At 40.3% G+C, this 72089-nt stretch overlaps 1 protein-coding gene across 2 annotated transcripts; it reads left to right on the top strand.

Annotated features, from left to right (window-relative positions):
• The first annotated feature begins 24777 nt into the window (after window positions 1-24777).
• Window positions 24778-62958, top strand: hells (helicase, lymphoid specific). 2 transcript variants are annotated; one of them, XM_035172618.1, is made up of 23 exons: window positions 24778-24853; window positions 26989-27086; window positions 32150-32268; window positions 33766-33888; window positions 33969-34010; window positions 34102-34129; window positions 34250-34311; window positions 34393-34434; window positions 34591-34818; window positions 35611-35793; window positions 36045-36188; window positions 37962-38158; window positions 40844-40937; window positions 42358-42519; window positions 47661-47803; window positions 48135-48279; window positions 48463-48546; window positions 53252-53371; window positions 53968-54084; window positions 54185-54344; window positions 54667-54763; window positions 56146-56222; window positions 62400-62958. In XM_035172618.1, the coding sequence occupies exons 2-23, from the start codon at window positions 27065-27067 to the stop codon at window positions 62486-62488; spliced, it is 2478 nt and encodes an 825-aa protein (XP_035028509.1). In that variant the 5' UTR covers window positions 24778-24853; window positions 26989-27064; the 3' UTR covers window positions 62489-62958. The 2 variants fall into 2 exon arrangements, with proteins under 2 accessions (XP_035028509.1, XP_035028508.1); XM_035172617.1 differs by lacking the exon at window positions 24778-24853 and adding an exon at window positions 24860-25146.
• The last annotated feature ends 9131 nt before the right edge of the window (window positions 62959-72089 follow it).

Below are 72089 nucleotides of genomic sequence, written 5' to 3'. Positions count from 1 at the left end.
TGTGCGCTTGAGAAAGGCGTACTCTTTGATAAATGGTGTCAGGCCAGTAAAACTAAAGATTTTGCGCAACTGCGAGAGCTTATGTTGTTAGAAGAATTTAAAAAGTGTTTGCCAGAGCGGATCGTAGTTTACTTGAATGAACAAAAGGTTGCGTCTCTCGCTGAAGCTGCTGTTCTTGCGGATGAGTTTGCATTAACTCATAAAAATGTTTTTGTCTCCGGTGCGTTGCCAAACCCCGGCGCCTGCTGAAAATGTGAAAACGCGATTGCCTAAAGCAGAGGTCTTCAACAGGAGGTACTGCAGGGGGTCGCGAAATTTGTGGTTGAATTTTTTTTTAAATGTTTTCCCAACAAATTTAAATGTCTTTAAATACACATTAACATGAATCTGTGAATTATTTTAATAGCTCAGTGTTGTATGCAAGATGTATGTTTATAAATGGCAGTGGCACGGTCACCCTGTACCTTGCACATGTTTAAAATAAAAACATGAATATATGAACCTGTGTATTATTTGAATAGCTTAGTATTGAATGCACAATAACAGGGTAGCTATGTTTATACATGACACTAGGCCCAGTTTAATATAAAACCCAATTTTATACAATATATATAGAAGGGGGTCCCTGCTCCATCTCTCCATCAGTTTGGGGGTGTAAATCGCGAGGGTTTTTATTGTCATGCACCAGGTCACCTCATTGCAGTCTGCCCTGTCTTAAGAAGAAAAGAACAGTCTAAGATTAAAAGCCCCTCTCCTGTAGGACTAATGCTGGGTAAGTCAGACGTTAGGCAACGTGAGTTTGTGACAGATAAATAACAAGAGATTGATGATAAGTTTAAGCCTTTTATTTCGCAGGCTTTCTTTTCTCTGACTGACAGTGAGGTGGACAGGGTGCCAATTACTATTTTGAGAGATACCGGTGCGACGCATTCTCTGGTGGCTGTGTAACCCTTTTTCTGACCAGTCATACCATGTGTCAGACTTACTGGTGTGGGGAATTAGACTGAGGCTGTTACGTGTGCCGCTCCACACAGTTACTCTCTCAGAGTTGGTGTCTAGCACAGTGCGAGTTGGTGTGCACGATCAGCTGCCTGTTGCAGGGGTTGATCTCATTCTCGGGAATGATTTGGCTGGAGAAAAGTGTTTTCTGCCACTCCCGAAGTGACTGAAAGTTGCTCCCGCTGCGCTTTATTCTCCTCTTGTGACCACAGACTGTATATAAAGATAGACGTAGTGTCCGTGACGTCACATGTTGGTTTCTGAAGAGTGAAAATTAGGCTCCCAGTGGGCGTTTCACCCGGCGCCATCTTGCCGGTGCATGACTCCTCCTAGTTCCTGGCTAACCCATAAATGGGCAAAGAGGAGGGGCGCGAGTGGAGCTGAGGTGGGCTGAGTGAAGACTGACAACTGAGCTCAATGTTACCTGGTTAGCTCAGTCTAAAGAGCTAGTCTACAAGTTACCCTGAAACTATACAACAAAACCTATTGATTTATCTATTATCATAATGATACTACATATGCTTATGTGCCCTCTGTAATCTGTCTTCTCCCACAATGTTTTCCTGGAGACTGGTCAATGTTGTTGGCAACAGGTGTTTATTGACTCTGCATATTTTATATAAACACAAGAGCAGAAGGATCATCACACAAGGTAGTCGCTAGCTCACTCATGGCGTTCCTCGATACCTTTGAAGATTACCCACAATCCATTGCCCCTAATAAAAAATAATAATACAAAAATTAACTACAATTTCACATTGTGATCTAGTGATCGTATAGTGGAATTTGGCTCATGTAAATAAAATAAATAATACAAAACAGATCTCTCTTAAAACAATAAAGAAATCACTGAACAGTGAGCACACAAGGTAGTCGCGTGCTCACTCTAAAGACAGCATATATAATTTTAGCTAGCTTACACAGGTGAATCTTTACAGACAATAAAACATATATAAGACGATCAGTAACTGAAAAAAACATAGCGAAATGTTTCCTAGACATGTAAAATCACATTAAAATAAATCCCGCTTAACTAATATTTACATTTCATGTAGTTAACAATATATATGCTTACAGACTTCAACACACACACCCTACCTCATGGCGTTCCTCGATACCTTTGAAGATTACCCACAATCCCTTGCCTCACCGCTCCCTGCAGGTACTAATGGTGAATATGTACCCGCAGGGAGTGGTGAGCCCTAAATGGGATAACAGTGCCACATGTTGTGGTGAACAACATGTGGCATTGTTATCCCATTTAGCGGGATCTAATATGAACCCATTTAACTATGTTACATACAAGCCTTAAATCCTGCTAAATTGGGGTACAATAACTAAGACATAATAAATAAAAAACACTAATACTCAAGAGCATAATCGTATTCATTAAGTCAGTTCAAAACTTTCCACTTGGAATTATGTCAGCAAGAGATTGGCCACACCCCTCACCAACATAGACTCAAAAGATGCCGTTTACACCTCTTATAATATAGACTAAGCTCTATTGCAGAGATAACCACACGTTACCACAGGTAAGCGCTAATGTGAGTAAAAAAAACAGTAGTAAACTATCCAGAAAACATGTTCCTGACAAAAGGAAAGAAAGAATCAGCTGTTGACACTCAGTCATCTACAACCTGTTTATTCATCTCACAAATGAGTCCGGCTGGAGGTTTAACATGTGTACCTGCCCGAGTTCAAATGGAAGGCACTCCCAGGGAGTAGAAGGTTTCTGTAAACAACTTTTTCTCTTGATGTTACAGGGTCCCTGATACAGTAAACATTGATTCCAGGTTTTACAGATGCCACTTCATAGACTGTGGATTCCCATTTGTCCGCTATTTTCCTCTTCCCTCTCTCTCTCCACAATTTGCAAGCAAGACCCTGTCACCAACGGTGAGGGTTGGTCCCTTTGCTTTGCGGTTATAGTTTCTCGCCTGACGAGCCTGTTCCGTCCGACTGTTTTGCCAGGCAATGCGTGCAGCTTCAGACAGGTCACGTTTCAAACGAAGGACAAAATCACTGTGACCAACAACAGCATCATTGGGAAGGGCGTGCTGGAACATAACATCAACTGGTAACCGGGGAATCCTGCCAAACATAAGAAAGAATGAAGCAGAACCTGTCATCTCGTGCTGAGTGCAATTGTAACAGAAAGTCAGCATCTGAAGCATTTGTGGCCACTTTGCCTTTGAATGGGGGGCAGGGCCCTGATCATGTTCCCAAGAGTCCTGTTGTAGCGTACCACAGCCCCATTCCCCATAGGATGGTACGAGGTGGTGTGAGATTCCTGGACACCGGCCACTTCCAGGAGCTCTTTAATGAGTTGACTCTCAAAATTAGTTCCCTGATCCGAATGAATGCGTTTAGGGAAACCATATACATGTATGCAGAAAAAGTAATTCCAAAGGCGACGGGCACCTGCTTTGCTAATTGATTCTTGCACGGGAAAGCATGTGCCAGTTTGGAGAAGTGATCTGTGACAACCAAAACATCCACACACTTCTTTTCAGTCTGCTCAGCAGTCCAAAAATCAATACACACAAGCTCCATCGGCTCAGAGGTGCAAATGCTCTCAAGTGGAGCTCGGTCGTTAGGGTCTGGAGTCTTCCCAACCACCCAGCGAAAGCAGTTTTTGACATGATTGATAATGTCTTGTTCCATCCATATCCAAAAGAACCTCTGCCTGGATAGTGCAAGTGTGCGAGCCTGGCCCTGATGACCAGCTGAGTCATAGAGACCATTGAGGACTTGTGTCTTCATGGAGTTCGGGACAATGAACTGGTGAGTTGTCATGTTCATTTGTTTGTCTCTCTTCACTTTGAACAACACTCCGTTCTTGATGGAGAGCTTGGGCCAATGTTTTAACAGCTTCAGCACACCACGAGACTCACCAGCACGGTCACACCTAGTGGGCCTCCTGTGACACTGGATGTAAAAGAGACCTCTGCCCAGAACGTCATCCTGCTCCTGCAGGTTGACCAGTTCACTCTTTGGTAGAGAGGCAGTTTGGTTGACAAGAGCAGGCTGGGGAATATCTGGTCCAGTGCCTCTGACTTGGCTTACACCTCCAGAGTCATGTGTATTCAAAACAGCTGAGACGTTCTGTGAAGACAGTGATCCCTGAGAAGAGGAAAGATCAGATTTTCTTAGCAGATGGTGTCTCTCCATCAGACTCCATCAAGTCGGCTTCCTGCACATCATTTACAGCCTGCACTTTACTTGGGTCAGTCTTAACACCATCTTCACATATGATGTGCCCCAGGAACTTGACAGACCGGTGAAGAAAGTGGCCGTTTTTAGGCGAGAGCTTCAAGTTGTTAGCAGAAAGGCGTTAGAAAACCATCTGCAGACACTGGAGTGCGACCTGTTCGGATGGAGCATAAACCATAAGATCATCCAGGTAGCATAACAGGCTTGTGAAATTCTCATCACCAAAGATGGACATCATCATCTGCATGAATGTGGCAGGGCTATTTGTTGGGTCATCCTGTTATATTCATGCAGACCAAAGGGTGAAGAGAACACTGTGTAGTTTTTGTCATCCTCATGCAGCCCGACATTGTAGAACCCTGAGGTGAAGTCCATCGTGAAGAAAAACACATTTCCAACAAGCGCAGCGAGAGTGTCGGTCTGATGAGGCAACGGATGAGCATCTTTCACTGTTCTAGCGTTCAACCACCTAAAGTTACTGTTGAATTTTTTAACATCCTCACACTGTATATGCTAGTATATATGAATGTATATTGTATATTACACATATCTGTACAGGAGATTGTGCCTGTCTGAATTCCACGGATACTCCCTTCTCTCTCTAAGCAGTACCCAAGGTTAGGTTAAAGATAAAGGGCCAACAAACAGTACATTGTTGTGTCTACATTGAGGGACTTTCATATCTAACTCAGATGTGCCAGACAGAGAGACACCAACTTCAACTGTCACCAACTTTAACTCTTTTGCGTATTTCACCAGTGGCAAGATGTAAGGACACAATGTGATTTAGGAATGCATACTTAGACTACCTAGACTTAACTATCCAATAGGATGCGAACACCTACATGTAACATAGAGAGTGACAGCAATTCTAGCCATTCATGGATGTGCTGTTGGAATGGGTGACACAAGTAGGGGAAGATATATGGTGATGCTGTGGAAGACATCGTCAGACTTGCAGGTGACAATTGGTCATGTTACTCTGTTGGTGTTTGTATATTGTTTCACCTTCTGGTCTCCTTGATGCATCAAGTCAACATTAATAGCTTCTGCATAAGACATCAGCTGCTGCCTGACTTCTCCTTTCACCAGCTTCCAGAAAACTTCCGAAACAATTACAGATGCGAAGATCACCGTTTGGCTTAACAACCAGGACCAGGGGAGATGAAAACTCACTCTGAGACTTGCAAATTATCCCCAATTCTTCCATGTCATTAATAGCAGTGCGGATCTTATCATAATGGCACGGTGGGACCCATCTATATGGAAGCCTGAAGGGCTTATCATCCATTAAATGGATTCTGTAGACAAAGTCTTTTGCCTCACCACAGTCCATTTTGTGCCTTGAGAAGATGTGCTCATACTGCTCAATGATCTGCAGCAGTTTATCTTTCCACTCAAGATGCGTGACATTTCTTCCTCTGACCTTACTTCAGGAGGTGAACTGTGCGTGTACTGTGTACTGGATTGGATATGCTCTAGTTCCGGTAAGTCCTGCACCAAAAGACTGGGGGACACATCTGCAACCTTTGCATTTATTTTAAGCATGAGCGGCTTTCCAGTCGGATTTAACATTTTCACTGGAACCCAGCCATCTCCTGATAAGGAAGTCACAACTCTCCCCACAAGAATTTGTGCAGGTCTGGTCTTGGACAGGGTGGGTTCAATGACAACTGCTTTTCCCACTGCAGATACATCAGAAGCAGGCAACTTAGCCCACCCTAAATGTACAGACATTGTGCAGCTTGTCCAAAATGCTGCAGCACATGTCCTGAAAAGAACAAAGAAAAGAGACCACATTTCTCCAGTATTAGCTTCGCTACACTGGCTTCCGGTTAAATCTAGAATAAAATTTAAAATTCTCCTCCTCACCAAGGCCCTTAATAATATGGCACCATTATACCTCAAAGAGCTGATAGTACCTTATCAACCCACTAGAGCACTGCGCTCCCAGAATTCAGGCTTACTTGTCGTCCCTAAAGTCTCTAAAAGTAGAGGAGGAGCCAGAGCTTTCAGCTATGAAGCCCTTCTCCTGTGGAATCATCTCCCACTTTCAGTTCGGGAGGCTGACACCATCTGTACGTTTAAGAGTAGGCTTAAAACCTTCCTTTTTGATAAAGCTTATAGTTAGAGATGGTACAGGCTTGTCTTGGACCTGCTCTTAGTTATGCTGCTATAGGTCTAGAAGGTCGGGGGACACATGACACTCGGAGCTTCTCTTTCCAGCTTCTCCTTCCTCTTCTCAATCGTTATCACATCAAAGAAATTCATATCTCATCAATACATGTTACTGACTTGACTACTTCCCCGGAGTCCCTTTGCCTTATCGTCCACAGATCCAGGGCCGCAGCTGTGGCCACATCGTGGATTATGATCTGTGGATCACGTATCAGAGGTCGTAATGGTGGATCCAGTATGGCGGATTCTGTATCGTGCTGGCTGATCGTGATAATAATGGCGGATCCTTTATCGTGTTGGCATCTGATAATGGTGGTGGACCACGATCGAGGTGGCAGCTGATGATGGATCCTAATGGAGGCAGTGGACAATGACAGTGGACTATAGTGGCATCCGATCTTGATGGTGGATCATGATCTTGCTGGCTGCTGACCATAGACTATGATTGCAGCAGGACTGCTTGATATATAGTATTTCTCCTCAGATACTCGACCATTACTGACAATAATCCATCAATTCATTGACCTTCAGTTATGCTTCAAAATGTTTACCCTTATCAATGCTGCTAAAAACCTTTATCTTTCTGATGTTCTCCTTTACACTTGACATCTATTGCACTTCTGTCCGTCCTGGGAGAGGGATCCCTCACATGTGGCTCTCTCTGAGGTTTCTACTTTCTTTTTACCCTGTTAAAAGGGTTTTTTAGTAGTTTTTCCTTCCTCTTGTTGAGGGTTAAGGGCAGAGGATGTCACACCCTGTTAAAGCCCTATGAGACAAATTGTGATTTGTGAATATGGGCTGTACAAATAAAATTTGATTGATTGATTGATCGGTTGTAGAGTGAGACATCATTTGAGTTTAGCTGTGCCGATCCTGCTCGGTGTTGCTCCGGCACCACATTTATCCAAATCTGATAACAAAGCCATTAAGTGGGGTAGATTATCACCCTGGGTGCCATCCACTGGAGATGTTAAGTCCTGACCACTAACGGTCTCTTTCATCTGTGAAATGAGCCACTTGATCAAGTTACTGTGAAGGGTCATGTCATCAGTCTGGCCTGGCACATCCAGGTATGATCACTTTATAGCCATAAACTGATGTTGTGTGAGGTCATACATGGTGGAAGGCGAGACAAGGTGAACCCCACAACCAACAATGACCAAGTCCTCAACCGATTTCTTTTCCATGTTGGGGACAGACTGTGAAAGTTTGTTGTCAGCCGCTTCATTTATAGTGCATGCCATGGATCCACTGTCTACTAATGCTCTCAGGACTAGATCATTATCAGTGGTAACATATGTGTAAAATAGGTCTTTGAAAGTCTCTGCAAGTCAAGCACAACCACTGTTTTGTGTGATGGCAAAATACTGCTACAGGTCTCGTATACGGTGTCATAATCTTCTACGTCTGTCGTGTTCAAGGTGGGAGGCTCACTTACTTGATCTGCACTGTCCTCCCCTGTGTGCAGATCACCTAGTTTCCCTGTTGACCATGAAGAGGAGGGCATCTCCCCTCAGGGCAGTTGCATCGTGAATCTCCTGGTAAGTGACAAAGAAAACACAGCCTGTTCTCACGGCAGTGTGTGAGGGCAGAGTGAGAGCCATCATCACATATATATATACATATATCTCAACTTTGTTCATGTTTATTTTGCTACTTCTCACTGCAGAAGACCTAAAACCCTTCTCTAGATGGTATTCATCTAACACTTCCTGAACCTCACGAGCAGACAATTTGTCGACTGTCTTGGACCTAAAGGTAAGAGCTAAATCTCTGCCGGGTCAGTGTCTGATGAGCCTGCGTGTGACTTCAACACATTACAAAAGAGAGAGTAAAACCCCCGCCGGACTGATTAACTAGCAGGGTAAGAGTAACGCCTCACTATTTAACACGTACATAGCCGTAATAGAGGTTGGGCCACTCGGGAGACCCCCATGGGCTTGTCAAACACTTTACCTTGCTCTTTAAGAGAACTTGAAGCAACATCAGCAGCTTTGTTTTATATCTTAAGGACCAGTGATAAATAAAGGGAAGTACTACGTTTATTGAAACACACAATATAAATCAACATACATCAACATTTCAACAAACATAAGTTATTTCAAACCCAAAATTACATTTAAAGGGGACATAGCATGCAAATTCCACTTTGTTAGTGCTTCTACAGGTTAATGTGGGTATCTGGCATGTCTACCAACCCAAAAACTCTGGGAAAAAACACTCGTGCGTTTTGTTATAGTTCCTCTAAGTCAGAAACGTCATGCTTGAGCGACTCGATTGAGCTTCCTGGGTTTTGTGTCGTAACAAGGTACTGGAAGTCTCCCTACATGGCCTTGGCCCACCCCCCACCTCAACCCCCCCACACAGGACGTGCATTTCTCCGCGCCGGTCAGCCCCATAGACTGTATATATAAGGTCAGCCCGCGATTCTGCTTTCTCCGCTTGTTGTTGTACCCGTTGAATGTCGGGGTTCGGGGGTAAATGATGGTCTTCATAGCCCCCCCCCCACCCCTCTCTTTCTCTCTCTGTCTATCTGCTTGTGTGCTTGTAGTGGATGGGCAGAGGGGGACATTTAATTATGTGATTAGGAAAATTAAAACTCCAGGACAACAGAATGGGAATACAAAGTATGGGATGCATATTTGATAATTTATATCATATAAAATATGTAATTTATATCGTTTAAAATCATGGGGGGAGAGGGGGAGGGGGGAGCTGGCTCATTAGCATTTAAAGGAACAGGCACTCAAAACAGGTCACTGTGGAGGGCTGTTTTATACAGGGTAAAAAGGGTGCTGTTTTAAATGATCCTTGTGGTATTTTGACCAAAGTATGTTACAGACATTTCATTAAGACCCCAAGGAACCATATCAACTTGTGGTAAAATGGGCATGCTATGTCCCCTTTAAACCATTATTATTAAGACATTTTACTCTGAGCTTTATACTTCACAGTCCCCTGCTGATGATACAGACATGATAAGGTTTCTTGACAACCTGGAATTTCCATCCATAACTCCTACCCACTTGAGTGAGATTAATCAGCCCCTAAAACTTCGTGAAATTGCAGAGTCGATTAAACTAATGCAAAGTGGCAAGGCCCCTGGTCCAGATGGCCATCCAATAGAATTCTATAAAAAATATATTGATAAATTTATCCCCCTACTTTTAAAAATGTTCAGTGACCGGGGAGCCCTGCCTCAAACCTTTACTGAGGCTTCAATAATCTTGAAGAAAATTCTGATTGCGGTTCCTATTGCCCCATCTCTCTTTAATGCGGACTATAAAATCCTAACTAAAGCCTTACGGTTTGAATCGGCTATACCAAACATTATATCACCAGACCAAACAGGATTTATGAAAAACCGGCACTCCTTCTCTAATATTCGTCGTCTTCTCAATATCCTTCTCTCTCCATCATCCACTGACAAGCTTAAATTGGACCTAGGAAGGTGGAATAATTTGCATATAACCATTGCTGGGAGGGTGAATTGCATTAAAATGACTGTGCTCCCACGCTTTTTGTATCTTTTCCAAAGTCTGCCAGTCTTTTTACCCAAAGCATTTTTCCGTGCAACAAACTAATTTCCTCTTTTTTATGGAAAGGCAAGACCCCCAGGATAAGGGGAGAGTTTTTACAAAGGCATAGATCTGTAGGTGGATTGGCACTTCCTAACCTAAGAAATTATTACTGGGCAGCCAATATACACAAAATGACTCTCTGGACCCAGGAACCCACGCTAAATTGGTGTGAACTGGAAGCCAAATCCGGTCCATCTACCTCACTTTTGGCTTTGCTTTCGTCTAATTTGCCCATTCGGCCAACCCAATTTTCATGTAACCATATTGTTGTTTCTACCTTAAGAATCTGGTCTCAATTTAGACTGGCTTTTGGACTCCAGGGATTGTCTAACCAGTCTCATTCGCAAAACCAACTCAATGAATTGCTTCAATGAATTGTGCAAAAAATTTAACCTCCCAAAATCTCATCTATTTTGATACTTCCAGGTCCGTAACTTTGTTAAACTAAATAATGCCTCTTTCCCTAATATAACTCCTATCACTGTAATTGACACAATTTTGGATATACCCACGAATCAGAAAGGCCTAGTCTCAAAATTTGACATCCTAATCTCCGAACTAACAGAGGCCTCTCTTGATAAAATCTAAAAAGATTGGGAAGATGAACTTGGCAAAGTTATAGATGACAATGACTGCATTAACTCGAGTGAATGACAGTACGTCCTGCTCAATCTGATACAATTTAAGGTTGTCCAAACTCTCCAAAATATATCCCAGTGTCACAGATGCATGTAATAGGTGTCACATGTCACATTTTTTGGTCTTGCCCTCATATACCAGGTTACTGGACAGCTATTTTCAAACACCTTGTTGAGGCTTTAAACATGGCACTGACACCGTGTTAAGAGGTTGCCATTTTTAGAGTATTACCAGCACATTAAACAATTAAGAGGCACACAAAGATTAGTATTGCCTTTACATCCTTGTTAGCATGTAGAAGAATATTGCTGGAGTGGAAGTCACCATTTGCACCCAAAGCTTCTCTCTGGCTCAATGACCTCATGATGTTCTTAAATCTAGAGAAAATTTAATACAACTGAAGGGGATCACCTGGAAAATTCGAGTCTGTTTGGGGCCCTATGATTAAATACATAGTTAAATTAAAGACACTACAGGACAAATGAAGCACTCATCATTGATGCACACTGTCAATGCATTTCAAATCATTTACAGTGCTGATTGGCTTACATGCTCTTTTGATTTATCATTTACTTAACCAATATGCTAAGAAGGAAGGGTTGGTTATTTATTATTATTCCTTCCTTTACTATTCCCCTTATTTATTCTTTCATTTGTGTTTTATTTATTTATTTAATTATTACTATTCTCATTTTTGGTATTTGCTGAAATTATATGTGGGACCAGGGGTGGGGACGGTGGGGTGGGAACGGGGACTAAATGTTGTAAAAAAAAGAGTCCTTAATGTTCATTGTATTCCATTGTACCTGTTAAAGGAATAAATACATTCATCAAACAAATTAACCATTATTATTCAATTCAGTTATATTTGTATAGCACCAAATCTTCCCTCTAATACAGGGTGAAGACCCCTTTTCTCATATCTATGGTGTCTAGGGAGTGAAGCCTTTGACCTTGGCCATGCTCTCACACTTTCCCAAACACGACAGACAGCTGCACTACGTCTCAAGGAGAGGAGATAGATTTAACAACTTCAATCAAAATCAAAACCCTCACATTAACCATCATCATTATTAACACATTGTAGCGTCTTCAACCCATGCACTTTACATACGTAGAGGTAGAGGAACATTACTATGAAAATATGATCCTGATAGACTAACAGATTAATGAATTTACTCACTGTACTTGATAAATGTTCTTACTTTTTTAACATACGGTGAAAACCTGAAATCATCAAAATAAGCCAAAAGACCAAAACAAACACAGAAGTATAAAATCATATGTTCCTCCCAAAGACACATTGTAGGCCAGCTGAATTACACATTTGTACTGACAGACAAATACCTTATTCAACCACACATTTGATAATCTTTATCTACCTGTTTAGGAGATAAGGTCAAATGTCCTATTTTGAAAATGTTTTAGTCTGAATAAGTGTTTAAAATAAAAGTCTGCTAAATAGTAAAATTTACTATTTAGGTATTTGTTTATTATTAATCAATTCCAATTCACATGGTATCAATTCGATTTGATTCAATATCTATTCAGTTAAGGATATATCATTGTACAATACCAATTTTGCATGGATATGTGTAACTATGCAAGAAAACCTCTAACTTTGTGAATTATGAAAAAATTATGTTTGGCCTGTCTCGATAGCAAATTTAGTCGAATGATATATTGTTCCAGAAATTATTGCGATAAGTTATATTATTGTCATAACTTTTAAACCATTTAAAACAAATGATATTTTTACAATATAAGAGCATAATCATACAAGTTCACCTTTTCAAAGAGCAATGAACTTAATTGTAAAGAACGTTCAATCTGACATTTGAATTTGAATTAGACATATTAAAATATCCTTGATGAATAAAACATGAATGAAATAAATCACTCACACCTAAAACAACAGATATAATTGAAACTCTAGCCCTGTTAACAAAAATTGCTCTTGAATACATATCAAACATTTGGCAGAGGATATATGTTAACAGCTCAGTAAACGTTGATGGGATGTTTTAAGTTAGTATTCCAGCTTTTCCTCTATCGTGGGTGTTTGTTTATGAATTACCTCACAGGTCAGATCAAACTGTCTTGCTGGACGTTCCCCACCCCTGCTCTAATTGAATCTTCAAACACTCATATTGTACAATTACAAAATTATTGGGACAATTACCAACTGACCTGGAGCTTTAGACCTTCACACCCTTGGGATAAGAACACTTTAATAATTATACAAAATAGGAACACTAAAATGTATTAAACAAACGACAAGCTCAAACATAAAGTAAAACTGGGAATGAAATATTTGAATTGAATACAAATTGTTATATATAATTAATCACAAAAAGGTAACAGTCCTGTAAATCATTTATAATCTCTTAATTACAAAAAAAATTCACTGTCTGATTACTAGAAATCAGACTTGTAACAGAAACCATTGAAAGCATTAGGGATTTGTCGACATGTGAAAACAGACATGGGTGGCCTCACCCACAGTGAAGTCCTGCTATCTCCATCAGCTTCTCAGAAAGATTAATGTTATTTAACTTTACCTATGAAACGTCCAATCAGTGTCAGGCTTTGGGTCGGGTATCTCATCAGCCACAATTATATACTTGGAGGTCTGTAATCAGCCTTATTAAAAATGGGATTAAACATAGGAGAATGCATCAAACTCAGCATATTTTAACAGATCCAGTCAAAGGTCATTTTTCTCTTTGCTCCTAGGGAACTCAGAGGTTCATGGTTTTGGTCTGCTTTGTTCGTCTCGTCCCCTCTAAACCATATCACTGTGACTTACATCAATTTTTCTGCTTAGCAGTTCATTTAGCTCTTTTATTCTATTTGTGTGCACTTTGAAGAGTGTTTATTCTGTTACCAGAACAAGTTCCTCCTCCCGAGACCACTTATTAGGAGTAGGGGTGCAACGATTAATCGACGTAGTCGACAAAAATCGATGAACAAAAATAGTCGCCGACGAATTTAATAGTCGATGATTCGTTGGTTACGTCATAGCGCGTGTTTTTCGTGCCGTGCAGCTGAACTAAACATCTTTTTACCGGAGGTGCTGATGGAAGTAGCTGAGGAGTGAGCCATCTCGCTCCCTTCCTATCTCTGAAAGTCGCGCATGTGCAGACTCGCCTCGGTAAGATAGCCTGTTATCTAGCTTGCTATATAAACGGAGTTGTCTTGGCAACTCCCACAATACCTGTGTGCAGGATTCTAGAATCCATTACAAAAATATGGTTTGAATATAGATTTTTTTTAACTTTTTTTTAACGAGTTTAAAAGTGTAATGTTATCCTATTGCCTGACAACGTCTTTTTTAATTACAATTATGCAGTCCGAAGAAGACTGTAGTTTCGTTTGTTGATGATTTTATTGCTGATACTTTCCCTGTCCTTTTGTTTACAGAAAAAATGGATACTTGATTTTTTATTTATTTTTAGTATCGGCACTTGGCCTGTTCTTGGTTCACAGGAAAAAGGGAAACTTGAATTTAACTTGATTTTTTAATATTAGCACTTTGCCTGTCCTTGGTTTAAAATTGACAAAAACTAGATTTTTCTTTGTTTTTGTATCAATAGTAGCCTAACATGCAGCAAAGTTTATTAAAAGACATTTTTGAATGAAGTATCGATCTTTATTGTCTTTATTGTCAGTCATCACATGTCGCGAACAACCTCAAGCTAAATTTAAAAGCTGATGGCTAAATAAGATCAATTGAGAATTTGTGTGATTCATAATCCGATTAGTCGATTAATCGTTTCAATAATCAATAGATTAATCGACTATCAGAATCGTCGTTAGTTGCAGCCCTGATTAGGAGGAGGATGAAGAACCACTCCCTGTTTCCCTCTATACGTTACCTCTTCATGGGCGCCTGGGGGAAGGACTGGCATGTATCTTGAAGCATGGATCCATTCTGCTTTACCTTGGACCTTAAGGGCTGTTCTGATTGTTAACAGCACCTGGAATGGGCCTTTCACCTATGTGAGATAGAGACACTTTTCCAGATTTGATTAGTACATAATCTCCTACATGAAAAAGATGAATGAGTTAGCGACTTAGAAGCTCGGCTCCGCAGCTTAGAACCTCCGTTAGCTGTAGTTAGCCAGCCACCGCTAGCCGCCGCGGAGCCACCTAGCTTAGCACATAGCTTAGCCTCCGCTAGCAGTCCCTCGACCTATCCCGTGCAGCCGTGAGCCCAGGGCGGCTGGGTGACTGTCCGGAGGGGGCATCGTGCTACCCTTAAAAGATTAAAGACCCACCAGCTCACGTTTCAAACAGATTCTCTCCACTCAGCGACGCACCCGTTGAGAAGCAAACTCTGGTCATTGGCGACTCGGTCCTGAGAAACGTGAGGTTAGCGACACCAGCGACCATAGTCAATTGCATTCCAGGGGCCAGAGCAGGCAACATCGAATCCAAACTGAAGCTGCTGGCTAAAACTAAACGTAAATACAGTTAGATCGTAATTCACGTCGGCAGGAACGACTCCCGGCTTCGTATGTCGGAGGACACTAAAGTTAATGTGGAGTCGGTGTGTGCTTTTGCACACACCGACTCCACATTAACTGTAGTTTTCTCTGGACCTCTTCCTAACACAACAGGTGATGACATGTTTAGCCGCATGTTGTCTTTTAACCACTGGCTGTCGAGGTGGTGTCCTGTAAATGGTGTGGGCTTTGTAGATACAGTGGGGCAAAAAAGTATTTAGTCAGCCACCAATTGTGCAAGTTCTCCCACTTAAAAAGATGAGAGATGCCTGTAATTTTCATCATAGGTACACTTCAACTATGAGAGACAGAATGGGGGGAAAGAATCCAGGAAATCACATTTTGGTTTCATTGGTTTCAGTCAGTGTGTACACCAACCTACTCATTGTTGTAACCACACACTTGACCTTGTACTATCATACGGTGTCAAAATTGAACATCTAATAGTACTTCCGCATAATCCAATTCTATCAGACCATAATTTAATAACCTTCGATTTTTCATTATCAGAATATATGCCACTAATAAAAAACTCCTTTTCTAGATGCCTACCTGATAGTGCTGTAGCTAAATTTAAGGAAATAATTCCAATTACATTTAAACCCGTATTATCCGTCGATATAACCAACAAATTCTTTAAAAACCCTAGCTCCACTGAGATTGACCATCTCGTCGATAGCTCTGTAAAGTCATTACGATTAACATTAGACTCAATAGCGCCTCTAAAAAAGAAATGTGTAAAACATAATAAATTAGCTCCGTGGTATAATTCCAAGACACATGAATTAAAACAAGCGTCAAGAAAACTAGAAAGGAAGTGGCGCTCAAGGAACCGTGTTGAATATCTCCGAGCCTGGAAGAATAGTGTTAAAGCATATAAGAAGGCCCTCCACAAAGCAAGAGCTGCATACTACTCCAAATTAATAGAAGAAAATAAAAACAACCCCAGGTTTCTCTTCAGCACTGTAGCAAGGCTGACAGAGAGTCACACCTCCACTGAACCCAGTATTCCTCGATCCCTAAATAGCAATATCTTTATGAACTTCTTTAATGATAAAATTCTAACTATTAGAAATAAAATCAACCATCTCCTGCCCTCAATTGGCACTAATACCCTACCAAGAACAGAAATCTCAGAAACGGCTAAGAATCCTACCAATTATTTAGACAGCTTCTCTCTGATCACCCTTGATCAGCTGACCAAAATAATCTCATGTTCTAAACCAACAACTTGTATCTTAGATCCCATTCCTACAAAATTACTTAAAGAAATTCTGCCCCTAATTGATAGTACGTTACTGAACACAATCAATCTGTTATTATCATCAGGATATGTACCACAGTACTTTAAAATAGCTGTAATCAAACCCATCTCAAAAAACCCACCCTAGACCTGGAGGTTTTAGCCAACTACAGACCGATATCCAACCTCCCCTTCCTGTCTAAAATCCTTGAAAAAGTTGTAGCCAATCAGCTCTGCGAGTTTCTCCAGGAAAGTTATGTATATGAAGACTTTCAGTCGGGGTTTAGAGCTAATCACAGCCCGGACACAGCCTTGGCAAAAGTCACTAATGACCTTCTAATAGCTTCAGATCAGGGATTTGTGTCTGTCCTCGTTCTGTTAGATCTTAGTGCAGCATTCAACACAATTGACCATCAAATTTTATTATAGAGACTAGAACAGTTAATTAGCATTAAAGGAACCACCCTGAACTGGTTTAAATCATATTTTTCAGATCGATTCCAATTCGTGCAAATTAATGATGAGTCATCTGTGCGCACCAAAGTTAACCACGGTGTTCCACAGGGCTCTGTGCTTGGCCCAATTTTATTCTCATTATATATGCTTCCACTAGGAAACATTATCAGGACACACTCGGTAAATTTCCACTGCTATGCGGATGACACCCAGTTATACTTGTCAATAAAACCTGAACAATGTAATCAATTAACTAAACTCCAAGCATGTCTCAAGGACATAAAAACCTGGATGACCCGCAATTTTCTCTTATTAAACTCAGATAAAACAGAGGTTCTAATACTTGGCCCGAAAAACCTTAGAGATACATTATCTAATGATATAGCTGCGCTAGACGACATTGCCCTTGCTTCCAATGAAACAGTCAGAAACTTGGGAGTGATCTTCGATCCCGATTTATCCTTTAATTCACACTTAAAACAAATTTCTAGGACCGCCTTCTTCCACTTGCGTAATATCTCAAAAATCAGACATGTCGTTTCTCAAAAAGATGCAGAAAAACTAGTCCACGCCTTTGTTACAACCAGACTTGATTATTGTAATTCCTTATTATCAGGCTCCAGCAGTAAGTCGTTAAAGACTCTGCAGCTTGTCCAAAATGCTGCAGCACGTGTCCTGACAAGAACCAGGAAAAGAGACCACATTTCTCCAGTATTAGCTTCACTACACTGGCTTCTGGTTAAATCTAGAATATAATTTAAAATTATCCTCCTCACCTCACTTCTACACAAACAACTGCACCTCCAGCCACCCCTCTGTCAAACTCCTAAAATTTGCAGACGACACAACCCTCATTGGATTAATCTCCAATGGGGATGAGGCCGCCTACAGAGAGGAAGTTGACAGCCTGGCTTCCTGGTGCAGCCAGAACTACCTGGAGCTGAACGCTTTGAAAACTGTAGAGATGGTAGCAGACTTCAGGAGGAGCCCAGCCCAAACCGCCCCCCTCACCATGTGCGACTCCCCAGTTAAAACAGTGGAGTCTTTCAGATTCCTGGGGACTATAATTGCACAGGACCTGAGGTGGGCGGAGAACATCACCTCCACCATCAAGAAGGCCCAGCAGAGGATGTTCTTCCTGCGGCAACTGAAGAAATTCCACATGCCGCAGAAAGTGATGGTCGAGTTCTACACGGCCATCATTGAGTCCATCCTCACCTCATCAATTACCGTCTGGTTCGCTGCCTCCACTGCCAAGGACAAGGGCAGACTGCAGCAGATCATTCGGTCAGCTGAGAAGGTCATCGGCTGCGACCTGCCGGCTCTCCTAGACCTGTTCCACTCCAGGACCAGTAAGAGAGCAGGCAAGATCATTGCTGATTCTTCCCATCCCGGTCACCACCTATTTCAGAGACTCCCATCTGGAAAAAGGTTCCGGGCTATCAAGACCAAAACCTCGCGCCACCTGAACAGTTTTTTCCCCATGGCAGTGGGGCTCACAAACAAGCCCCCTGCATCACACTGACTCTGGTCCCCCCCGCACATAATTTATATATTATTGGCACTATCCCAAAACCAAATCACTGCACCTTAGCACGTGCCCATAACTTATTGTTCTTACTGTATATATTGTTGTTTTATGTCCAATGCACCAACCACACCAAGTCAATTTCCTGTATGTGTAAATATACTAAATATTCTGATTCTGACCTTCAAGGCCCTTAATAATATGGCACCATTATACCTCAAAGAGCTGATAGTACCTTATCAACCCACTAGAGCACTGCGCTCCCAGAATTCAGGCTTACTTGGCGTCCCTAAAGTTTCTAAAAGTAGAGTAGGAGCAAGAGCTTTCAGCTATCAAGCTCCTCTCCTGTGGAATCATCTCCCACTTTCAGTTCGGGAGGCAGACACCATCTGTACGTTTAGGAGTAGTCTTAAGACCTTCCTTTTTGATAAAAGTTATAGTTAGAGCCAGTCCAGGCTTGTCTTAGACCTGCTCTTAGTTATGCTGATATAGGTCTAGAACAGGGGTGTCCAAACATTTTGCAAAGAGGGCCAGATTTGATAAAGTGAAGATGCCCGGGGGCCAATAGTTCCTTCTGATGTTTTTTAACCACAAAAGTTGCATGCAAATATACACTGCTATAGAACAATAAATAAATAAATACAAATTCATTGTCACAATTATCTTTATTTTTCAAATGGTAATGTTATTCTGTATGCTATACAGACTCACTGTGCTGTACCTTGTGTACTGCAATGACGGGAAGGACACGACATGACAGGTACTGCAGACAATGGCTGCAGCTCGCTTTATTGACCAAAACATTTATATCTGGAGAGTCAGATAACATTGAACTGTATGGAATACTTTACATTTCCATGAGTTAGATAAAAATCTTTGCCTCATGGTCATTTTAAACAGGAGTTCAAAACACTCAATTTCAGATTGATCAAGAAACCGATAACTTGCTGACACTAATGTGAAGGGTGATGTTGAGATCTGGATTTCACTTTCACGCATTCTCTTATTGTATTTATCTGTAGAAATAAATGCTCCTGTGCAGGAGACAGGTCTCATTTAAAATATAAATGCCACTCAAGCTGGCAATGGTTGTATTAGGGTGGTGGATAAAACAGTAAACAAAACTTTAAAGGCAAAAACAATTATTTGAATTGAGTGTAAAGAGAGATAAGGTCAAATTTGTAATTCTCCCAATTAAATAGTGGTGATACTCAATTCTCTGAAAGTTATGTAAGATAAATGTAGAATTGTATCTATTTTGTAGACAGCCCAGTGAAACTACAAGTTTTAAAAGGATTATATATTAAAAAAAATCTTTTTAAATGATGAATGTAAACTAAACTTTAGGATTAGTTGTTGATAACTTAAGTGATTCATACAAATTCAATTGTGATTTGATTTGAAAATGATTATTAATTTTCTTCTGCAAAGTTACCTGTATTATATTTCAAATTGTTCCATCCACAGTCTTAAAGTCTGAATATTCCAACTCTCAATGTCAGTTAACCAAATCACTCATAGGCTGGAGATAAGTTTTAAGTTATATCTTTTTTCTTATTCAAATCTTTCACTGACTTTGATTGTTCTTTTAGTAAATACAGTTTGTGGCAAGCAAATGTACTTATTTCTTTCTTTTGGTTCCATCTCATTGACAACATTCGTCAGTTTCATTCTGAAAAGTCAAAATTTTAGAAAAAAACAACATGGCTCAGTTCAAAATGTTCATTCAATAACTCCTCATCTCGTTCATCTGTGTTAATTCGATTTATTTATTTAAAATTTCGGTCATAATGTGTGTTTTACATTTTGCTGATTTTTGAACAGTAGTGATTATTATTCTCCATCTTCATCATATGTCCCAAATAGAAGAGGAGAGTACAGAGGCTCTCTGTCTCTCCCGGCTCTCCTTTGGATCTGAACTCGAAGGTCATCTATCTTTTTTGCAGTATAGTGTTTTGATACAATGAAACTTAACTAAACTATCTGAGTGGTAAAGTAGTTCAGTACAGTTGCTCTACAGTATTTCCATTTTCTTTATTTTACATTGATCCTACTACATTTATTTTATAGGGCTTGTGCTGTTAAGATCAAGATAAAGATTTCACACAATGAATATACTTATACTTAGACTTATGTTTTGTTGATGCTTGTGTACTTTTACTAAAGGATATAAATACGTAATTCAACACCACAAAGCATATTTCATTAATTCCCTCAAGCATATCACACATTATCTAATGTATCTGAAATCCTAGATGGATTTTCTTAATTTGGTCAAGAGACTAACTCTGTCTCAGAGACACAGTGATCACTTCATCTATCAGTAGTGAATTCCTCAAAAGAACAATTACATACAGGAATGTCAACACGTACACATTCAAACTTTACTGCCTATTTAGCGCAATAATCTTGTAGGCTTTTGTAAAATAATAATAATCGAAGCAAATCCGATCCCAATAGGGTCCTTGTAATTGTTTTTGCTCTGGCCCCAATAGTAATTAGAGCAATCTCAATATGGTCCTTGCAGCTGTTGCTGCTTGGGCCCTAAAAATAATCAGAGCAATCCCAATAGGGTCCTTGCACTGGTCAGTGTCTATGCCCTAATAATCAGAGCAATCCCAATAGGGTCCTTGTAGCTATTGCTGCTCCGGCCTTGAAAATAATCAGAGCATTCTCAACAGGATCCTTGAACCAGTCGGTGGTCAGACCCTAATAATCAGAGCAACCCCAAATGGGTCTTCGCAGGGGTTGCTGCTCGGTCCCTAATAGTCAGAGCAATCCGAGGTTGTTTGTTTGTGCTGACCAAATTTAAAGTAGATGTGATTAATTCTGTAGAAGGTTTTTTTTTAAGTATAAGTTCATGGAAATGACAGAAATTTAGCAGAAATTGTAAATTAAATTGCTCAAAGGTATGCTGCAGATGTGTTACGTTTCAACTTATGAAGTGCAGACCAGATCATGTCAATCACACATGCATATGAAATACATATGCAGCACAGTGTTGTATTTGTTGTTTGCGATGCATGATATTGAAAATAAATCATTTTGTAATCATGATGAGATAAGACTGACTTCGCTTGTTTTAGCAGCATACAGAAAGAATGGAATTAAAAAATACCATAGGGTTGATAGGTCAATTATGAATCACAAATTAAAAGAAGTATGTGCTCTTCTGTTATCTATTGGTTGTGTTGTTATTGCAATAGGTTAAGTGTGTTTGGGCTCTTTTCACATCATCTAGTAGACAATTACTGCTTTTTAATAACAAAGCTCATTGAAATGAAGGTTGATTGTGGTTGTTCTGTGTCAATAGGTAAGGTGGGTTTGGGATGTGTCCACACATATCAGGTTTGTCCTTATAGAGCAAATGATCATAGTTGGTTTTGTTGTAGGTGTGCTGTCTGCATCTAATGTATGAGAGGTTTGGTCATTTTTGCCTGGTTTGTCTTAACTTCACACAAAATTTTATTCCTGGGGGTTTGATTATGGAAGTGTCTACATACTGATTTTCATACATGTCGCCAGGGCTACTTCATAAATATTCTGTAGGAGGCATTATGGAGCCATTTTGCCATGACTTTATGCAAAACCCATATGGGAAGTAATTTTTTTTTCATTTCCTATGTGTTGGCCAAGTTTAATGAGTTATCAAGCATGTTTAGCCCTACAAAATTGCAATCAACTGTAAAAAGTAAACATCAACATTCGGTGAGTTGCCACGCCAACAAAGTTGAAAACTCTTAAAAGGATAGTTCACCAAAAAATTAAAATTCACTCATCAAGCTGTCGCCCAAGGGTACTCACGGGGTGCGTGGTAACATTGCTACTTCCGGTAGTAGACATTAAGGTTAAAAACATGATGTAAATGACGCTGTTTCGAGTCGAATTTAAGTATTACAGACACAGAGGAGTAATTACTGACAGAGCCGCCAAAAACTGTCAAAAATATTTTCACGGCCCAAACATGTATGAAAAGACCAAAAATGAACACTGCTGGTGGACTTAGTGGAGCTGTGCATGTCTCCCTGGATGTCTTCCCCGGACTCTTGCTCGGCCTGTGGAGCTGTCCGTGGTCCCTGCATCCGTAGCCAGGTGGAAAATTTTCAATAAAACCATGTTGGCATAGAAATATTGCCTTTAATTGTTTTTTTCAGCGTCTGCATAGACCCCTCACTGTATGGGGTCTATGTTAGCAGTCCTAATATCGTGCAGCCCTCATGCAAAATATTAACCTGGCCTTTGTCAGATCACTGTATGATTAGTCTATCATTAATAATAATAAAAACAAAGGGAAAAGAAAATATCTGGAAATTTTGCAACAATTTACTACTAAATGAGGAATTCTTTTAACAAGTTAAAGCACTTGATAAAAGTCCTTATGTGAGGCAAGTCAGAAAGAAAAAAATGGGAATGTTTCAAATTCAAACTTAAACATTTAGCAATTGACGTGCAAGAATATCAAAAGCACACAAACAAAAATAAAAAGGATTTATTGAGAAACTAAATATGGATGGAATGAAATAAAACTATCAATGGTGGAGGAACTATAGGTCCTTCAATTTAATTAGATGATATTTTACATGGAAAAAGCTAAAGGGGCGTTCATACAATCAAGAGCCAGGCAGATTGGAAATGGGGAGAAAAAAGATCATCCAACGTTTTTTGGACTAGAGTCACAAAAACAAAGCAAAAGAAGATGACAAAAATTATATATTTCACTGACAAGTTCTCAACTATTGTAAAATGATATTTACCCATAATTGTATTCCACATAACTCCACCTTGTGGTTTAATAGGACAATTACAATCAACAGAAAGTTGAATGTATTTACAGGGAATATAGCTGACTACGTAAAGCAGTGAAGATGTACAAAACATACTAGATCATGTTGGGATATTCTTGCCTGAATTACATATTGGCCATATGTCAATCAGTAATAGCCTATTTTCAAATGTGAATTTAATGACTTAAAAATGACTTACAAAATGCTTAAACATCAAAGTAAGTGACAAAATGTAATCTTCACAGAGACATTTTCAAAATATGTGAAATGGTTAATTCCTCCAAAGGCCAAAGAAGAACAATGTAAAAATTTGAATTAAATACTATCCAGCAGCAGAATTGCCCAAAAGGTTGAAGTTGACCACCACCATTTACCATTTAAATATCAAATTCATACAATGGAAAGAGAAGATCTAATACATTTTCTGTACATTGTATCAACGGAATAAGTTGCTTGAGCTATATTTGTCAATCTCCTTTGACTCTGATTTATGTTGTCTGAGATATATTGAGGGGTCTTAATATGTAGAGGATGTTTAACTCTGAGTTGAGTCTGAATGTGTTTAGAGATCTGTTTAAGGACTTTTGGGCTATTATGCTGATGGTATGAAAAATTATTACTTTTTTTACATTTAGTAATTCAATTTATTTAGATTTTAGTTACTTTTTTATAAATTCATTTACATAGCCTTGCAATCCTAAATATGTTTGTACTGTTTTGTGGACAACCAATTATTATACCAATGAAACTTAAGGTTTGAAAAAAATGTCTCACTGAGCAGCTGTGACCAGAGAAACTCGGTGTTTTCACTGTTTCCACTGTTAAGAAGCAACCGGCTGCTTCATGTGAACGAGCTCCGATCTCACTGTGTGCGTCTCCCTGAGCGGGGGGGCGGATCCCCGCGGCCTGTGTGCGCTATCTGGGAGCACTGAAAACTGATTCCTTAAGTTCACCGTTCGCAAAAAATATGCGCGACATGCACAACACTGTACAGGGAGCCATTGCAGAGGGGCTGAAGAGCCGCATGCGGCTCCAGAGCAGCGGGTGGCCGACCCCTGCCTTAACCCTACATAAGTTACTTTAATCACGTTATTATTGTTTCAAGAGCCTTCTTTGCCAATTTATGTTTGCGAGCAGGGACTCAACAAAACTGTACTTCTAAAACCACCCCTTGTAATCTTAAAACCATTGTGTGAATTTCCAACCAGAGGTCTCTTCTCTGAATGTGAGCCTTGGTGACAACGACCAGAGAGGCAGGCCGTAAAGCCAATATTAGTGGAAAAAAACAACCTCGCGGGAAATATAAGGTGCGGCACCTACGAGCTTTCAGAAGGGGTCTCAGTGCTGTAATATTTATGCGTAGCGATATGAAATGAACTGTAGTCTCCAAGATAGCTTTCCTGTTGATTCGATGGTGACATGTAACCTTTATGGTGGTTCTGGTTATCACATTTATCTCTAAAATGCTGCAGTATCAACACTCACAAATCACGTACTACCCTGTTTTACAAGTAGTGGTTTAGTCCACATTGGCGGGAAATGGAGTAGCCCAGCCCGGGATAAAGCTCACTTCCTCTTAAACGGACATGATTTTGATTTCAAAATAAGAGATTATAACGACCTTTCCGGGGATTCTGGAGGGATGCCTTGGGCTAAGAATCTTACTTTGAAGGCCGTTGTTCGGACCCACAATTGTTTGTCGCAGCTACCCACTGAGGAGGGTTAGTACTTACTGTGGTTCTCTAATGTGTAGTTCACTATATGTCTGCACAGATTGGGACATGGTGATATATTAGAAGTCGATTTATATCGTGATACCTGCAGTCTTGCATTTTATTAACATCGTATCTTAGCTCGCTGGTTTGCTCACATTGTTGACACAGTCAGCTTTATAAATGTTTAAATAACACGCTAATGTAATTGTCGTTTATGAGTACTGACAATAGCTTTGTTAGTAACTTATAAAGTTTACGTCATACGCATTGTCTGCTTCGCTGTTGGAAACAATGAGCTGGTAAGTAAAATATATTTCGCACTAGTAAGTTTTACGTTAGATATCATAACATGTTTGTAAGTGTAACAATAATCCCTGAGCCACAAAATTCTGTTAAGGGGACCAGAATGTGTTGGAAGGGTTAGTGTCATTATTATGACATGGTTTTAAGTTTTTTTTAAAAAGTTTTTTCTTTCAGTATTTGTTCATCTCTTAGTTTCTTAACACGAGTGTGTTTATTCTGAAAGCGTCCTCTAGATTGTTGGAAAGTAAATGTCTACAGAATGAACTCTTAATCGTATTATTCACACTAAAGCCATTATGCACGACATGGTAAAATATAGTATTTGTAGATATAAAATATCCACCGTGTGCATAAATGTTAATCTCTCCCGCAACAGCACAATGCGGTTTGTCATGTGCTGGAAAGTACGGTGGCCCCAACGGTCAAAGTAAGACATTTGCTGAAAACATTCCACCACCAGCGATCTACCTGAAAAGTGGATATAAAATCTATACGATCGCCGAACATATACATGCAATATTTGTGCATTATTAGTCGGATTTCGCGCGAGAATAAGATAGCGACAATTTCCGGTTTTCTAAATAAAAACGTCAACGGAGTAGAGACAAAATTCACGTAATAAAAAATATTTGATTACATTTACATGAAGTGCAAAATATTTACTAGTATCCCATACAAATAAAACACTCACTAAACTTAAACAGTTTATTAATTGAGGGAAATTTTACTTAAATTTGCAGTGTGTAGAATTTAGTGACATAAAGTGGTGAAGTTGCATTTTGCAGTTGAATACCCCTCACCTCATCCTCCCCTTCCAAACATGAAAGAGAACCTGTGGTAGCCTTCAGTTTTCATAAAAACTCAAAGGGTGTTTAGTTTGTCCAGTCTGGGCAACTACAAGAAACATGGAGGCCTCCATAGAGAGGTTTCTCATTGTAGATATCTACAGTTCAGTTTAAATATTATATTATAATCTTTAACGCCAGTTCAAGATGTCTTTAATTCGCTTTAATTTAGGATACCTTAAATTATGTTTGAACTTGTCATAATGGTGTTGTAGATATCATAAACTTGAATAATGAATAGTCAGAAGTAAGTAAGTATGGGTGGGGCCGGCCCGGTGCCGGTGTGTGTTAGTGTAAACTCTGCCTTGTTCTCAGATAAAAGAGGTTACACGACTCGATCAAATACACACGTGCCGTTTTCAGACGTGACCTGTGGGTAAAATCCGGAGAATTGGCTACGGTGTTTACCCTCAGTAAGCCTTGCAAAACAGGAAGTGACATATTAATTCCGCTGCATAGATTAAGTGATTTTCTTGACAATACACAGACAGCGGTGCCAGTTTTTATCACCACAAACTCTCTTGACATCTTCGTCTCTGTCTTTTTCGTGTATGACACCGCCTTTTCACGGGGAGATATTTGCTCTCCCTTTTTGTTTGTTTCATATTTGCGTCTGTTCACACACCGAATTCTCCTGAATTTCTACGGGCTTTATACTAGGTGGCCATGAGGAGAAAGTCCGCATGTAATCCGGAGTTTCTCATTCAGACTTTACCATTCACACATGCACCTGTTCCAAAGAAAAAACTTAATATAAGTGGAGTTCAGTGCATGTCTAAAAGCAGCTAAAGACACACCAGCTAAGCGCACCGGCGCAACCAAGTTTTGTCTTAATATCATACGAAAAGAAACGCTGCTGAATGCAAGTTAACTTGGTTATAATAAAGACAGTATGAAAGTGTTTTTTCAACCAGGTGAAATATAAAGAACATGATCACAAAACTAGGAAAATAGTTCAACCCCTGGATCTGATTGTATTTACTTTCATGACAGTGTGAAGGAAGGAAGCCGCAGTGCGTCCCCTCACTGCCCCAAACCAGATGAATCAAAGGAGCCACTGGGGACAACCATGGAGACTGGAGCTTCCAACGGTCAGTCACAAAGCACCTTAATCTGTGACCTTCAGAGACCCCAGAGGAGTCTACTGGGGGATTTAATCCAAGTCAAATTTTATAAAATATTGTCATTTAAGGCTTAAATAATGATGGTGTCATTTTACCCATGATTCTCCCCATTATTGTTGACCCTGTTCATCAACAGAAGTCCAACAGGGTCGAATCATACCAACATTGGGCCTCTTTCACTAATATCTTTTTTCTTAAATTTCCTGTGAAAACTCAAGGTCAGATTCATGATGTGTTCTTAAACTGCAAAATTGTTCACACCCGTGTCCTTGTATTGATGAATCCCATTGTCTTTGTAAATTGCAACATATGCCAGTTATGCAATTAAATTTTATTTGTATAGTGCCAAATCAGAACATACATTATCTGAAGGCTCTTAACATGGTTAACAGTTTCCACAATGAGCAAGCACTTTGACGACTGTGCAGAGAAAATACTCCATCATTAACTGAAACAAACCATTATTGTGCAAGGAATCGCATAACTGGTTACCAACAGCTTTTTCAAGGACTTTAGAAAAATACGGTAATGTTTGATATGGGTCTATAATTAGCCAATACATCTGGGTCAGTAGCATTTTTAAGTAGAGATTTGATTACTGTAAACTTAAAAGCCTGTGCCACATAGGCAGTTAATAGACATACTATTCTGATTAGATATGGAACTTTCAATTAGAGGAAAAACTTTTTTAAATAGTCTAGTTGGTATAGGGTCTAATACAGGGCTTCCCAAACTTGTCAGCCCGCGGCCCCAAAAATAACGGTGCCAGAGACTGGCGACCCCCACCGGCCCTGGATGTGGTATATAATGTTGCGCACAACAATGCACACGCACTATTAGGCCTATGCAAACACGGGCATTAATACAACACAAAAGAACAACAGCCTTACAGCGATGATATTTTTTGATAGTAATTTAAGAAATAGAATATAACCAGAATACAGGGAATCTCCCTGTATAAACAGCAGGGCTGAGTGAACATATAGGTATAAACAAGTGCGCAGGTGATGTCTGTGTTTGTCTGTCAGCCCATACAGGCAGCTCAGCACATTACCCCGCGAGAGCCAGTCTGATATTGAGTGGACGTGTTTTTATGTAGTTGAGCGTTTTTATCGCAGTGTCAAGAATATGTTTAAGCTCTGATTCAAGTGTTTGGCTTGCAAGAGATTCTCTGTCAATAATACAGTGTGTGGAATTTACGTGCGGCGCCCCTTGTAAGACTCTCGCTTTCAGTCCTTTCTTTTTCCCCAGCATCGCTCCAGCTCTGTCCGTACACCCACCAATACAATTTCCCCAACATAGTCCCTCTTCTTTTAGTTTTGTAAAAATGTCCTCACCTGTGCACGTCCCCTCCAGCGGGGAGCAAAAGAGCATTAAGTTTTCTGTCAAAACTGTATCTGACGAAATCAAGCAGCTGGGCAGAGTTTGATATATCTGTGGATTCATCTAACTGGAAAGCAATTTTCCCTTTCTTAACTCTATCAACCAGCTGACACTTTATGTCCTTGGCCATGACGGTGATGCACTGGGCAATAGTCCCGTTAGACAGTGACACTGATTCCAGCTCACTGGCTAACTTATCCCCATGCCGAGTGTTAGTGGCTTTTTTGCATGTGCAATTAAATATGCCACCTCATATGATGCCCTTTGAGCTTTGGCTGGCATTGTCTGTTTTTTTTTAGTAAGGACTTTCTTTTGGCCTTTCAACTCTCGCTCCTTTCGCTAATCCGTGTCGTAATAACCTCATGGGTCAACAAAGAAAAAGGAAAAAACCGACAGCCAGCGGTGAAAGTATGACATGTGGCTGTACATGACATCAAGTAGTCTGACATTGTCTTTGCATAGTACACTCCGAATCAATATACATTTTTGTGACCTCGAAATGACATAGCGGATGTTGTTACTGCCGACAACAGTCTTACGCTTACCCTTAAACAGCAGTTTTAAATATGACTATATTGTTGTCTAAATTTGGGGACTCCATCCATCGTTGGCTGTGTAAACTGTAGCTTAAACTGAAATGAGACAGTACAACTTTAAAATACCCAATGGTGGAATGTATTTAAATACTGTACTTAACGTTAAATTCAAGGTACTTGCACTTTTACATTAGTATTTTCCATTTGGTCAGCTTTATACTTCTACTACATCTTTGATGCATATGTACCTACTGTGCAGCTGAAATTACTCGTTACTTTTCAGATCACAATTTTATGTACCATGTCTACTGAAAACCACATCTTAATACATATGTTGATTTTGATGATCCTATAGAATATGTTGAATTGATGAAGGTTAAACTACGCAACAGAATATTGTTAAAATTAGCTCAACTAAAAACATACAGATATAGTAAATTGTAACATTTCGATGAACGCAGTAGTAATATTGATATAAAAACTGTCATTTTGCTACATAAGTACTTTTACATTTCATATATTCGGTAAATTTTGCTGATAATGCTTACATACTTTTACTTGAATCCAATAGAAATGGTGTTGTCAATTATGAGCTAAAAAAAGGTTTAATAAATAGATGCGCTTTTAGCCTCATCCAACATTTCAATAACTGTTTATTTTTTAGTTTTTCCTCCCCTTTTCTTTCTAAACCAGAAAAGACCCCAGTACTACAGGGTAAATCTCAGCGTGTCTGGGCTGGACAGGTTCTTCAACCAGCAGGAAATGCGGCCTGATTTTCAGCTGAAAAGGGAGGCCACTAAATGGCCCTGATGGTCAGTGCTACAGGAACGGGAAACTACTCCCCGCTTTCCTGTTGCAGGCCTGTTGTGACCTTCAGGGTCGCTTCATTGACACCGCCAGGTTTGTGGCCTGGGTTAGTACATGACTAAAGAGTGCTTCGCCACAGTCCACTCTACCAGCGTTTACTCTACCCTCCTCCAGGGCTCTACATCCTTGCAGACCGAGGGTACCCATGCCTCCAACACCCAGTCTTTCGCATCACTTACTGTAAGTGGCCAGTTCATGCCAAGTGCATCATTCCAGGGCTCAGTCCATTTGAGTGTGTGCTTTTTGAATTATGAAAAACAGTTTCCAGGTCATCTTCCTGCAAGCGCTGGAGGTGCACCACACCTTTTTTATACTGATTTTTTTTTTTTAAATGTCACCATTTCAGGTCATAACAGCATGTGCAGTCCTCCACAACATCTGCCTTGGCGCAGGTGAAATCGTGACCCTGGAGAATGAGTCAGAGAAAGATGTTGTGGAGGATGAGGGGGAGAATGGTTTGGGGGCAGTCAGTGGGGCTCACTTGTAACCTTCTGTCTGCAGAGATGTCTGCACTGGAGGAGCTACCCTTTGATGGTGGGTAGATGGTGCAGTTTGAACCTGAGATAGTACAGAATATCACAGTATGCCAACACAAAAAAATAAGTTTAATGATAAACCAAAACGACCAGCAGGTGGCGATGCTAGAGGGAAATATTCCATTTTACACTCAATTAGCTGCATTTTAATTAAAAACCAAAAAGTGCATCTTAAGGACACAAGGTAATACAACATACATAACAATTCAGTAACTTAAGCCTTTTTTAACTGACTCAACAGTGCTTTCATGCACAAACATGAAATAAAAAAGTCCAACTACTGAGAAGTAGTTTCAAAAAGACTCAAATTATGATCCCGAAGTCGGCAGCAGAGGGAGCTCTTCTGTTCCACAGTAAACACTTTTCCAGAGGCTGCTGAAACGTGTAATCTTCTATTTTTTCCTAATAACTCTGTCACAACGCTGGTCACAAAGCTGGGTCGAGAGGAGGAGACGGAGGAGGAGGAGAGAGCAGTGTTTCTAATGGAAGTTAAATTTCATTTTTGGTACTGCCTTCAAATGCAGTCGGAAGATCAAATCTGCACAGTGTACAACCAAACTAAAGACTCCCAGTATACACAGTTTGCCTATTTACCAAAGTACAGCAGGTGTGTAAACTGTGGAACTGTTTTTATTTAACATATTTTAAATTTAATACACCTTTTATAATTAAAAATAATCGTCAGTTTTGTGTTTAATTTCAGCGTCGTCTGTTCACAGCTTCCCTTCATCATGACGTACCCTAACTCATCATTAGCTGGCCAATAACAGCAGACTTGTGCTTTCTAGCAAGGGGGGGGCAGAAGCTGAATCCGGCTGTGACAGTCCCCTGCTGCAGCAATGAATAGAATAAAGGAACTCAAGTTTTTTTTCTGAACTTTGGAGCCTGTAAACCTGTTCAAGTAGTGGCCCAAATTAAAATGATGAACCCCCATTACGAGCATAATAGGTCTCCTTTAATTAATCTTGTCACTTTCTGAAAATATCTTAGTAACATGGCAGGCAGCCCTACAAACCCACTCCATGGACCATGTGGTGGGCAGTGGAGAGATTTCCCCCCTATTCAGGTCCAGCGGCATCTCTTGGAACCCCCTGCTCAGTTGAAAAAACTTGTAATATAGTTTATAATTTTTTCATTTTCTTTAATCTAATATTATACGATGTATGTATATGTATATATGTGTGTATATATATGTGTATATGTATATATATATATGTGTGTGTGTATATATATATGTGTGTGTATATGTGTGTATATATATGTGTGTATATATATATATATATATATTATGGCTGTTAAATGGTTACAATTTTTAATCAGATTAATCACAGGGTAGCTGTGGATTAACCACGATTAATCACCATTTGTAAATATGCCCGAAAAATCCAGATTTTTCTAATTAAAATCCTTTAATATACAGCTGTACAATTGGGGGGGAAAAAAAACACAAATTATTCTTGCTCAAGCAAATTTGTAGTAATTTGCAAGAGAGATCTTGAGTGGGTGTGAGTTCTGTTCTTACTTAAAAACAAATCCCTGAAAAGAAAGCATCGCTGAATGTCGGGGTTTAAAAGGAAATTTCTTATAAGGAACGATTTAGTGAATTTGGCCCATATATCTTGTGACAGTTAATAGTTTGGAAAGAAGTGAAACCATTTTTGTTGTTGAGCCAGACACAATGTTGACTGTCTCAGTTGTTTTCTTAAAGATGTTGGTGTGAAATCTGTGAATATGACGCCTGAAGTGGTTATTACCAAGGAAATGGAGGAAGAAGAGAAGCAGCTGATGAAGGACGGCGAGAAGAAAGAGGAGGAAATGTTGGAAAAGGTTTGTTCCTTTTTTTTTTTTTTTTAAATGGCTGCATCACATCAAGTCCTGGGTGTTGAGTCATTCGTATCGCTTTTTTGGTTTTAGTATGACTGCGTGTGATTAGACAGCATTTAAAATGCTTTACATCTTGTTTTTCATTCAGTTCCCATGTTATCTTGTTAGAGCAGCCACACTGTGTGTGAGCCGCGCTGCTCCTTTAGAGAGTCGGGGTCTCACCTATTTGCTGCGTGGGGTTCATAGCAAGGTAGACCGAGATTAACACTGTGGTGAAAGATAGTGAAAGTTATCTGTCAAAGAGATCACAAATATCTGCAACACTCCCTGTACTTTTTCATCGTACAAGCACTCAAGTGTTTCTGTGGACTGAATCTGTGAATTTAGTTCAACATTATTTGAACATTATGGTGAAATATTTGATGATATATGACCGTAAGATGCACAGCTTAATACCCTAGAGCAGAGGTCTTCAACGGGGTCCGCGGAGGTACTGCAGGGGGGTCGCGACATTTTTGGTTGATTAGACAATTTTTTATATCTTTTTAATTTTAAATTTTTTTGGATTCATTAACATGAATATTTGGTAGGGGGTCCCTGCTCCATCTCCATCAGTTTGGGGGTCCTTGGCCTGAAAAAACGTTGAAGACCCCTGCCCTAGAGTCCTAGCATTTATTTGAGTACATAGGCCTACTTTGATTCGAGGAAATACAGTAGTCGTACTAGAAACAGTAATTGTACAGAAAGTTCACGTAGCAGCTCCGCTGCAGATCCCTGTGTAAACATTCACAGCAGATCATTGTTACACCCTGTGTGGCCCAGGCGTGTGGTTGGTTTATTTTAGCCTTCCTTTGTGCGCGGTGTCATTTGCCAGAATTTAAGTAATTTCTGCTGGTGCATCGTTTTGGCTGGCTGTACACCTCCCAACATTAGCCCATTCACAAACACAAATGAGCTGCTTGAAAGAGACTGTGTACAGGACAGTTTCTGCAAACATCTCTTTGAACAGTTGTTAATGAGGTAGCATAGATATTCCCATTCTGCAGGAAACCATGAGAAAATGGTGTCAAAACTGTTGTTTCTTCTTTGCCTTTTTCCAGGGGTACAAGACTGTACCAAGAATAAAGGCAATAGTGTCACATTGTCTCAAACATTACAGTTGGCCCAGATTTACGCTCCGCTCAGCCCTTCATTTACATCAGGGTCATATTCACCTTCTAGGCTAATGCAGGCATCGGAGGCGGATGACATCTTCCTTAAGCTAATATTAGTTCAAAGCTTCTCTGATTGGTTAGAAGGATGAAGCTTGCTAAGAAACTAGAAGAGGGAGTGTGTCTGCACTGCTGCCAGGCTGTTTAATGATTTTGGGTTACAAAAACTTTCAACAGCATCTCTCCACATTATCATGTGTTACTTTTTGTTTAGTGAGTAAAAAAGAGATTATACCCAGCCCCAATACTGTCCAACACTGGTCTGTGTCATTAATGTTTGACCTTTCAGGCCAGGAAATCATGGGAGAGGGATTCTCATGACATAAGGTTTAAGAGACTGCAGCATCTGCTTCAGAAGAGCAACATCTACTCTAAATTCCTCCTGACTAAAATGGAGCAACAACAAAATGAGGTACTGTGTGAACACCACATGCCAAACTCTCATAGAAACTACCTGCTTCACTCTGTCTGTTTTTCTGTCAACCATTTCAGGAGAAACTTAGGAAGGAGAAACTGGAAAAGAATACCAAGAAGGTGAGGGGCATATTACTGAAACAAACATTTGGGCTTGGCATTGAATGCTGTTTAAAGTCATTTATTGAAGCTATTTGTCCTTTATATGCAGAGCACAAACAGTGCAGGACCTGAGAAAGGTGAGGGAATCCTGACATTTAGTCTAAAATAAAATACAGAATGCCTTAATAAAGGCAGTTCTTCAATAAATACTTGTATTAATTTGATGTGATCTACTTGACTATCCCCTGTTGAACTAGATAAACAGAAGAAGAGGAGAAGGGATGAAGATTACAAAATATCAGATATCATGACAAAAGAAGTAAGCTCTCATTTGAATTTGTCTTTGATTTCTACATTTACCAGTTACTGACATTGCTTCTGCTTGATTTTTCTTTTGTAGGAAATCATGTTGCAGGCCAAGAGAGCAAAAATGGACGGAAGTGTAAGGGTTAATTTTAATGTTCTGGCCAAATGAGTAGTCAATGTATTTTAATTATCCAAAGGGGGGGATTGAGGGGTTTGAACACTGTAAAATAGATTTATTTCAAAAAGTATTCATTGAACTTGTCTAACTGTACATGTGTACATCTGATATAAGGATGAGGCACCAGCCCAGAAAAAAATAGAAGCTGAGGATATAGAGAAGATAAGCGATTCAAACCAGGACATCAAGAAGCGTCTATCCGAGGTGGTGCGAGACAAGGCCAGGCATATCCTCCATCCTCACAGAATGGTAAACGACCAGCTAGTCCCCACCCAGCAGCCAACGCTCTTCACTGGAGGAGTCATGAGGTCGTACCAGATTGAAGGTATCGAGTGGTTGAGGGTAAGTGGGACTAGAACAACAGTGGTTTGTGTAACTTGATTGCTACTATGTTTCTAGGTGTGATTTCCTTTAGGAATGCACGATATGGATTTTTTCCAGCCGATACCGATAATTTCATGCTTCATATGGCCAATACCGATAATAATAATTTCACATTTCTTAAAAAGAATTTCATAGGTAGAATTTAATAAAGATGCTGAAAATCACCATTACCGTCTCTGGCTGTGTGTGGGAGACCTTGGTAGCATAGTACGGTTGGCGGAGTACTTCGCAGCCGCTTACCGGGAGCAGGCAGCCGAGAGCAGACAGTGGCTGGAGGTTCTCTAGAGGCAGGCGGAGAAAAAGACTGCAGGGCCAGTCAGGGCTCCCTCCTGCATGCCGAGCGCGGCTCCGATTCTGCATCCCATCGTGGCACTGCTGCACTGACACTTTTTTCCCCCTCGCTAACGCTGGCTGCAAGCGCCTTGTATTCTCGCCATACACCGTTGTCACAATTACGGACTTTAAGGTGACTTATGAGATTGGTAGTGTTAAAATGTTTCCCCCTCTCAATCCATTTTGTTAAGTCAGTTAACTGGACAAAAATATTGTCTAAATGTCAAAGTTAAGTTGAGTTTCAAGATTTTTTTCTTGACCTTGGAAATGGTACTTGTACAGTCTCACCTTTAAGTGCATTTAGTAGATCATTCTTACGGTTGCTAATGGTCCATATAAAACATTGGAACCCTCTGAATGTCTGGTGTTAATCAATGCTAACAAGAGGCCCTTGTTGATCTCTCGCTGTGCTACCAGATGTTGTGGGAGAACGGTATTAATGGGATCCTGGCTGATGAGATGGGACTGGGAAAGACCATCCAGTGCATTGCTCATATCGCCATGATGATAGAAAAAAAAGTGATTGGTCCCTTCTTGGTAGTTGCCCCTCTCTCCACTCTGCCCAACTGGATCAATGAATTCAAGCGTTTCACACCAGAGGTAAGAGGAAATGTTATTTTCGAGGTTTACTTGGTCCCAGAAAATCATCAAACTTACCAGAGAAGATTATGTAATAGTTAAATTTTTTCTGTTCATTTTATTGTTTAATAAACTACAGTAATTTTTCTGATTTAAAAGACATTTACAAATTTAGACCAAGCAGTTACAAGTCTGTCACATCAGTGGCGACTGAGTCTGTTTTATATAACCTGTAATTCAACAGTCTGAGCTGGATTATGCGTTTGTCCCAGGTGTCTGTACTGCTTTACCATGGCCCTCAGCCAGAGAGGGCCAAACTGCTAAAGCAGATCCACAGGCCTCAGGGGCTCGTCAACATGTGTTCTGTCGTCATCACCTCCTTTGAGATCGCCATGATTGACAGAAAATTCCTCCAGGTAGGATGCCTGCCCATTCCAGATGGTTGGTATGAGGATGTTTGTTGGGGCCACTTGTAAAATGTTTATATTGTTTTGGACAGATTAACATTATTATTGCAATTATCAAAACACAACACAGGTTGTTTTTCCCATCACACTTAATAGCACCAACCTCTTCTACTCCCTCAAAAGAAAGAAATCTCCCAACGGTTTCTTGTGAAAGTGTTAGAAACATTCTAGGTGATACAGAAACAGAGCACTGGGCCTTTTGGAAAATGTAAGCTTTTTGCCTGCCTATAACAAAAATTATAAATTATATATAGTATAGTAAATATTATAGTTTTATATATATATATATTAAAAATAATTTCTGTGGCTTTATCTGGGCAGATAAAGGACAATATTGGGCCTTATCCACACTCAGTGAACATCTGTCTCATACTTGGATAGCATTTTTTTTGTTTTCATGACAAGATTCAGGTGGAGCTCCAATAGGGATATTTGGAGACTCCAAATGAACGCATGGTAACCAAATGATAATCTTAGACACTACAGGTGTAACTTTGTTTACATTTTGATATTTCATCAGATGGTGCTATTATACTCACACATTTGCAAATTCCAACGTTCAACTAGTTTTTGGTATTACATAAACCAAAAACCATTTGCATACCTAAACAATCATTATTACCAAAATATATCTAAGTGGAGCAGACTTATTGTGAAAAGTAGAAATAAGAAAACATTTATTACTCTAGAAAACTGTCATAAAAACTGCCTGAATAAATATTCATTAATAAATACAGATGACACACAAAACATCATTTTCTTTCTCTGCTTGGTGGCAGTTGGAGAATACTGTGGAGTCTCCCAGTCATCATCACCATCTTCTTCATTGAGACTGAGAAAAGATCAGTTAGCATATGCTGTGCATAATTTCAAGGCTTTAAACCTCCTCTAAAAGATCCATGACTCGCTGTCTATCAGTGAAATGCAATAAAACAAGCACAGACAATAGTTTTTAGCACACCGTTAAGATAAGTCAGGCTCCTGGCTTCTATACCTGACTGCTGATGACCACAAAACGCTTGGCCAGATGCTAACACTGAACCATATTGAGTGTAATTGTGATAGCATAAGTGGAAATATCATAAAACATCAGAATACAGCCACAATTGTAAAGTGAAAGTTAAAAATGGGCTCATAGTAAAGCACTTACCTTTTCTGAAATAGCCAGCTCCATGCTATCTCATTGCTTAAAACGTGTTCACCTGTTTAAACTTGGTCTTTGTAAATATTGGGTTGTAACAGCAGCTGTTGTCTCCTTCCATCTTTAAGACTTTTTGTCATAGGTTATGTTGCTTGTAAAGCCCTCTTTCAGTGTCACCAAGGGGAGTGCATGGGCACTAGGATAATTTTGCTGTGTAATTTATACACCTTTCTGATCCATGTCAGACTTTAAATAGCCAACCCACATCTATGCAACATCTTTTAGGAAATGAGCACTCTGTCTCTGCTGGACGTGGGTAGTCCTTCTCTTCAGAAGCCCCTCTTTCTATGTCACGTTCACCCCCCATGTTTTGTGTTGCTTTTATGCTAATTTACTACTTCAGAGGCTGAGAAAAAGATTTTATTGAAAGTTAAGTTTATGAAAAAATCTTTAGGTTTTGGGAGGTTGTTTTCAAACAATGCTTACGTTTTAGAATGCCTTTTTAGGGGGTGCCTTTGGTCTCATGGAATAATGTTTAAGTCTTATTTGACTGCCGTCAAGATAATTTTTTCCTGACACAGCGCTTCCACTGGAAGTACCTGATAGTGGACGAAGGTCACCGGATCAAAAACCTCAACTGTAGGCTGGTGCGGGAGCTGAAGATGCTGCCCACAGACAATAAGCTGCTACTGACTGGCACGCCGCTGCAGAACAACCTGGCAGAGCTTTGGTCCCTCCTGAACTTCCTCTTGCCAGAGGTCTTTGATGACCTTAAGAGGTGATTTCTGTAGATACTAAATTAATTTACACTGATTAGCAGCTGCAATCAGCAGACAGCAGTGTTCTGTTTTCCAGACTCATATTGGGTCACCTTTACCTTTGACCACTGCAATCAGGTCAATTAATCTTTCATTCCAAGTGACAACAGGTCCAAATTTGAAGAGATTACACAAATAAAGGACGTTTGATGAATTTTTTCGTACTCGGCGAACAAATTTAGAACTTCTTCAGACCATGCGTGCGCATCAAATGATGAAGGCCTGGCTGTCCTAGAAAATGTAAACACACAACCTTTTAACTAAATGCATAGTATATTAAAACATTTATTTAAAAAGAAATAGTAGATAGACAGCAATAATTTAATTTACTAATGCATTGACCAAATGTATAAAAAAACTATGAAATTTCACCCTCATCTCTATAAATACCTGCTGAATTCATATTATTGTTTCTGTATAACCGGGGCTTCGCTTCTTCTACGGGAGGAACTCTTCTGTCTGCAGGAGTGTGAATGTGTGCGTGTGTTCGTCTTTGTCCCTCTTCAAACACGAACTTATAATCACATGTATTTAGTTATTAATCGTTGATGTCGGATCATGACTCCGGAACATCCTGGTCACTTTAACCCCGATGTCCTGCCTGTGCGAGTCACGTTGCGTCTCGTGTTGTGTAGCAGGTTTAAACATGTGTCTCATAAACTCTAAAGCGAATCAAGAAAATGCAAAGTAAATATCAGTACTGCATGTGTCCTAATAACTAGTGATCAGTGATGGTGTTTATTGTTGAAGTGTAAAGTGAGGGCAGGTCAGATGAGTGAGGAGGAAACAGACTCCGACAGAGACACAGGACGACCGGACCTTTAAAGTGCGTCTGATACTGAAGCAGTGGTGTTATAATTATGCAGCGGAGTCTGTGTCGCAATGCACCTAAGAGACATGTCCACAGCTCTAGTGCTCAGCTCTGTGCAGGATTCAGCACCTCAGTTATTACAGCCCAGGTTTAATTTTTTTTAAACATCGTCACTCCAGAGGAGATGCTACAGAAAAGTATGTAGTTTGTGTCTTCCACCTCCGACGCCTTCAATTTCTGCTGTTGTCAGATTCACCTTTTGTGGCCGTCTCTTATAACTTCAACTGTTCAACACACTGCTCTCTTCATGACAAACGGATGTCCTTATATGGAGAAATAGAGGTGTGGCAGTATGCTAATTTCAGAGAGCAGACATGCGCCTGTCAATTTAGAATGATTCTGATTCACAAACATGCATGTTGGTGAGAACAAAATCGGCTGGTGCGCATGTGTTATGAATCCGGCAGCGATTTTGCGCATGCACTTATTTTCTGTGGAGAGTAAGAACATTTTTGTACACAGGTCCAATGTCTCCACTGTGGAGAACACTCTCACGCTAGGGACAGAGGTTTATAAAAGGCCGGTATGACTTGCTGGCTGATATGCGAACGAGAGGGAACTTCGTAACGGGGCTCTATTACTTTCAGTGTGTGTTTAAACCCTGCGTTCTCAACAACAGAGAATGGTCGCATATCCGCTGCTATAAAAAAAACACATAGTTGCTATGACACAGTCTGAATTATTTGAAAGTCGCAGCTTAAATGCCTCAGGGAGCTGGGTTTGCACAGAACTCGTTTTTTTCCTTTTCCCACTAATGTTAATGGGACATCGCTCAAGTGATGTCGTTTCAAATTAGTCTGCATGTTTGATGTGTTACCATCTACAATTCCGATAGCAGTGGCTCAATGGCAGTGGCTTTTGTATGATCCACTTGTCTTTGTCCGTCATTATAGTCGACTTTTCCCACACAGGAGAGTTAAATGACCAGGGAGGGTTTTCAAACTCCTGTTCGTCAGCGGTCTCTATGACCACGAGCCTACAGCACATCAGGTCCTTCACTTAAGTTGTCCCTCAGAATTTGAGACCCGTATGCACACAAATAAATACCGCACGTGATCTCGCTGCATTCGTTCGTTCCATGTGTGTAAAGAACCGAAACCGTACCGGAAATGTCGGTTCGGATACATGTACCATTACACCCCTCCCATAGAAAAATTACATGTTGGCCAGTTCATTAAAATATACAGCCACACGGAGTGATCACTGAAAAATAAAATACAAAACCTAAAATGAGTGAAACCACTTTCAAAATAGATTTGATGTGAGGGTTTAAGAATATAGCCTGCTGAATCAATGACCCCTTGTTGTAAGAGGCATACTGTAGTTCACTGGTCTTACGGACAACACTTGTCAGGTTACCACTCAAGTGACTTTATACTTTTGGTGAGATTTATAGAATTCTGCTCTAAGGTGCTGACTTACTCAGCTAGCTGTTAAACAGACAGTTGACACGTTGGAGGAAAAATTTGTGATGAAATGACATCCATAGAACACCACGTTTGATTTGATTTAATGTTAAAATTATACATCATACTCTATGGCCTTCAGTAAACCCACTTGAAATTTTGATTTTAGATAGCTATCTTAGACACTCGGGTATATCCTTCTTCTGTAAATCTCCTTAATATCCTATTAATATCTTCTATAAATCTTCTAAATTCTCCGAAACATGACACCAATGCAAAACTAGTAACATTTATGCTTCATTTGTGTTGCTAGTTATTTAAGTTTAACTCATGACTCATGTTTTCTATTTTTTCTATTTTCTATTCAGCTTTGAATCATGGTTTGACATCAACACTCTTGGGGAGGCTGAGAGTGTAGTGAAAGCTGAACGTGAGCAGAACATTCTGAGCATGTTGCATCAGGTCAGTACTCTAAATGACCTAAATGGTATAATGTATTTCCAATGTGTGTTTAATTTGATGACTCGCTGTCATTAGCTGCTATTTCTTTGGTGAGACTTGTTTTCCCTGCACATTACATAATTTGATATCCAGTGGAAGATGTGTAGACTTTCTGCTGTCCTGATGTCATTGGGGAGCTCGTTCCACCTTTTAGGAGCCAGGACAGCAAACAGTGATTTTGTTCAGTGTTTAGCTCGCAGTGAGGGAGCAACAAGCCGATTGGCAGATGCAGAGCGGAGTGAACGGGCTGGGGTGTAAGGTTTGACCATGTCCTGGATGTAGACTGGACCCGATCCGTACGCAGCACGGTACGCAAGTACCAATGTTTTGAAATGGATGCGGGCAGCCACTGGTAACCAGTGAAGGGAGCGGAGTAATGTGAGTGAATTTAGGTAGGTTAAAGAACAGTGGAGCTGCTGCGTTCTGGATGAGCTGCAGAAGTCGGATGGCACTAGCAGGTAGACCTGCCAGGAGGGAGTTGCAATAGTCTAGGCGTGAGATGACCAGAGCCTGGACTTGAACCTGTACCGCCTTCTGAGTGAGAAGGGGACATAGTCTCCTGATGTTGTGCAGCATGTATCTACAGGAACGTGTTGTTGCAGTAATGTTGGCAGTAAGCGAGAGTCGAGTGTCACACCCAGGTTCCTAGCAGTCTGGGTGGGGGCTAACACGGAGTTGTCAAAAGTAATAGTCAGGTCGTGGGTGGGAGAGCCTTTCCCTGGAAGGAAAAGTATTTCAGTCTTGTCAAGGTTAATTTTCAGGTGGTGTGCGGACATCCACTGACAGACGTCAGTCAGACAGGCAGAGATTCGTGCTGCTACCTGTGTTTCAGATTGGGGAAAAGAGAGGATTAGTTGGGTGTCATCAGCATAGGTGTGGTAGGAAAAGCCATGTGAGTGAATGACAGAGCCGAGAGAGTTGGGATTGCTGTGCTGCTCGGGCCCTAATAAGGAGAGTAGGGTCGAGAGTTTTCCAACTAAAATTGGACCAGCGGTATTTTTAGCTCAATATTAGTGGCTTGACAACCCTTGAGTATTGTGGACATCGTGCATCAATGTAACTATGGTGTGTCTTAAAACTAAAGGTGTGTGTGTGTGTGTGTGTGTGTGTGTGTGTGTGTGTGTGTGTGTGTGTGTGTGTGTGTGTGTGTGTGTGTGTGTGTGTGTGTGTGTGTGTGTGTGTGTGTGTGTGTGTGTGTGTGTGTGTGTGTGTGTGTGTCCGTCCGACCCATGGATTATTTTGTTGTGCAGAAAAGAGATTCAGCACTATTTAGTTTAAAACAAGACATCAGAATCAGAAGACAGCAAAACAATTCATCACAATAAGTAGGAGAAGGTCATGTTTATTAAATAATGCTCATGTCAGTTTTGTGTTGTTTCAGATTCTAACTCCATTTTTGCTAAGGAGGCTGAAATCAGACGTGACTCTGGAGGTTCCTCCTAAGAAGGAGATAATTGTTTATGCTCCTCTGACAGCCAAACAGGAGACTTTTTACACTGCTGTGCTCAACAAGACCATCGCCAAGATTCTGGGCCAGGAAAAGGTAAACGATGTTTTATTCACTGCTGTATTATGGTATGGACTGTAAATTGGTCTCTGGGATAATTTTCCATCAGTCATGCAGTGGAGTCTTCACAGCTACATATACAGTACAATGAAGCTGCTTTAAGCTTGGTACAGATAAATGGTTATCAGTGTTTATGTCGGCTAATAAGTAAAATGGTAAATGGTTTTGTATTTATATAGCGCTTTTCTAGTCTTGATGACCACTCAAAGCTCTTTACAGTCCAGTTTGCCATTCACCAATTCACACACACATTCATACATTGCATCTAGTAGTAGCACTTTTTTGTTCTATGAGGGGGCAATTCGGGGTTCAGCAACTTGCCCAAGGACAGACTTGCACAGTACATATTTTGGTCAAAATCCCTTTTAAAAATTTAATTTTGTCATTGCCCTTTATAACAGACTTTGCAATTGTAATGGGAAACAATGGTGTGGGTCCTTTTTTGATTGTCAGTTTATTCACTATCCAAAACAGTAAAAGCAAATTGATTGATGTTATGGACATTTTTATGGTGTAGGGCTATTTTGTTGATTCAGATGAATGCTTTTTCACTTAGTATGTATGGTCTTATTTTGTGGCTTCTCTAACCCAGGGTGGTTGTATGTAGTCGGAGGAAGATTTTAAAATCCACCACATTTTTGGTGTTATAATACAGAATCCCCCTTTCTCTATCGAAGTATCCATAGGAAGGCGCATAATATCTCTGCAAGAGGGCACTCTGACTTTCTTGGAGAAAGAGAAGGCACAACAGTGGTTTGAAGAGATGAGCCAAGGTTTAGATATATTTGTCCAAATTCACAAGACTAGGAGTATGTGGCCACTCTGAATACAACTGTTGTTAAATATCTGTACCGCTTAACTGCCTAGTCTCTCTGATCCCTACTGTATTGTGAATAAATACTTCTGCTTAAGATGTCAGCCATCTCCTGAAAAAACTTAATTCCTTCACCCTGCAAGAAGGGCTGGGCGATATGGAAAAAAAAATCTTATCACCATAATTTTGTTCATATCAGTCTATCGATATATATCGCGATATAAATCAAATAACCAGAAGATAACTTTTTTGCACATTTGTTGACTACAGTCAAAAGGTGTATATAATGTACATACTCAGCATTTTTTTATTATTTAATTTTTATTCTCTTGTCTACCTCATTCTGACCTGCCTGCTGCTGTAACAAATGAATTTCCCTGGGGTGTCGATCAATAGTTTTATCTTATCTTAACTTAAATCAGCTCCACTGCACTGAGGCACATTAATCCGCAGGTCAACAAGTGACTCTGCTCCTCTGTTTACTAATCACTCACACTTAGGACTGATCTTTATAAAAACCTGCTGAATTCATATTTATGCTCCTGGATAACATAAGTATGGGGTCGGTTCTTCTGCAACAATGAAGTTAAAACATGTTGTAATCTTCACGTAATATTCACCATCTAGTCCTATATTCTAAAAAAGATATTAATCGATATCGAATCATGACTGCAGATCGCTCTGGTCACTTTAACCCTGATGTCCTGACTGTGCGTGTCACGTTATGTCTTGTGTTGTGTAGCAGGATTAAACATGTCTCATAAACTCTAGAGAATCAAACAAACACAAAGTAAACGTCAGTGCTGTAAGTGTCCTAATAACTTGTGATCAGTGATGGTGTTTATTGTTAAAGTGTAAAGTGAGCGCAGGTCAGAGGAGTGAGGAGGAAGCTCCGACAGAGGCTCCGACACAGGACGACTGGACCTTCAAACGAGCGTCTGTCCTGAAGCAGTGGTGTTAGAATTATTCAGTGGTGGAAACCCACTAATACAATGAGCGTAGTGGAAAACATGATTATATTCAGTCAGTGCATCGATGCAGAGTCGTGTAGAGTTTCTCCTACACTCTGTAGGAGGAACCAGCCAGATGATTGGTGTGATCGGCGTGGCGCTATGCTCATTTTCATTGGCTGTTCGTGTTAAAAACATGGATGAGGAAAGGTTATATCACTATAATTATCGATAACGTTTTATCGCCCAGCCCTACCTGCAAGATGTACTGCGCAGAAATGGTGTCAACAGGAGGACTTCAACACAAACTTTATTGCCTGTGGTCAAAGGCATTATGTTTTTTCGTTTTTCGGTTGTACGTTTGTATGTCCCATTCTCGTTAACATGATGTCAAAACAACGCCTTTGGGGATTTTCTTCAAATTAGTTACAAACATTCACTTGGACTCAAGGATGAACTGATTTAAATTTTGGTGGTCAAAGGTCAAGTTCACGGTGACCTCACAAAGCACATTATTCCAAGTGCAAAGTTTGATCAGCTAACTGAGCAAGATAGGGAAAAGTCTCAGTTGATGTTTTCTCCAAAAACACCTGCAGGGATTGTAGGTGGAACAAAAGGATGGATAAATACTTTACCTTTTACTGTGCTAATGAGTTAGATAACAAGTAGTTTGTGACCACGCTAAGGCTCTTTGATGAGGATAAACTGAGACTAGCTCAACAAATAGTAGATGTGAATAGAGGAAGTCCAGAATGGCATTCAAGATACATCAGAGATTGTATTGAAGTATGGAGTGAATTTGTTTCCCTGGGTCTCAAACAAAGTTGTGAGTGTGGGAATTCAGTGAGAAGTGCTTTGACTTTGATATAGAGAAAGTATTAATAAATGTGCCAACTGCTTTTCTACATGTAATTTAGGAGACAAACTAGAGCTGAAGAGATCCTTAAAAAGATACCTGTTCCACATTATGGAACAAGTAGATCTTTGTTTTTTTGTTCATTTGATTCTTTGTTGTTCTGGAGCACACAGTGGCTGCCCAGGACTAAAATCTATTAAAAATGCAAAATTGAGCAGATTTACACAGCTATACATTAGAAGAAAGAAACGGATTCCTCTAAAAAGAGAATAAGCATAACACCAGCTCCTAAAATCATGGTCGGACATGGCTGTTTGTAAACCGTGAACTCCATTTAAAATATGGGCAAGGCCCTAATCCAATTAGGTGCTCAAAGACTATTATACATGGCTTACACAACTATATACTGTTTACAACTACCTTGTGCTTGAGTACAACTACCTTGTACCTTGTGAACAGCGTTCACATATCAGTGGCCTTTGTGTAAAGATGCATTTGATTTGGTGATGGTCAATGGCCTATTAACAAACCAATTTCAACAGTTTAAAGCTTCTGGGCAAGCCTGTAAACCAACTTCTTCTGTCTCAGGTGTTCCTATTGCAGATCCAGTTTCCAAAAAATCTCATGTAACTATGGAAGAACTTTCAGAAATCAAACATTTATTCTTAATTTCAGGTAACAGCCCAATTAATCTGATAGGAGTGAGTTGAATTATGTTATTCAGTGCCTTCAAATGTTTTTTTTTTAAATATATGTATATAAATACACTTCTCAAAGAAACTAAGGGAACACTTTCACACATCAGATCTTGATGAACGAATTATTCAAGTTGAAAATCTTTACTGATGTACATTGTATAATTTGTTGAGAACAAAATTACTTAACAACAGTCAATGGAAACCGATATCATCAACCCTTTGTGGGCTGGAAATAAAAAGTTAGAAATTGAAGTCACAGGCTGATCCAATTTGCATGAATTTCATCACTGCAACTCATAACGTGTCTCAGTAGTGTGTATGGCATCAGTGTGTCTGTATGCACTCCCGATATTGTCCGGGTATGCTCCTGATGAGTCGGTGGATGGTGTCCCGGGGATCTCCTCACAGACCTGGATCAGGGCATCAGTGAGCTCCTGGACAGTTTGTGGCGGTACTCCAAGGAAATGCCTCCCCGGACCATCACTGACCCCAGGTCAAACCTATCATGCTGGACGTTCACCATGGTGTCTCCAGACTTTTTCACGCCTGTCACATGTGCTCAGTGGGAACCTTCTCTCAACTGTGAAGGGAACAGTGGCGACCTGTCAATTCTGGTGTTCTCTTGCGAATGCTAGTCGAGCTGCACGGTGCTGGGCTGTGAGCACTGGTCCCACTAGAGGGCGTCAGTCTGTTTCTGACTATTTGGTCAGAAACATGCACACCAGCAGCCTGCTGGAGGTCATTTTGTAGGGCTCTGGCACCTACTAATCTAACAAGTACAGCGATTACAGAACAGCAGAGATCAGATAGGTTATAGCGAAGTCGGCACGGTCGTGTTGGGAGTTAGGAAAAAGGCTAAGGCTAACGGGCATCGGCAGGTGAGCTTTTTAATGTGAGCTCTATCAGTCTCCACTCCAATCACCAGTGAGTGAACAGCACCACCCGCAGGCAGGCAGGGAGGGAGAACAACAGTATAAAACACACACATTCACACAGTATGACTGAGTCACAATCAATCAAATTTTATTTGTATAGCCCATATTCACAAATCACAATTTGTCTCATAGGGCTTTAACAAGCTGTGACATCCATGCCCTTAACCCTCAAGAGTAAGGAAAAACTACAAAAAAATACCTCATAAAAAAACTAATTTCAACAAACTTTTAACATACCTAAATATGAAGCATATTTAGGAGAATATTTAGGTGAAGCTGTGTTTGGTAGGCATGAGTTTACCTGGAGAGGTAGGAGCCATAGGCATGTGTGGGGGGATAGGATGTAAGGGGAACCTGAATGGTGGTGGGGCTGACAGAGTAGATTCTCTGCTGGGGGAGAGAATCACAATATTCATATGTGGCCCAGGACGCATATGCACTAAAGAGATTGAATCTCTAGAGTAGCAGTGCTTGCCTGAGTTGCACTGCTTTACATGGTACATATTTATAATAGGTTAAATTTGATCAAAGATTTGAATATAATTTGAATATTTAAAATGATAAGAAATGAAATTTGAATGGTAATATAGAGAACAATGCAAAACATATTGATAAGATGGTGACCTGGTGTAGTGCAGCTGATTCTCTAACACACTTACAGCTGATACACTTTGGGAATGAGCTTTATATGTTGCATCTCAATGAAATTCCTTCACTGTCCTAAAGGATTTTTGTATTGTAGCAACCACCTTTTCTTGTTCAGTATGGACCCTATTTGATCTCTCTGACATATCAGCCATTTTATGTGCTAAACATAAATGATCTCATTATAGGTAAAATGGTCTGCTGTTGTTGTTTATTTAGACAGAGGCTCCTGTAATGCTGATGTCAAGTGGCAGGCCAAAGCGTCATTGTAGGAAGGTGGAGGACTACAAAGAAACAGATGGAGATACACCGTACAACCTGGAAAAATATCTGGAGAAGGTCAGCAAGGAGCTTAAGCAGAGGTCAGCACTGTCTACATACATCTCAAATGCAGACTAAAATTGTATACAACTGTGATGTTTCGTTCAAGAAGCTATTACTCCACATTTCTTTACCTTTTTATTGATTACACTTGCTTATTTATTTCAATTGATGTCAAACTGTTTGGAATCTCATCTGTTAATATATTTTTCACAGTTATGTGATTTGTTTTGGTGGATACCCAAAACTTGTCATGTTCTGGAGGCATGTACTCTACAGAATCACTCTTTATGACTGCATAAGAGGCTCCACCTGTATCTTTATATCGGTCTAATTATAATCTCCACACACATTTCATCTGGCACTCTACAGCTCCCCTCCAGTGCTGGATGTCCATAGCCCACTGGATGCTCAGATAAACTTGAAGCTGCAAAACATTCTCATGCTACTTAAGAGATGTTGTAACCACCCATACCTGATAGAGTACCCCCTCGACTCCGCCACACAGGAGTTCAAGGTAATGCACAGACATCTGTAACTCTAACTTTTATTCCCCATGTTTGTGATTGGGAGCAGAAATTAACAAATATTTAGATGCAAACGTAGATCAACAGGAAACAGTTTTTCAGTTGTTTATTTCAGTTTATTTAGTTCATTTCTTCTTCCCTGTCTTGCTCACCTCACTGTTGCCGTCATACAGATTGATGAGCAGCTGGTGCAAAGTTCTGGGAAGTTTCTCATCCTGGACAGACTGCTGCCTGCACTGAAGAAAAGGGGACACAAGGTGAGCCAGGACACTAAGAGCCAAATATATAGCTACATGTAACTTAATCAGATTTAAAACTAACAAATATAAAAAGCTGCTCGGTCATGGCCGTACATTTCACTCCTTGTAGGTTAGGTGTTTTAATCACATCAATCATGTGTCTTAATATCCAGTTATTTGTGGGGTTTTAATATGCTGTGACCCATCAGAAAGTAAATCTGAAAGTGATCTTGCTGTCATTGCTAATGCTGATAATGTAAGTCTATCTAGTCTGATGGTGGAAACTATTAATTTACATGTCTGCAAAAGTTTGGACCCCTGAAAAAACTTTATTTTCCTTTTGTTGATTTTTCAAATTAAAAGCATTAAACCCCTGCAGCAAACAGACATTAAACATTGAGCCTTTCTTCAAATGTTAAAGACTGTAAAGCAAAGTCAGTCATTTGACTCTTAACATTCTATCCATGCAAGTAAGTGGTTATTGAAAGCTGCACTCATTAGAATAGCCCGTCGCTAAAACTATAAAAGAACTAGGGATCCGTCACTAGCCTCCTTTAATTGGCGGAGATTTGTTTTAGTTCCCCAAAAGTGCAGACCATTGCCTGAAAAAGTTCAAAGATAACTTGTCCCATAATCTTGTTGGGTCGCTTTGTTCCCCTGTGCGTTACAGGGGAACCAAGACGACAGAAGGCTGGTTGGTGTTGCCTTCAGGTGCTGTCAAAAACCAAAACACTACACAGATTACAACCAAGCTTAAGTCTACCAGTGTACACAGTTTGCCCATTTTAAATTCATTACACCTGTATCATTTACAATAATTGTCAGTGTTGTGCAGGGCTGTAACGATTCTCGAATCAAAACCGAAACCGCTGTCCAGCGACCAGGGTTTTGGTTCGCGAAACACAAAGTTGGAACCGCGATACTGCAGCCTGTTGCGCGTGTGCGAATGTGTCCAATCACACTTCAATCCAATCAAAACCCTGCGAAATCTGAACCAATACAGAAGTGACTAGTATCTTCCGAGCAATGAGTGTGGAGGTCGGAGAGGATCGTCTGTTTACCTTTACAAAAGTGCGCTGTAAAGTCTCCGTGTAGTCGGGAGGAAATCAAGTGACGGAGTCAGGTGGACTGTTTATTTTATCAATGGACAAGCCAAACCTCAATAAGAACTAGAGACCTTGACAGATGCAGGAATTTCCCCGCAACAGGGCGTGGCTTCTGCGGCTGATGTCACACCCAGTTAGGGAGTGCTATGTGAGGGCAGCAGAATACTGACAACCCTACTTGCTGGTTTATTTATTAAGATTTTTTAAGCAATCAAATTTGCTCTGTAGTGTGACAAACTTAGAAAATGTATTTTGAATTGCTTCACACAGTCTTTAATGCAATGTTACTTTTTATCACATCAACTTAAAATATGGGAAGAACAATAATTGTGCCATGTGCAAAGATTGGGCAAATGCAGCTAACTATATCTAACTTCTCACTGCTCCTCGCCTATGGCCTATGTGACACAGTGCACATTAGTATGCCCTCTGATGGCTCAGATGATAGGTTGCTGCTGTTTGTGTTGGTAGGTTAGGGACAGTAGTGTCTCAGGTCCCAGAACTGATCCTGGTTCTGATCTGTTTATAGCACATTTATGCCAGTGTTGGCTCTTATCACCATGAGCTCTCGACATTTTCCTTGTCGTCTACGTGTGTGGTACCACTTTTTCATCTGGAGATAGAAACGTCATCAACACGCCCACTTACTCGCGGTGAGTCCTGCAGAGGATCTCCTGATGTGTTCGCACATCGGCTCCTCCAGAGTTTTTGCGGACTGAGTACTGGAGGGCCAGGTGGAGAAAGTAGAAACTCTGGCGGCTCTCACTCAGACATTTGTGTTCACACATACAGCCGCTGCGGAGGATCTCCGCGGTTCAGTGAATGTTTAAATTAGGACGGTCAAAATTAACGCATGCGCAGAATGACCCGCTCCATGTACCCATACCTGCCCCCACTCACTCGCTCAGAGTGAAACACACACAGTGAGATCAGAGCTTGTTTACATTAAGCAGCCGGTCAGTGACTTTGTAGAAGAACAGTGAAACAGAGTTTCTCTGGTCACAGCTGCTCAGTGATGAGTGCTGCTGCGTCATGATCAGAGCAGAAGCTGCAGTTGGTTTGTACCGAGCTGGAGTTTCTGTGTCCTCCTCCACTCTCCTCTCACTTGAACTAATAAACACACATCACTAGTTATCAGGACCTGATCAGTACATTAAGTAACTTAGTGTTTGTTTGATTCACTCCTGACTTTATGAGGCTGCATTTAAACATCATGAAAATGACTTGTCTACATTTTGTGCTCAGTACAACACGAGACGTGACGCTCACAGTCAGGACTCAGTGTTAAAATGAGCGGAGCGACAAGCAGACATGATCAGACACCATTGATTCATAACCAAACACATGACCCTATGTTTGTCACCTAAATCATCCCAATAAAAAATGAACTATGAACCTGAACTAGTTCATTTTCATCTGCATGAAGTGAACTTGGAACTCGTTCCTTTTAAGTGTGAACCGGCACAACACTGCTTCTACAGATGGGCTCACATTCAGATTTCACATTTAATTGTGTAAGGTTTGGTTGTATGTTTGATTTTAAAAAAGCAAATAAAAAAGTTGTATTCTACGGAAGCGTATTGCATTCACTTGAAAAAAAAAAAATCTGTTTTTCTGAGATAATTATCTCGGAAATTCCGAGATAAGTTCTGTTTTTCTAAAAAAAAAAAACGCTCTGTTTTTCTGAGATAACTATCTCGGAAATTCCAAGATAAGTTCTGTTTTTCTGGATTAAAAAAAAGAAGAAAAAAAACAGTTTTTCCGAGATAATTATCTCGGAAAAACAGGAAAAAAAATTAATTACAAAAACAGAGCTTTTTTTACATGCTTTTATTTTGAAAGTGAAGTTCCTGAATAGACGCTATACGTCATGGCGCTAATATACGGAAGCGTATTACATTCAATTTTGCATGGACGTTTCGCACAGAGCCCTTGTTCAGCGGGCTGCATGTAACTGTTGCACTCTTAGACAGTCTTTTGTTTGGCACGATTTCTTGTATTAGCGCCATGACGTATAGCGTCGCTTCAAACTGTCAGACTCTCCTTCTGTATAAATAACAGTGAACCACAAAAGACTAATGTAGCCGAGCGTGTTGTTCTCTTATACTGTCAGGCCTCAGCCGAAATCACACCCGGTTACTTTCCTTCACACTTCAAAACTTCTATTGCCAGAACCCTCTTCCGTTAGAACCCCTTTCAAAACAAGAGTCCCAACCAACACCCTGCTTATAACAGGAACTACACATCAATCTTCCATAATAGAGCCACTAAATAAAATAGCTTACACTAACAAACGAAATATTTGAATTATGGACAAAAATGAAAACTATCCTTTATCTATCTGCAGCATATCCCCGAAAGATGGTCGAGACTTTCAACTGATGTTTTCAGGTTTATTTGAAACTTCCCTAAACAACACCGTAAGAGCTTGTGCCTCTTCGGAGGGTCGCTAAAACATCAACCTTTTCCTTTGTGAAGTTACAGATTCATAACAGGAAGTCCGCGCCTATACAGGAACTTCACTTTCAAAATAAAAGCATGTTTTAAAAAGCTCTGTTTTTCTCTCTTTTTTCTTCCTGTTTTTCCGAGATAATTATCTCGGAAAAACTGAACTTTTTTTTTTTTTTTCAAGTGAATGCAATACGCTTCCGTAGTATTCAACCATCCTCTTAAAAAAAAAAAAATCAGAGCAAAGGCAAAGATGCCCCAATTGTTTAGGATAAAGGTTTTCTTTGAGTTTGATTAAAAGAAAAAAAAATTCTAAATAACATCCCCCTATGTTTGCTCAGAGGCATAACAAAGAGACAGCCCATTTTAATTAAGGTGTGGTATGTTTTATGTAAATTTTATAAAATTTTTCAATCTTAACTATCATTTGGACTTCTCATCAATAAAAAAAAATGTTAAATGTATATATCTGCCTTCTGTCATTTATCTTTCCGTTCCCACAACAATATACATAGAAAATGGAGATTTTTCAGGCATTTAGAAATGGTGATTAATCGTGATTAAAAATTGTAATCGTTTGACAGCCCTAGTTTAAATTCAAATTTTGCTGTATCACAGATGTCTTTATGGCCATCTAAAATCTAAATTAAGCATGAAGAAATGTATAAGCTCAGTGATTCATATTTCAGTTGATCTCTGTGGTAACATTTTTTTTTCTCCATTATGTTCATGCAGAGCATGTGAGTGTAAACAGTCCTAACTTTGCAGTATTTCTTCCATTCCTGACGTATGGCTGACCTGGGGTCTGTACTATTAAGCAGGATTTGCAGTTATCAAGATAACTTAGTTTTGACCCTGAGTTTCTGGTACTATGGAACTGTTTCACTTCTCACTGCAGTAAATCACCATGGTAACTTGTGCTGAGTGACCAATATTCTCCAAAGCAGGTAAAGTTTGTGATAGATCAAAACCAGTCAACAGCCCTACTACTGATCAATCATTTCACCGATTGTAGTCATTCTACAGGATCCTGACGAGGGAAAAAAAGTGTCCACTTTGGTTTAAAGCAGAGCCTCGTGGTTTTACTTTTAGTCACTTATGTGTTCACATATGTGCCGTTAGTTAAACTTGCATTCAACTTGCATGTGTGATTGATTTTTGTAATCCAGGTTCTGATCTTCAGTCAGATGACCTCCATCTTGGATATACTAATGGATTACTGCTATTTGCGGGGCTTCCTGTACAGCCGACTGGATGGCAGCATGTCTTACTCCGACAGAGATGAAAATGTGAGTTTTAAACATTGAACTTTATGTATAGTGGAGAGCATTGTGAGCAGGATTCTGTAAATGACTCTGTAAGGATAAATAGTATAACACTCTGAACAACCAGGCTACATCTGTTGTTGACTGCTGTCAAAAAATTAGCTCCATGTTTTCCAGAACAGGTCTTCTGAGCATCTGAACACAAAGTACTGCATTTAAATAGCACTTTCATAGTTTAAAAGACCATTCAAAGTACTGAACTCCACTAGTCCATTCAACTATTCACACACATTCTTACAGCTCTTCTACATAATGTACTACTCTTATCACACATTCCATTCACCCACCGCACAGCCATTGGGGGCAATTAGGGGTTAAGGGTCTTGCCCAAGGACAATTTTTTTCTTCGTAAAATACATCCTTTTAGCATGTAACCACAATTCTGCAAAGCTTACAGCGTACTACCTAAAACACACAAACAAGGCAGTAATTAGTTACATTTAGGATCCACAGCAGCTTTGAAAGACAGGGTTTACATGAGGGAGTGGGTGTGATGTCATTCTCATTTGTTAGTACTACATGTCCATTTTACTGCTTAGCACACTATTTTTCTTCCCCAGATAACCAAGTTTTCCAAAGATCCAGAGGTGTTCCTGTTCCTGCTGAGCACCAGAGCAGGAGGACTTGGGATCAACCTCACAGCTGCTGATACAGTCATCATCTTTGACAGCGACTGGGTGTGTGAAAGTCATGTATAATAAACTCTTGCCATTTCAAGTATTTCCGATACATTTATTGAGATTAGCTGGCATGTGATGATGATCCTCCCTACTTCAGAACCCCCAGGCAGACCTGCAGGCGCAGGACCGCTGTCACCGCATTGGTCAAACAAAACCAGTGTTGGTGTACCGCCTCGTCACAGCCAACACCATTGACCAGAAGATCCTGGAGAGAGCCTCTGCAAAGAGGAAGCTGGAACAGATGGTCATTCACAAGAGTGAGAAGCTTCATTTTGATAGGATACCGATATGAAGTTTACTCTCACCTCATTCACTGCCACAATAGATTATTTTAATATATATATGTATTATACGTTTAATTATTTTTATCATCAGTATATGTCTTTTAAACTCTATGTAAAGTGTCTTTGAGTTCCTTGAAAAGCACTATAGAAAAACAATGTTTTATTATTTTCTATAACTATTATTGATCTTATCTTGTATTTCCTTTTGGAATGGAAAGCAATGGATCGAAGGTAATGAGAAATATTTTACAAATATTGATTATAAATTGTTTTCTTATGTTGCTGTCCTCAATAGATAAGTTCAAAGGCGGGAAGGCAGAGCTGAACCAAAGTAAGAGCTGCATTGATCTGGATGAACTCATGCAACTGATCAAAACCAGAGACACTGAGAAGTAAGACATGATCCTCTGTTCCAAGATGTGAAGTGCTATGGACTGTAAAGACCTAAAATTGCTCTTTAACCTGTTAAAAATCCTCACTGTTAAGCGTCAAACTTTGTTATTTACACAACTGCTTCGTATAGCTAGGTACTGATGCGACATATCTTTGGAAAGCTAAGATTCTTGTGATTCGATTGATGCAAACCATTTCAAGATACAATCACCACAGCAGGTACAATCAACACCTCTGTCAGACCACCAACCAAAAAACAAAAGGGTCTTGCCAGACGATCCAATCCAGTAACATATTTAGTCCAAAACACATTATTACATCAATAAATACCCACAGACTGCGGTTGCGTCATTTCAAACTAGCCAGCAGCTATGTGTAACCTTTGATGTATTTTCCCTTGTAACTCCCGTTTGCATGTAAACATAGCCGATATCTTGATTTCAAAATGGAGGCTGCACTCTGAACTTTAGATTGACAGCTCACTTCCCCCAATAGGAGCTGGCATGTCCTGTCCACAGCCTACAACAGCCAACCTTGAGAGACCTCGTTGAAGGACAGTGCCTGCCCCTCTTCTGTCGTGTAAAGACTGAGCCAATTGCAACCGATTTTTTCTGATGACTGGCACTTCGTATAGCCAATGAAATTTCGAACACGCAGATATGCTGCTTTAGGGGGTAAATTTAAAGCCACAACGAGGAAGTCACTGGGTAAAGACAAACAGCTGGTGCCAGTTTCTCGTGCGTCCGTGCATAAAAGGCAAAAAGTGTTGTTTTTGAGAGTTTCTGAGACGTTAGAAGGTAAACAATGGCGAAACGTTTGGAGAAAACAAATTACTCGACCGAAGAAGGCGTGTGCGTGCGTGTGTGCGTGCGTGTGACCATGGTTACCAAGGGTCCTTTGGAGTCTCCAAATGGCCTTTTTTGGAAACCGCCTAGACATACCCTTAGAAAAACATGTGTAAAATATTCATTTTCTGTGGCGTTGTTATCAAATTTGAACATGGGCTAGGTAAGGCTTCATGCTGTGGTCCCATTGTGTTTTCCAGCTCATAAGTCCCAGCTAGAGTCATCTGCAGGCATCTGTTTACCAAAAAATATTCAGGCGGAAATAAAAACCTTCTACTTCAGTGTGTTCCAACTTCTATTACTCAAAGCCAGTAGCACTTACAGTGCACTTCTGTTGGGGGAAACAATTCAGAGTGTTACCTTTCAAAAGAGACCAAAACCATGCATGTACTCCAAATGGTTCAAGAACAGCTTTCAATTTACTTTGGGTATGCCTTAGATGGGCGTTTTAGGCGAATTTCACCAGAATGTCAAGAGGTTAAATAACATACAGTAAGAAGAAAGTAATATTTGGCTGTCATTTGTGTTCAATTCAGGCAGATGAAAGCATCAAGGGGGAAGGTGATCAGTGACAAGGACCTGGAGATTTTGCTGGATCGCAGTGACATGCTGGGTGAGGAGACTCATAAATCTGCAGTTTTTGGTATTAGTGTACATTTATTATTAACGAATAGTCATCTTTTGTGTTTTGCTGTGCAATCATCTAAAATTGAATTTCTATAACTCTGCAAGGCCTTTTAGTTAACAGAATTAAGTCAGTATATAAATCGCTCAAAGATATAGTGTCAAAACAGGCTGTTTGACCAAATACACTGGTGAGACATTCCTGTTGAGACATCATTCAAAACAAATTGTCCATTATCTCTGTGAAGCATGGGTGTTTTTAATTCATGTAACAAAGTAGATAATAGAAAAATTATATTTTTTATATATTATATATATATATATTTTGATCTAATATTACTTCAACCAAGTGGTTCCATATACTGAGTAAAGACTGTTGAACCAATACAACTACCAAGATCTTGTTTAGTCCCAAACTAACTTTGGACCAGTTCATTTATGCTTACTATCCAACTTCAATTGGAAGTGCGAGGTAAATGGCTCCTCTAGCCAGGTGTGCTTTACTTTCTGGGATGCAAACCAAAGTGGCAGGAGCTTGCCAGAGAATGAAGGTCTCACTTGAACCATCAATGAGGACTGACATGCCTTCTTCCTGTTTTAATTGTCTTGCATCAGACGCATCTGACCAGTACGTAAATGGTCTGTATTTATAGAGGGCTTTTATTTGTCTTGATGACCACTTAAAGCGTTAAACCGTAGTGTTTTGCTATCCATCCATTCACACACACATTCATACAACCCATCCCTGTGCAGAACTTTCTCCATCATACAACATTCATGCACTGCCAGCACAGCCATCGGGAGCAAGTTGGGGTTCAGTATCTTGCCTAACCTTCTGGTTGGTGGACGACCAGCTCTACCTCCTGAGCCACAGCCGGTGTGGAGTATGTTAAATGGAATCGTAAATAGACTGCATTTATACAGCACTTTTCTAGTTTTAACGAAGTGCTTTACTTCAGCATAAACGTCAGCACACTTTGACATGCGGACTGAAGGAGCTGGAATTAAACCATGACCTTTCTCAAATTGTTTGAATGTAATGCATTTTGGTATCTATTCAATGAAATGGAACAAAGGGAAAAATAAGTGAATGTTGTGTACAAAACCAAATATGCCTATTATACTCTATGCCGCATCAGCTGGAGCCATCAATCATTAAATCAATCAAATTTTATTTGTATAGCCCATATTCACAAATCACAATTTGTCTCATAGGGCTTTAACAGGGTGTGACATCCTCTGTCCTTAACCCTCAACAAGAGTAAGGAAAAACTACAAAAAAAACCTTTTAACAGGGTAAAAAGAAGGTAGAAACCTCAGAGAGAGCCACATGTGAGGGATCCCTCTCCCAGGACTGACTTTGTAGTCACACTTTGTAGCATAAAGGAAGTTCAATATAAGTCCATAGGGCGGCTGTGGCTGAGGGGTAGAGCGGTCGTCCTCCAACCTGAAGGTCGGCAGTTCGATCCCCAGTCTTCCCCATCTGCATGCCGAAGTGTCCTTGGGCAAGATGCTGAACCCTGAATTGCCCCTCATAGAACAACAAAGTGCTGCTAATAGATGCACTGTATGAATGTGTGTGTGATTGGGTGAATGTAAAACTGTACTGTAAAGAGCTTTGAGTGGTCATCAAGACTAGAAAAGCGCTATATAAATACAAAACCATTTACCATTATTGTCAGTAATGGTCGAGTATCTGAGGAGAAATATTATATATCAAGCAGTCTTGATGTAATCATAGTCCATGGTCAGCAGCCACCACGATCATGATCCACCATCAAGATCGGATGCCACTATAGTCCAGTCATTGTCCACTGCCGCCATCAGGATCCACCATCAGCTGCCACCTCAATCGTGGTCCAACACCATTATCAGATGCCAACACAATACAGGTTCCGCCATTATTATCACAATCAGCCAGCACGATACAGGATCCGCCATTACGATCACGGTCTCTGAAACGCGATCCACAGATCATAATCCACGATGCGGCCCTGGATCTGCGGACGATAAGGCAAAGGGACTCTGGGGAAGAAGTCAAGTCAGTAACATGTATTGATGAGATAATAATTTCTTTGATGTGATAAGGATGGAGAAGAGGAAGGAAAAACTGGGAAGAGAAGCTCTGTGTGTCATGTGTCCCCCGACATTCTAGACCTATAGCAGCATAACTAAGAGCAGGTCTAAGACAAGCCTGGACCGGCTCTAACTATAAGCTTTATCAAAAAGGAAGTTCTTAAGCCTACTCTTAAACGTACAGATGGTGTCCGCCTCGCGAACTGAAAGTGGGAGATGATTCCATAGGAGAGGAGCTTGATAGCTGAAAGCTCTGGCTCCTCCTCTACTTTTAGAGACTTAGGGACAACAAGTAAGCCTGAATTCTGGGAGCGCAGTGCTCTAGTGGGTTGATAAGGTACTATCAGCTCTTTGAGGTATAATGGTGCCATATTATTAAGGGCCTTGAAGGTGAGGAGAATTTTTAATTATATTCTAGATTTAACCGGAAGCCAGTGTAGCGAAGCTAATACTGGAGAAATGTGGTCTCTTTTCTTGGTTCTTGTCAGGACACGTGCTGCAGCATTTTGGACAAGCTGCAGAGTCTTTAACGACTTACTGCTGGAGCCTGATAATAAGGAATTACAATAATCAAGTCTCGATGTAACAAAGGCATGGACTAGTTTTTCTGCATCTTTTTGAGAAAGGACATGTCTGATTTTTGATATATTACGCAAGTGGAAGAAGGCGGTCCTAGAAATTTGTTTTAAGTGCGAATTAAAGGACAAATCGAGGATCAAAGATCACTCCCAAGTTCCTGACTGTTTCTTTGGAAGCAAGGGCAATGTCGTCTAGCGCAGCTATATCATTAGATAATGTATCTCTAAGGTGTTTAGGGCCAAGAATTAGAACCTCTGTTTTATCTGAGTTTAATAAGAGAAAATTGCGGGTCGTCCAGGTTTTTATGTCCTTGAGACATGCTTGGAGTTTAGTTAATTGATGACAGTGTTCAGGTTTTATAGACAAATATAACTGGGTGTCATCCGCAGTGGAAATTTACCGAGTGTGTCCTGAAAATGTTTCCAAATGGAAGCATATATAATGTGAATAAAATTGGGCCGAGCACAGAGCCCTGTGGAACACCGTGGTTAACTTTGGTGCGCACAGATGACTCATCATTAATTTGCACGAATTTGAGAAGGGGTTTGATACAGCTAGTTTAAAGGACTGTGATACAATATATATATATCCTGATGATAATAACAGATTGATTGTGTTCAGTAACGTACTATCAATTAGGGGCAGAATTTCTTTCAGTAATTTTGTAGGAATGGGATCTAAGATACAAGTTGTTGGTTTAGAACATGAGATTATTTTGGTCAGCTGATCAAGGGTGATCAGAGAGAAGCTTAAATAATTGGTAAGATTCTCAGCAGTTTCTGAGATTTCTATTCTTGATAGGGTATTAGTGTAAACTGAGGGCAGGAGATGGTTGATGTTATTTCTATTAGTTAGAATTTTATCATTAAAGAAGTTCATAAAGATATTGCTATTCAGGGATTGAGGAATACTGGGTTTGGTGGAGGTGTGACTCTGTCAGCCTGGCTACAGTGCTGAAGAGAAATTGACACTATGATAATACAAGGTCAAGTGTGTGGTTACAACAATGAGTAGGTTGGTGTACACACTGACTGAAACCTATTGAGTCTAGTACTGAAATAAATGCTACGCTAAAGCTATCATTATTATTGTCAACATGAATATTAAAGTCACCGACAACAATAATTTTATAGTTTTTTAGGACTAGGTTTGATTTAAAAACTCAGGGAATTCCGTTCCGTTTAGGATTAATTGATTGACTGGAGTTAAAAATAACAGCAACTCCACCTCCTCGGCCAAAGTCTCGGGGAACGTGAGAATTTACATGACTGGGGGAGTAGATTCATTTAGGCCAGTGGTCACCAACCTTTTAATCACTTTTAATTCCAAACTTAAGCCGAGATCTACCACCCTGATATCTTCCAAAAAAAACACTTCGGAGGGTCATATTTATTATTTTTTGCAATTTCTGTTAGGCTGAATGTACAAGAAAGAAATATACACAAAGAAAGGCAGTTGTGCAACTTTTTCTATTCAATGCACAATATTCAAATTAATATCAATTCATATTTACAATGCACAATATGTAGCTACTCAGTTCCACATCATGTTCTGCAGAGGAGCTGCTACTGCAGCACAATGTTTTGCATATAGGCTTTGATTTTAATATTGTCACAAATATAGTTATTGCCTTGTATGAAAGAAGTCCCTTGTACTCAAATAAATACCAGTGCTACACAGTATGAAGCCGAACATCTTCCGCTCCTGCAAATATTTCACAATAAAAAAACATTTTTAAACAAGGGAATGGATTCCATCAACCGAAACGCTGGAGTGCTTTTATTTTGAAAAGGCATACAGAAAGTGTTGCAACCATTTGTTTGTGACATAAATTCATCAGATAAACATTAAAACTCAGGTGAAAGATCATTTTTATTCTGCTGTGAACCACAATTTTTATCTGTCTATGACACAAATGTATTTACAACACTTTCCGAACCTGTTTCAGAGTAAAAGCACTCCAGCGTTTCACTTTCTGAATCCACTCATTTGTTCCAACGGGTCTTTGATTGTTATCGACAGACCGAAAGATGCGCGTCTTCATACCGTAGAGTCCTGACATTTAGTTTAGTACATAAACCAACTTGTTCTTGAAGGAAATGCAGGAGATAAACCTGCAACTCCACCGCCAGTAGCAGACACACAGCGCGTGTGAAAAACAGACAGCACACACAGCTGATCTGGCACGATGACAGCCAGTGAGTCCATAGAGTTTGGGGATCGACAGTGAAGACTGAGAGATCGACCGGTAGATCGCGATCGACGGGTTGGCGACCACTGATTTAGGTTGACATATTCATCGGGATGCAGCCAGGTCTCAGTGAGGCACAATAAATCTATTTTTTGATCTGGGACTAGTTCATTTACTAAAATAGCCTTTGATGATAATGATCTTATGTTTAAAAGTCCACTTTTAAAAGTCTTTGTTTCTTGAGTTGTTGCAGAGGTTGTTAATTTGTATTAGTTTTTTGTGTAGAATTCTCCCTCTGTTATTGTTTGATTTACATAATTTAACGGTGGACAGACACAATCTCTATGGGTTTGTGGTTGTGTGACTGATCCAGAGGGAGCGCAGAGAAGTGTTTAGCACTGCAGCTCTGCATCCTGGTCCCAACTCTGGGTTGTCATTCTATAGACTGAGTAATATTTCTAGATAAGAGAGCTGCTCCATCCCAAGTGGGATGAACACCGTCTCTCCTAACAAGACCAGGTTTCCTGCAAAAAGTCTGCCAATTATCTACAAACCCCACACCATTTACAGGTGTGGCCATGATGAAATGTACTAACCAATGCAATCATGGAGGAATACAATGAACTCAACCACATGCGCCTGAATCTGTAGAGCTGGAAAAACATCAATATGATGGATGGACTGGACTTTGCAACGCTTGTTAACGCTGAGATCCAGTGTTGTATGTGGAAGAGGGTTAAGTGAAACTATAGGGGGACAAATTCAATTTAATTTAATGCTACTTCTATTAATAATTGAAATTTTTCTTTTTTTTCTTTTTTTTAACTTTCTATCAATGTTGTGATAATACCATTATCGTTATGTTTTCGGGCCACAATCATTAAGTAAATCTGAAATGCTTATGATAAGGTCATATCATGGACATCCCAGATTGAGAAATTTCTGATCCAAATCAACCTCTAAATAGTGCTATAATGCAGAGGGGCTATTGTTAAAGAGCTTCCAAACCTCCTGACTAAATATCACATGACACAACTATTCATGTTGCCACAAATGAAACTGCATTCTTTACAATCTGAGACATTGAAATACGACTTAAAAGTAATTTAAGCACCATCACAAAATGGCCAGTATATTTGGAAACAGAATTATGCTTTTTTTAACCTGATCTGCATTTTGCTGACACGTTCCTGTCTCCAAAGAGTAAGAGTTAGCTACTGCCACAGTAAACTTAAAGGGATAGTTCACCCAGAAATGAAAATTCACTATCTACTTGCAGATATAAAGTGTGATTCTTATTTGTTTTGTCTTTACTTTTAGACAAAGAAAAGGGGAGCTTGAACAAAGAGAAGGTTGGAGTCTTCAGAGTAACTGATGCCAAAGAGTCTTCAGAAATCTCACTGACCTGAGAACATATTCAGATGTGACCATCTGACCACATTCCTTCAGGAGAGAAATCAAGCTAAATTCTGAGGGCTAACAGCTTCTGATACTAGTAGTAGAGACTGAAACTGCTGTTGATGTTAATAAGTGTATTTTCTCTGTTTGTTCATTGGCTTGATAATACTCTGTTTAATGAGCTTTGTTGAACATTGTCAATGTCAGTGAGATTTAGATTTTAATGGCAAAAGATAAAGATAAGTCCTTTTCTCAAACTGTTCTATGATTGTTACCATGTATCTGTTTGACAAGACAAGCTGTAGTCATGTGATCCAGTTGGTTAGGCCTCTTTATTAAAATGTATTTTTCCCCCATTCAAAACACTCTTCCTAACTATGGTTAACAATGCTGTAATCAAAGCTCTTTCATGCAGGTAAGGCATGCAAGTTCTTTCATGTCTTTTTATAAAAACAAATAAAGTATATGGTTTTATAACTTTTTTTTTCTGCCAACATTTTCTGAAAAACATGTTACATTTGTATTGTCATAAGATGCAGAGGGTGGTGGTGTGTGTATGCAGTCCCATATACTAGTTATTTTTATTTTTTTCCAATGGGATCTGTGTCATCCTGGCCTTGGTGAGCATCAAGATCTACACCTGCTTTGAATTCAACTGCCCATGCCTTCCTCTGTACAACAAACTCTATTGTCTGGGAGTGATCATCATCCCAACCATCATACTGTTTTTTTTCTGGGGGTCCTGTTCAATAGACATGTAGGCATAATGATGGACGAGTGGATGAGACCCATTTGGAAAAGGATCTAAGAATATGGCCTTGGTGAAGTGAGTCAAAAATGTACTATAATTAATAAAACAATTGTTGCCAATTAATGATAATTGATTAAATACAGCAATATTGTTGCGACTAACAATTGAAGGAGAAAGCCATGGCAAATTTTTCTCCCTTAGCCTATTCTCAGTCAGTTGCAGTTTAAGAACCCACTGGTGCTTTGGCCATACTTCACCTTTTACCATATAAATAGATGTATACAGTCCTGCAAAGCACAAATAAGTCAATATTATGACCTTATAGCACAGCCTAGGCTAAACTGAATAAGTATGCAGCAACTCAAAAATAGTCATTCAGCTGGCATTACTGTTCTCTGTTAAGACATCTTGTTTCTGTACCATTTTGGCTAAAAACATTCCTAAACAAATATTAAATTATCAGAGGTTTTTGTTTTTCAAATTATTATTAGACATAATGTTTGAAGGAAAGTGGAAATTAATATATCACAAATTAATATATCTCATATCAAGCTAAAGTTTGAAATGAGAATATACTGTATATTTACTTAAAGATCAGATTCCTGCTTTCCTCCCATTTATTGCAAATGGAGATTACCCTTAAAATTTTGATACATCTAATAATATTAGGGACTGTAATTTCTCATGTTGTAAATATTGTTATTTAATTCATGTGTTCTGTTACGCACGATATCTATTGCACTTCTGCACTTCTTTTCACCCCTTGGTTGTTTTTCCTCTTTATGTTATCTTATCTTCTTTGAACCCGCCACTAGGGAGGGTTCAAAGAAGATAAGATAACTTAATTATCACTGCACCAGTACAATGAAATTTGGTTCGAATCCATCCTGTAGATGCCAATTAAAATAGAATAAAATATATAATAGAAACTATAGATAGTTGTGATGGAAATTCATCTTGAGATTTGAAATAATGAAATTCTCAGACTGGAGTTGCCTTTGAGTCTTTATAATAGTAAGCTCTGCAGAGGTTACACAACAAGCACGGGTGCTCAAAATGGAACTGGCCTCAAGTTCACAAAAGCCAGAACTTATACAAAGAGGTGTTTCATAAAACATAATATGAAAAAAGACATGAAAGACATGAGTCCGTCCGCTGTAGCAGTTGGAAGAAAAACATCACCAAATAAGGGCATGCACCCTGTTGATCAAGGTCATAGCAGTGAGACACCACCAAATAAGGGTTCCATCCTGTCAGGTAGACACCTGGTCAGTTGAATTTTCCACTACACTTCCCCCTTTGATCATCAATAAAAATATGATCACTAACGAAAAATAATCAAACATAATCAACATCATAATCATAGAAGAATATCGACGAGTCTTCAACCCACGCACTTTGCGTACGTACAGGGTCACATCCACCATGGAGAGGTTCTAGAACATGCATGGCAGGGAGGTGCAATAGGTAGCTGCTGCTGTTTTTGTGGAAAGAAAAAAGTTCTTTTCCTGTAATTGAGCAAGCATTTAAAATGAAAATGGAAGGAAATCAGGTCAAACATCATCTCATTAACCATTATCAAAATTTAACATACTGTATTGATTGGCAAAAGTAACTCATTAAAATGTAATAAAACGTTAAATGTCAACATACAGTATATCTAAGGTTGAAAATATGCAGTAAAAACTTTTAAAATTCTTGCTTGGAAGTATGTACAAACTTCATAAAGTAACTCACATCAACCTTAAAAATTCCCAGAGCTTCAAATTAAAGCATCATAAAATATGAAGTTGAAAGGATAATTGCAGTAGCTGTTTTTGTCTAGTGAAATCATTAAGAAACACATAAGCAATCTGGGGGGAGAAAATAACATAAAAAAAACTAAAATTGAGTATCGTCATCAGAACCATCTGTGCTGTCAGTGTCCAGGTAGGGAGGGATGGGGAATAAGTTACGGATCAAGGGGACCTGAATCACTTCTCTTGTGTCTAGTCAAATTTGCATGTGCTGGATGGTTCTGAGAGGACACCGTAGGAAAAGACAGTTCGTTAGATCATCAGAGACTTTTACAGGAGTGCATCTAGACAGAATAATGTGCAAAACAATAATAGAGGAGATCATGAGTAACACGTATAGCGAGCCTCTCAGGCCACACAACCCTGGATGTCGAAATGGATGTCATGGCCTGTCCATGGTCTCAGTTGTCAGGCAGATTTCTTCTGTGTTGTGGCAGAACACTCGTGTGGTTAATCATACAACACTCTCGGTGCTTCTCAACCTGTGGAAGTATCAGTGTGTGTGCTTTGAGTTGAAGGCGTCAGCTGGTCAGATGGAGCTGGTACTCATTTGCAGTAGCTGGCGTGGATCCAGGTGGCTCTTTCAGCAACTTTCACTGCTGTGTGGGTTGTGAGCAGTACCTGGTAGGGCCCTTGCCACCTGTTTCCTGATGTCTGAAAGAGAAGAAGTCAGGTTAGAGCAATAGGACAACATATCATGATCACACAAGTCTGTGGATGGAAGCGGAGAAGACGCAGGATCCACACCAATGTGGGGTTCGTTTTCTCATCCTCATGTACATCAGCACCAGAGGCAGGACTTTTGTCGATGCAAGACCTGTGTCTTCACAGCACTTTGCAAGTTTAGTTTTGAGTGTGCCGTTCTCTCGTTCCACAGTTCCACCACTGGCTGGATGATATGCACAGTGTGTTCGCACATCCATAGTTAGATGAGAACCGAGTTGTTTGACAGCTTCGTTTACGAAGTGTCTGCCATTGTCACTGGAAATTCTGCTAGGAATTCCAAAATCATGAGTTACACCGAACGCATATCTGGAGTCAGTGTAGACTGTGAGTGTTTTACCAGTAGCCAATTTGCATGCTTCTGTGAGTGCGATGAGCTCTGCTGTCTGGGCTGAGAGGTGATGAGGAAGAGAACTCGAGAGGAGAACTTCGTTATCTGAACAAACAGAAAAACCAACACAGTTAGTATCAGAGACAGGGTCACGTGAGGCGGACCCATCGACATACAGAATCAAGTCAGAGTTAGAAAGAGGTTCGTCAGAGAGGTCAGGTCGTGGGGAACACTGGACTTGAAGTTCAGCCACACAGTTGTGTTCTTCCCCGTCATCCGAAAGCGGAAGAAGCGTGGCTGGGTTCAAAGTTGAACAGCGTTTCACTGTGATGTTGGGCATGTCAAGAAGAACAGTGTGATACCTCAACCAGCGAGCAGCAGAGAGATGTGAGGTCTTCTGTTCTGTAAGAATGAGAGACACAGCATGAGGAACAAGGAGTGTCAAGTCAGAGTAACCTACTATGTCTCGTGAGGCAAGGACGGCTTTTTTCACAGGCGGCCACTGCACACAAACAACGTGGAAGGCCAGCTGCCACCGGATCAAGTTCGGCGGAGAAGTAGGCGACAGGGTGATATTTGTCACCATGAGACTGAAGGAAGACAGAAGTCATGCAGCGGTCTCTCTCATCCACAGCCTGAACAAAAGGTTTGTCAGGGTTAGGGAGAGCAAGAGTGGGAGATTGCTGCAGCGTCTTCTTCAGTGTGACAAATGCCTCGTCTGCCTCTGGAGTCCAAACGACACGTTCGTGAGGAGTGAGTGATTTGCCATGGTATAGAGCACCTAAGGGGGCTTCAAGAAGAGCAAAGTCAGGAATGAACATTCTACGATGAATGACATGAGTTGTTTCTTCGTCAAGGGTTTAGGCATGTTAACAATAGCTTCTACTCTCTTATCAGACAGAGATTTGCCATCTTTGGTGACGACATGACCCAGAAATGTGACAGTTTGTTGAACAAACTAGTTTGCTGAGGCTGACATTATGGCCCTCACGAGCCAGATGTCTCAGCAAAGCGATCGTATTTGTTTCACATTGCTCCTGTGTGGGACTGGCAATTAGTAGATCGTCAACATACTGCAAGAGAGCTGAACCCGGAGTGAGGATGAGGGGTTCAAGACTGTTCCTGAGAGCCTGATTGTATAATGATGGAGACTCACAGTAGCCTTGACACAGGCGTGTGAACGTGGTGGCCTTGTTTTCAAAATTAAAAGCTAACCAGTACTGGCTGTCCCTGTGGACAGGAACACTAACAAAAAAGCATTGGATAAGTCTACAACCGAAAACCACGCTGCATTAGACGGAATTTGGGAAAGCAGCGTGTATGGATCGGGAACAATATGCGATCGAGCAATTACAGCATCATTCACAGCCTTCAGATCCTGCACAAACCGCCACTCAGTAGGTTGACCTTTGTCTCTGATCTTCTTAACTAGGAACAGTGGAGTGCGGACCGCTGAATCAGGGCAGGGGACAATTACACCAGCCTGCAAAAATGATTCAAAAAACAAGACGTATCCCCTCCACTGCATTCTGTCTGAGTGGATATTGTTGTTTACATGGCCTATAATCAGATTTTGGAGTGATTTTGACTGGATCACAGTTTCTGATGAGGCCCACATCCTATTTGTCCTTTGCCCACAGTGTTTCAGGCAGATCTGAAAGTAAAGGAGAAACATCAGAGGGGTTGGACAACATTGCATAAGAATGAAGGTGATTTTCAGTCACAACAAATGAGCGTGTGGCTGGAGAACAGAAGTTTGGAGACATTTTTAGATCAAATGCACTCAGACTGGGTGAATACATTACGTCAGGCGTGGTTGTGGGTTGCCAATCAACGGCAGCCTGGCATGATCTGACAAATGGGCCTAAGTCTTGCCACTTGTCATCATGAGAGCGAGATGTGAGGGCTGGAATTCGAGACACGAAACAGTGCCATCTGTTGGTCAGTGAGTGAGACGGAAGCTGCACTTCTGGAAACAGACCAAAAAATATTGGACACTTTCAGAAAATCATCAGGAAAAGGCAAAAACAGAGATTCATAAACGTGATCTGCTGTGTCTGTCACATGTGAAGTGCAATGCAGTGAATCAGTGTGCATAAAATCAGAAAAAGGGGTGACGAGAGAGTGTGACCTGGAGAGCAGATCAGTGGAGGCATTTATAGGAAGTTGCCACTGATATACAAACAGCAGCTCATGTGTGGTCTGTGACATTGTGAAGAAGAATTGTGCATAACCGTCACTCCATCAGGGGAGGATACTAAATTGAGACCTAACACCATCATCAAATCTCTTTCTAATAGATTAATTGGGCAACAGGGAGACAACAGAAAATCATGTTCAAACCTTATGGGATGTTTGTCAAACTGAGCGGCGCATTTGAGAGGTTTTGTGAAATTTTCTTTTACATTGGCACCGCTGACACCTTGAGAGAATATAAAGCGACCACTCATCTCAGGAGATGTGGGCAAATCTGACATCCTAACCACAGAATAACCTGCACCAGAGTCGACCATGAAATTAAGTTTGTGACCGTTAACACACAGTTCGAGTTGAGGCATTTTCTTAAAAGCATCACTATTGTACTTAACATAAGAACCACAAAGTTGTGTTTGCTCTGGTGTGTGTGTGTGTGTGCGGTTAGTTTAGTAAGCGATTTCTTCATTGCTTTAGCTTCTGTGTTTGTGTGGTTAGAATTGCAAGCATTTTCTTCATTGCAGTGGCATGTATGTATCTGTGTTTCACTTCCCTTTCTCTGATCCTCGGCGGGTAGACCATTCAGGAAGGCCTGTTTCAGATGTGTTTCATAAGCCCCTGGCTTGTTGCCAAGGGTGTCAGGTATGGGGATGCCTCTGTGTTGATTAAACAGGACGGTCAGACGTGTGAGGAAATCTCCTACGGTTTTGCCTGGTTGTTGTTTGCACCCCGTTATTTTGGACATGTCAATTTTATTGGGGAAGGCGGTCCTCAGGGCGTTGAGGAGTGTGTTGAGAGTGTTGACGTATGCTGCATTAAACGCATCATCCCAGTCTGGTGAAGTCAGACGGAGGTCTCCCCCACAGTGCGGACATATCTTTGCAAAGTCAGTGGGGCCTAAAGATGAGGAAGAGGTGGCGTCATCATTCAGTCCTCCCGCTGCCCCGTCTCCATAGACTGGGAGAGTGGTGGGTGGAGTCTGAGATGGGCCTGATCGTTGATTGGTGGAGTCTGGTCTCTGCACATCATATGGAGGAGGGTTTTGTCATAGGTGAGGAGGAAGGCAGGCGTCGAGGGGAGGACTGCCACACCCTGTAATGGAGAATACAGAGATCTATATGATTTCTTTTCAACTTTCTCAGTTTCCTTCTTATCAACCTTAGCCATATGTTTAAATGTTTGTTTTCTGTCCCTACACTGCCTCTTTTTCCCACATTTCAAGACACTTTCTTATTATCTTCTGTCTTTCCACATTGCGACCTTGATTTATTTTTAATTTTTTTTCTCTTTTTTAGAAGTTTTGAAGTCCCTGACTTCCCTTGTTACCCATCTTTATCAATTAAGTGTATGAAATTGTGCACTTTCACAATTTCCCTTGAACACTCAATTTAAGACGTGGACGTCTCCACGAATCCTTGTTTCTCTTTACGGCAAAAAACAGGAAAAAAAAGCCATCAACAAGGATGATTGCCACAAAATGGGTCAGATTAACATTAATAATCCACAATAATCCTAATACACCCGTTCCAAATAAAACTCTTTCAATGTATTATTTCTTATGTTTGATTTCGTATTTGAGAAATCATCTAAACAGTCATGATCTCACCAGATATAAGATGACCAAAGAGAGGTCTTTGGATCCCTGTGAAGAAGGTCCGGAACCCAAGTTATTTCGGCCCTCTCTTCTCTTAACTGTTGGAGGTAGAGGCAGAAGATTTTTTTCCCCTGGGTGGCCAACCACCGAAGACTTCTCGGGTCCAGACGATCTTTCAAGGGATCCTGTTCGTGACGCCAAGTTTGTGATGGAAATTCATCTTGAGATTTGAAATAATGAAATTCTCAGACTGGAGTTGCCTTTGAGTCTTTATAATAGTAAGCTCTCCAGAGGTTACACAACAAGCACGGGTGCTCAAAATGGAACTGGCCGCAAGTTCACAAAAGCCAGAACTTATACAAAGAGGCGTTTCATAAAACATAATATGAAAAAAGACGTGAAAGACATGAGATCATCTGTGTCTGTCCGTCCGCTGTAGCAGTTGGAAGAAAAACATCACCAAATAAGGGCATGCACCCTGTTGATCAAGGTCATAGCAGTGAGACACCACCAAATAAGGGTTCCATCCTGTCAGGTAGACAGTATCACAGCAGTTAGACACCTGGTCAGGGGGATTTCCAATACCTTAGACACTGGTCAGTTGAATTTTCCACTACACAGTATAAGTATATGAATAAATAAAAAGACAAGTCTATAACACAGTACAATGTGCAATGGTCACACACAGCGTTCAGTGTAGTGACCCACGAAGTAGGAAATCACCTAAGATGGAGCACTACTGCAGGGTTTATTCAGTCCAACAGATCAATTCAGTTAAGCTACTTTCAGACATGCACTGAACTCTGTGATTCTCTGAACCTTCTCTGGAGGAGGTGCATGTGTGAACGCAATTGTCCGAGTGAGAGCCTCTGGATTATCTATGGACTTTCTCTGCCTAGACCCCGGGTATAAAGTCCGCAGAAAGTCTCAAGAATTGCCTGCTGGATTTACAGCGACAAGAGGAGTGGTTGATGAAGCTTCTAACATTTGACAGACACAAAAACGAAGAAAACATATCTCCCAGTGAAAAAGTAATGCCATACACGTATAAGACACAGATGAAGATGTTAAAAGAGTCTGTGGTGATAAGAGCTGACACCAGTGTCTGTGTGTTGTCAAGAAAATCCTGTGATCTCCGCAGTGGAAATATTTCATTACATCCTGCCTCTGTATGCACCACCTCATGTGAATAATGCAAAGGGTGTGTTGCTGCTGTTGTGAATGTGTCTGTGCAGATAATCTCCTGCTGCGTTGTGCCTTTGTAAAATACAAACTGTGGATAGTGTTCAGGAGTGTGACAGCTCTGGGATAAAATCTGTTCTTCAGCCTGGTCGTGCGAGCGTACAGGGATCTGTAATGCTTGCCCGATTGGATGGCAGAAGGTCGAAGATGCTGTGGCCTGGGTGGGTTGAGTCTCAGCAGATGTTTGTGACTCTACGGCTGCAGCGGGTTAGATATATTTCTTCCAGATCTAAAAGATGCACGCTGATGATCCTCCCAGCCATTTTAAAGATGCGGTGGAGGACCTTATTGTTCTCGATGGTAACACACTGTAGGAGGTACAATGTACCACACTGGGGTGGCAGTGGCTCAGGAGATAGAACGGGTTGTCCTGTGACCAGAAGGTTCGAGGTTTGATCCCCATTCAGCATGCCAAAGTTTCCTTGGGCGAGATACTGAACCCCAAATTGCCCAGGCAATGATGATCAGAAGTGAAGTCTCTGGGAGCTATTGTGTTGCTGGACCACGTTAGATCCTGGCTGATGTGGACTCCCTGGTATTTGAAGCTCTGAACTGCCTCCACACTCTCTCCGTTGATGCTGATGGGTTGATGGCTATGTTTTCGTCTTCTGAAGTCCAGTACCAGTTCTGTTTTTTTTAGGTTAACCCAGAGTTTGAGCTTTAAAAATGAGATGGTTGCAACATTTGTTACAGAATGTTGCTGTTTTGTTGTAGACTTTATTCACAGTTTTGAGTGTTTAACTGCAGTTTGTGTAAATAAGTGATTGGGAAGCTAACCATCTTGACCAAATAATTTTTGTGGCCTTTATTCACTTTTGTAAGTGTTGGGTGATTAAGATGGTTACCACATTGTTAGGTGTAGTTTATCTTAATGAGTGAGTGAGAAAGTCACACACTTAACCACAATTGTAGTTTAAGTATTATTTGCTGTTTTAAATGTTTTTAAGGATTTAAGGATTTTGTGTGACTCAATAAATGTGAA

The sequence above is a fragment of the Hippoglossus stenolepis genome, chromosome 12 (genome assembly GCF_022539355.2).
Source record: "Hippoglossus stenolepis isolate QCI-W04-F060 chromosome 12, HSTE1.2, whole genome shotgun sequence".
NCBI lineage: Eukaryota > Metazoa > Chordata > Actinopteri > Pleuronectiformes > Pleuronectidae > Hippoglossus > Hippoglossus stenolepis.
This window is presented reverse-complemented; position numbering and strand designations above follow the sequence as displayed.

Coding starts and splice junctions, on each gene's coding strand:
- hells (XM_035172617.1), top strand. Junction 34,819..35,610: donor AAGGTATCGAGTGGTTGAGG/GTAAGTGGGACT, acceptor CTGTGCTACCAG/ATGTTGTGGGAGAACGGTAT. Junction 38,159..40,843: donor GTCTTTGATGACCTTAAGAG/GTGATTTCTGTA, acceptor TTTTCTATTCAG/CTTTGAATCATGGTTTGACA.